Source organism: Pelecanus crispus, chromosome 10 (genome assembly GCF_030463565.1).
Source record: "Pelecanus crispus isolate bPelCri1 chromosome 10, bPelCri1.pri, whole genome shotgun sequence".
Taxonomy (NCBI): Eukaryota; Metazoa; Chordata; class Aves; order Pelecaniformes; family Pelecanidae; genus Pelecanus; species Pelecanus crispus.
In genome coordinates, this window is record NC_134652.1 from 7,869,003 (window position 1) to 7,941,091 (window position 72,089).

Below are 72,089 nucleotides of genomic sequence, written 5' to 3' on the forward strand. Positions count from 1 at the left end.
ATGCGCATGACTGAACTGAAAATCACTTCTCATAGAGGCTGTTCTGGGGAATGTCTGAGGCTATAATATTGCATGCTTGAGAAAGAAAATGAACAACTGGATCCCGTTGTAGTAAGAAATGTTTCTGACTACAATGAAGCAAGGAAGTGATTTGCAGGTGAGAGATAACAGCGACTGTCCTGTAGTCCCACAAGGCGCTGCAAGGACATTGCAACATTACCCTGAGCAAAGTGTGCAGTTCATCTCCGGTGATCCCCCCGATCTTTGTCTCTCTTTCCCTCCCACACACTAGCTCACAGATGAGGATGTGGATGTCCAGAAAATTCAGTACCATCAGCTTCACTGTTTGTCATTTCATACAGCCCTAGTATGCTCTAGAACTCTTCATGACCCTCGTGTGGCCAGCCTTACTTCTACAGTGTGTTAAGATATATGCCTGGCCTTAATTGGCAAACCAAAATATTAATTTCAGTCAACGTGATTAGGAAATAAAAGAAAAAAGAAGAAAGAGGGAGTCATGCCAAGGAGTGACTTTATATCTAACCACTCAATACTGGGCATCCAGACTTGATCAAACAGATGGAAGCTGTAAGCAGTAAGCACAACTAAAGAGGAGTAAATATTAACCAGCCTCGGTTAACTTCTTACACACAAACCCCATAGTGTTTTGCTTGTAGCTGCAGACTTACATTCATTTTTGTGAATGTGTCAAATTGTGATGCTTGTAATGCAGTATTGTGAATTCAGCCTGTGCAAAATACCACCAATGACATTTTTAAGTGGTCCAGTTTGAAAATGTGACCCTTAGAGACTTGATGAATAAAATTAGTCAACTCCGTAACTTTAAAATAGCTCTTTTCTAATTAAAGTGTGATGAAGCTTTCAGCCTATCTAGCTTGGGATGCAGAGTGCACAAGCAAGCCAATTAGAGATAGTAGCAAAACCAAAATGGTGTCACAAAAAGATTTACCACATCAGTCCCTTCAGTAGCTGTACCATTTCTGCTGATAAAGGTGAAACAACAGCTACTGCTGCAGCTAAGGCTGAAGCTAATGTTAAGCTGACAAATCAACTTTTAGTCTTGGGAGATTCAGCAGAGCTATCAAGAGGCACAAAGGCTACTAATGCTTATGTCATACTTCTCAACTCTCACATTTTACCCAGGAGACGCCAGATTTTTTTGGCTTAAAAATTTTTTTATTTTTGTATTCTCCTGGGCAAAAAATCAAAGAGGCCCATTAATTCAATGAGAATTTCACATATCTCACTGCTTGATTTTTTTTTTTTTCCACAAAACTCACACTGTTTGAGGTTGAGAAGTATGCTCTACTTTGATAATGACACCCTGAAGGATAGCACTGTTAGAAAGATGAACATACAACAAAATCCCAGCTGCTGCTATTCAATGCAAACACTCAGTACATGTGGATGCTTGAATTCAGGTGGAGAGACCACCATATATCATTACATTGCCATTCAGGGAAGCCTACATAATAAGACACAAAGAACAATTCAGCTAGTATTTGAATCTACATAGCACAGGAAAGAGAACAGATTGGTCTGACTCTTGTAAGCAAGCATACAGCTAGTAAGAATCTGTCAAACATTTGCACGCCTTGTGGTAATCTGGTTCACCACTTCTTAGAGGACGTAATTACATGCTTACTTGAACAAATCTCCCTGGCTGTCTAGTGGTGAGAATTAGTAGAAATGGGAAAAGACAAACAGATATGATGCTACAGAAAGAAGAAGCATGGATTTTTATGACAGAATTTCCTCTTGTTCCAATCTTTCAGATCTCAAAATGCTGTGGGAAAAAATTCAAATTTTTGCAAAACTTTAAGTTCTAGACAAAAGCTAAAAGCAAAGTAAGTGTTAGAGGACAGACCAAGACCTTGCAAGTAAAGTTCTTCTCATGTTAGGTTCAAATTATGTTCCAAAAAACCAAGAATACAGCTCCTTTGTGGTCAAAAGCACATGTGTTTGGGCACCTGAGGGCATTACGAGATCTTATGCATACTATGTGTTACCAAAACAACCCAGTGTACTCCGTATTTACATTCAGTCATATTCCACATGGCAGAACCTTGGTAGAATGAGTGGTAAAGGTCTGGGAAATTATGTAGCTCAGATTTTAAAAATCCATATCCAGCTTCAAACAAATCTGTTCTTTGCTTCAGTTGCAGATAATTTTGTGAAGAAGCCATATGTGCCTAATACATATATTATTCAGAAATTAAGGTGAGCTATAAAATAGAAATACAGATGCAAAGTTTCAGGACTCAGTATCCCAGTGTGGTTCACCTGTAAAGTTCAGATCTGAAACTGAACTGAAATTGCACGTGTGTGGCTCTTCAAAGCCATAGATTTAATTCAAGCTTAGCTGCAACATTATTATTATGAAGAAATAGTAATTAAAAGACTAAGTTAGCCAGAGGAATTGGGAAAAAATGTAAGGGAAAGCATAATTTTAAGATGTAGGTAAACACAGAAGAATGATGTCTAGTTAATTACATGCAGGAGAATGGAAATAATATGAGTCAGGGGCATGACATTCTTGAAGGTAATAACACCAAGTAATATATCATAGATTATATGAGATAAATTGAAGAAGGGTAGACTCTTTAAAGTTGCAATCAGAAAAGGTTACAAGTAAGTAACCACCGTATAGTCTACCATCTATGGATGTGATATAAAAACTGTCCTTATTTTAGGAAATACTATAGGGATGGTGGTTGAAATCCTGTATAATTATGACTTAGTTCTTCAGAGGAGGCAGAAAAAAACTGACAGAAGATTTTCTGACTCATTGGATTAGCAGTACTTGCAAACATAGCCAAAACATCTGCATTTGACATAAGATGATGTAATCCTTGTGGAGGGACCTTTGGAAACAGGGAACCATACTATCAACTTGGTGCTGGAAGCAGGGACTAGAGGGGCAGAGTTCCTAAACTCTTAAAGACTCAGAAAAAATGATAAATCCCCCAAATTAAGATTTGATTTTCAGTCTGCAAATAACAGAAGAAAGATGTCAGAAGAAATACTACTAAATGTCCAACAGAAATACATTTCTAATTGATCGAGGCCATTCTGCCTTTATAACGCTGATACCTGTATTTCTGATTTTGTCTTACCAAAGATGTTTTCTAAAACTGTCAGTTTAAGCAGCACGTGGAAAACACAATCTGTTTTTTCCTGGGGCCAGCATTTTTTTCTGGGCTCTGAAAGCACAGCTCTGATACAAATCTACATCTATGTGTGCCTGCTGCATTAGTGATCATACGCAATGGCCTGTCTGCTGTGCGAGATTATGGGGATACTGCAGGCAGGGGGCAAGGGATCAGCCAGGATGTGTACAAACTTCAAATTGCTGGCTACACCCCTGACTGAAGTCTACATAAATTATGTCCACCACGTTCCTATCATTTATTTCTTTTGTCATTCCTTCAAAGAACTCGGTCGTATTCTGTCTGACAGGATTTATTCTTGGTAAAACCATTGCTGATCTTCTTTTAATAACCCTTTCTCCTATAAATACCCACCACTTTCATCCCTAATGATTGATTCTCATATCTTAACTTTCAGCAATATATCTGAGGATAGCTATTGAAAAGTTTCATCTGCCAAGGCAAGTATAAAGATGAACTCAGGTGGCTCTATGCTTAAATGTCTATGTATCTATCTATCATCTGCTAAGGTACAAACAGCTCATCATTACAACAACAACCACTGAAGACGAAAACGGTATCCTTCACTCAGACAATTCTAAAGCAGGAATCCAGTGTCTGGAAATACCAGTTTAACTTTTTTGAACGTGAAAAGGAAAAAACAACCCTTTATCACAAAGATTTTTCTGTCAGAAAACCTTTTCCCACCCTCTCCATCAATACATGCCTACTACAGCTAACACATATGTACTAAAAAATGTGACCAGTTTGTTCTAACACAGACTCCCAACTCTTATAGTTTCAAGCTCCAAAATATACTGGTTTATCATATTTGATTGGTGAAATTTCATGATAAAATTGCATGTAGTAATTAAGGCTGTCATACATTCCAGTATGCCTATTCAGTTAGTTACTGAGTGGTTTATTTCCTCCTGTTTTAAAACATAGAGAAAAAAACATGGTATCTGCTCCTGATAATACAAGTTTGCATGCCTGTGTCCACTCTAGAACTAGCTAATGCAATTCCATGTCAGCATTTTGTAGGTCTTACTATTGCACTGATGAAGAAACTTCAGTTAGTCTGGAACTCAGCTGCTGAAATTTTGACTGACACCATGCATGAAAATCACATTACCCTGGTTGTAAAAAACCTTCTCTGGCTACCTGTAAAGTACAGGATTATGTGCAAAGTCCTAGTTATTAACTTACAAGTCCTTAAATTGACTTGGGTTTGAATACCTCAGAGACATTCTGGAACCATACATCCCCAGTCGTTTTCTTTGGTCTCAGTCAATTGGATTAGTTCTTTTTGGCTGAAGACATTGAGCTACAGGGCATTTTTAGTGTTTGCTCGCTCCTCATGGAATTCATTAACCATGGAGGTCAGACTAGCTGACTCTCTAACATGCTCTAAATCTGAACTTGAGGTATACATTTTCAGATTGCTTCTTAGGATGTATAAAAGTTATATGATTCTCTTGATTAGGTTTCTATAGTCTTTTCACATATGTATGTATCAGTGAGTGTCAGTATTTCGAGATAAAATTAGTCTTGTCTCAGGGTTATTTTCACCCTATGCACTGCAGGAAAACAACACTGTATTATTGCAACTTTTCCCAATAACTTTGCAAGGATTCACAGAGAAGACACTTGGCAGATGGAAATCCCATGTTTAAACAAGACATTCCTATTTTTGAAGCACATTTGACAACATGATCTAGATCAATATTTTCAGCAAGTGCAGCAGGCAAAAGAGAAAGCAACTTTTTTTTAAGGTTTTTGAAGTCTTTCATTTAAATATTATGACTATTTGCTTTTAAGATTTATAACTGTCTTCCTCTTTGTCACCAGTACACACCCAAAGAAGCTCCCTTGCTTTTAGCTGGTCTGCACCACAGTAAATGAGCATTCAGACATGAGATCAAATTAAGCTCTAACCTAAATAATTAATAAGACCAGATCAGATCATAATTTTACTGTACTAACAGGCATTCTTATGAACCACTGTGTGGTGTGATGATACTTACATTCCACAGTGGTACTGCAGGTGGACATATTCTAAATTATAAAAGCATAACAAACTTAAAAGGATAACTAAGGAGATGCACAGTCTAACACTATTTGATTTGGCCCTCCCCCTGTGTCCTAGGCAAAAGCCTTAACTAGCTATAGAGAGGCTGATGCAATCAAAAGAGGGAGTCATGGATGCATCTAATCCATGAACGTGCTCCCTATATTGGTATATCATATAAAGAACAATTCCCTATCAGCAGTGTAAGAATAACTGTGTCTTGAGCTTGCATGCCAACAGTTATGGGTAGATGTCATCACTTTAAAAAATAAAAGCTGTTTCTATAGACATGCAAGACAGATTGGTGAATTTGCCTGGTTTAAATTAGGCTGAGTGGTTCATGATGGTGTAAGAAGGGGAAAGATATTTTAATAAAACCAGCCAAATCAAACCTTCCCTGCCCAATCGACTTTTCACAGAACAGGTTGACAGGGTATTAAAAGCTGTTCCATTGCATTCTGCATGTGAAAAGGGTGCCTAGCATCTTCATTTAATAGAGCCCTAAATAGCTATAGATAATTTATTCTAGTTATAGCTTTAAGTTCTGTTTTTCAGAGAATATGAATCTTACAAAAATGGTTTCCATGCAAATCAAAACCAGCTGAAAGCTTGCCAAGGCCAAGATGTAATTTAAGATGGCATTTAAGCTGCTCTGTCTTTTCTGTCTCTAGAGATATCATCATAAAATAAAAGAATTCATCAGGTAATGTTTTCTTCATTATTCAACTGCACAATTCTGAAGTGAAAAAGATAATTAGACATACAGTGCTGTCGACACATAGTTTATGAGGAGATTCTGATTAATTAGCTATGGTAAAAGGTTTTTATATAGTCATAATTAATTTATATTTCAAGAAAAAAGGCAAACAGACAGTACACAGATTTTAATATTTCTTTCCTCTGACAGATTTATCAAAGTAATTCTGAAGTTCTGTTGAACCTACTGCACTTCACTGTTACTTTATAAAGCAGGAAACTGACATCTAACAGCACAACTAATATTGACTTTCTTGGGAGTCAGACAGCTTAACACTCTCACACCACTTTGAAAAACGCATTATTTCTCTGCTGAACCAGCAAGTGAAACCACTGCGAACTGCTCACCAAGACACACCTTGGTCTGGAATACATTGAATCAGCAATGCAAAATTTGGATGTAACACACAAGTTGCCTTCTAAGCTCTATCATACTTCCTTCTACCAAATTGACCTGATTTATAGTAGGACTGAGGTCAAAAGGTGATTATTCCATATTTCCTTTACTTTTGCATATTGAGTATTAGCTAAAAGAGTTAGACATATTGTCTTCATATATTGTCATGTTAGCTCTGGACTCGTGCTCACACTCAAATCTAAATTCCCCTAACTGACCTCACAGGCTACATGCTGATTTATGCTTTGGATAACACTGGAGTGAGCCAACCAGCGCAGCAGGCAAAGAGAAGGATGATGCAAACTAAGCAAATTCAAGTGCATAGAAGAAATGCAACTTGTTCAAACCGTATGGTACAGAAAAAGTGAGCCTATACTTCAGCACAGATTACAAAGACAAAGCCACAGAGACTAATTTGTGAATCTTCAGTAAATTACTGGCAGGGATTAATTTAATCCAAATAAGAGAGATGAATACCTCACTGATCTTTGAGACAATTTCTAAACTGTGTCACTGTGTTTTCAGGCATATTAGCCAGAGCACCTACGTACTATGACATAAAGTTTCATTTTTTTCTGAAACAAACACATTATGAATTCATGTTTGGGTATGAGGCTAAAGGTACAAGCACACATGCAATCATCAGATACTGATCAGGGATTGCACTTCTTTTAGTCACTTATTCTGAGAGAGACTTAGAGGTAAAGTCTCCTTTTGGGACCTTCATCAACAACCACTGGAGACAGCAGGAGTTTTTCCAATATAATTTGGCTCAGCCCTTTGAAAATGCCAAGGTGGCACTTCAGCAGCAGGCAGAATTAGAAAGACTGCCAAAACACCTGTTTCTTCTCTTGTTTCAGCAAGAACCTTAGTGATAAAAAGTAGCTTAAAAAACCTAAACTGCAAGATCCCAAGTAATGTCCATTCAATTTCTGGTTAAGCTTATTTGATGCAGTATATTACTCAGAATGATTTAGAGCTATAAAAAATGTTACAATAGTGAAGATTCCTGAATAAATAATTCTCAATTAAGTGTTAGCACCTAATTATATTAACTTATAGTAATTACTGATTCAATTATGAAATTGAAGATTAACCTGAAAATGCAGACTGGCTAATTTATTTTTGATAGCTATACACTAATAGCACATGTAGTTGGGCCTTTCTAGGCACAAACAAGGTACGGGTTATTTTAATACTCGTTTAGGAAGCTAGATTATTTTGCAACACTTGAAGAACATCTGACTAGGATACCTACTGAATTGTGTCTGACACAACGTTGCATTTTATTATTCTGTATTCTCCTGTGTCTTGCACAGAGATAGGGGAAGAAATAGACCTTGATATTTACCATCTCTGTTTATGGGGTTTTTATTTTTTTCCAGCCAAAATTTGCATGGGGCATCTCCTGTCAGAATCATGTCAGAAACTTTTAAAATAAGTAAAAGAAGCAAACATATTTCCTACTGCACTTGTGTTTGGATTTTGTCTCTGCAACAGGAAAGTTAGAGAAGGCTTTATGGTTCAAATTTGGGTAGAGGGTAGAATAGGTTCAACTGTCAGTCCAAATGATTTTAGCTAAGTATTTAGGGAAAGCTTTTGACTATTAAGAACAGTGAGATAGAGTAAGGTGAAGATGACATAGGTAAAGCTTTATTTGGGTCAGGGAAGATGGACTAGATGAACTCACAAAGTTCCTTCCAGACCTCAGATTTTATGAAGGTGTGTAAAATAAGACTTTTGGTGTTTTGGTCTCTCATGCAATCTCATGATTATAATTTTTCAAAAATGCAGTAAAATAAAAGAAATTGAAAGAAAATTATCATGTTAGTATATTTAGCATAGCAGAATAACTGCTAACTTCCCATATTGTGTGTGACTAAGGAGAGAGTTTTGCCACAGATTTCTACTTTAAAATCACATGACTAAAAAAATAACAGCATGCCTTGGAATCTTAAACAGGTAATGTCTCCCAAGTCAAATTTTCAGTGATGATTTACTTACTGTAGCAACTTACAATAAATATCATGATTCTCAACTACAAATATAACAAGCTGTATTTGTGAGCAGTGCATGTCGCATGTTTAAGAAGTAACAAAGCAGTAAAGATTAATTCACGTGTACAGATTATGTATTATTTGTTAGTGTGTCACTTCCAGTACTCTTTCTTTTCCAGGTGAAAGTATAAAAAACATATGATTAGCTATGACACTTTATGTGTTAGCTTTTACCCAGATAAATGTCAGATTTAGATAATCCTATGGGATCTATGCTTCAAATGCTTAGAAACATGACTCTGGAAGTTTAAGAAAATATATACACACATCTTATTGAGATTAGTATACCAAATAGTACAGTCCTGCAATAATAATCTATGGGGCAGGATTGAGTTTAGCAACCATCTCCAAACATTTCCTATGTGAATTAGTGGAAACCAAGTATATGGTAAAGGGGAGTGGATTATTCAGTAAAGATGACTGTTAAATATATCATTTCACCCTAATCCATCTTGGTCCTAGCATGTTTTTTAAAATTTCAATCTCAAGTATATTTGTAACTTTTAGGAAGATAAAATATAGTATATGGGGCTTCCAAAAGTGACTGCTGTGGATACTTCTTTTTATTCCAATGCATGGCCTTTTGCACAGGTAATTGGTTTCTTCTCTACCATTCCTTCTTGTTTATATTTTTCCCATTTTAAATACCAAATATCTATAGAGTGCTCAGACAAGTAAGTGTCAGTATGAATACCACTGCTGTAAAGGGAAAACATTTTTCTGTTGTAAGAGGAGTTCCTACAACTGATCAAATTTTTGGCCCATCATGGGCTAAATATCTGTTAATATTCTGCAAGCCTTATGAAGTATCATATTTATTATACAGGCCATTCTTGGGGACTGAACCTTGCAGGAAAATTTTGTAATAAAACCTCAGGCATCCAAAGCCTTCTCCAAAATTAATTTTGCTTTTGAATTTTGTCTTTTAAGACACAGCCAAAATCAAGTGCACTATGACACTACCTTTATGTCTTGCAGAGCACTTCAGAGATACAGTTTTAAGTGCATACTTACTGAGACGGCCGCTGTGTGCCTAGATCTTACTTTTTTGTCACATACAATGTTGCTATACAAGAAAACGAAAAATTCCAGACCCTGGCAATTTGTTCTTTTGACTTGCTTTCCTCATCAGAGTCTCAAACTGGAAAAATATAAAGAATTTAAAGATAATGAAAACAAGAGAAGTAAAATTCTTTGTATAACCTCATCTGAGTTTTGGAGAAGGTCCAATTGTTTCACATTTAAACAGAAACCTGTCACTACCCAACATAATGTAAATGAGTTACATAGGAGTTCACTGTCTCAGCACCACTTTCATCCCACTCTTTCTACTTCATGACTCATGTACTGCATGTTTCAGTTACTTCCAAGACACACTGTTTTACTCTACATTTGCATAAACACTAAATATTTTAAGAATTCTTTGCTATTAAGAAGTTGTCAATTTGAGTGTGTGAAAGGACCATAGGAGAGGCAATCAAGCTTTCCAGTATGAAACAGAATTTGACACTGGATTCGTAGAAAAAGAAGTGTGAACAACAAGGTTAACCTTGTACTCGAGTCCTCCCTTTCCCATTGCTGTTAAAATCTATTTCTTGCTGATGGTTAACTCACAAATGCAAAAATTACACACCTGTCTGCCAACTACACACAGCTGCATAGATCTTGCTGCTGATCCAACCATCTGCAAAATACAGCAGCCAATTAATGAAGAAATCCATAGCACTCTTAGGGAACAATACTTAATTTGCCAACTGCTGCCTGCAACTCAAAAGAGGCATCCATTCTTTGGGATTCTTGATTAACAGTACTGGATTCAATTTGGGACCCTAAATGGACAAGCCAGTCAGTTTTAGTATTTCTGAGTTTCTTCAAGGGCCTGATACAAACCAGACTGGTTTTGATTCATACACCAAAACAGGCTAGAAGAATCAATCATCTCACTGATAGTTATCCATAATAAAACAGTGGGCAGCAAGGAAGGTGCAAAACTTAAAAAAAACCCCACCCAGAAATCCACATCAGATAGAATTCTGCTGTGCACACACAGTTCAATATATAGAAAATATGTGATTGGAGCTTTATGACCCTTTGAAATTTATGTAACTAGATATACTAAGAATTTAGAGTGGGAACACTAAATTTAGAATTTAGAGTACTCAGCACTGATTTAACTGGGCCCTTCTCAAAATATTCATTTTCTCAGGAAAAAAAGGGAACAGACCAATGTTGTGCAGTTTTGAAGAAAAAAAGGATGAAGAAAATATACTGGGTACTTACAATACAAATGATTGGCTGTTAAGAGATAAGGGATGATATAGATGATGCCTCCATCTCTTAAACTATATCCTTCTGTTGGAAACTAGCCCTGTGTAAACTGCAAATAGGCAAGACAACTTTTAATGAGAAAAATTAGGATTCTGTGTATTGTAAGCATCACACCTAATTTTTTAACAACATTCCAAACCCAAAGCTTTTGGAAAATTACTGTTGAAAAATAATAAGATACAAAAATACTATGGGTAAAATGTGCTAAATTGTGATGATCTGCTTGACACTCTCTATGTAGAATTAAAAAGAAACATTTTCCAAAATGCTTGTTGATTTAAAACCACTAATTCCTCTTTTATTTAAACAAGTAATTCCTCCTGAAGTGTTTATTTCTAATCAAAGGCCATTTTAAGGTATTTTTAAAAAATTAAATAGCACCCACTTAACCATGTGTGTTCAATAGACTCTTTCATCCCCCCAAATATACACACCAATTACCTTACCTTTTGCACAGACTACGCTATCCCAAAGAATCCCAGCGTGTTTTGCAAATATAATTAACAACATGGCATGTCAACTTCCACTGCTGGTACGCAACCGTTATTTCTGAAACCATCAGCACCTGGCAATACTGTGCAAATGTTTAAAACAAAAGTGTCTAGGGGGCAAATATAATGACTTAACGTGGAATTCGATCTGGATTAAGCACTGGGGTTTACAACCCAGTTCTTATTATTGCATTCCCATGGTATCTTGACGGTTAGCATCCTTTAGCTGCATAATGGATGATAATGCTTGATTGGGTGACTGCATCAGAATGAAGGGTGCTCCACAATGAATAAGACCGTTTTGTTTTGTTTTGATTTTTTTAGAAGAGAGTTCAAACTGTCTTCTCCAAAATACGCATTTGGTGTCGTTAAAAGGAATGTAATTTGGGGGTAGAGGTAGGTAGGCTGGTTGCAGCCACTACAGCATCTAGAAGCTGCTCACACTATGTCCTTGCTGATTTCAGCTTTCAAGGGATTACCCGGCAGCTAGCTACAGGCAGTCCTCTGGGTATCACCTGGCATATTGCTGCCATACTGCCTACAGTAAAATGAGTTGACTATTGTAGCTACAGAGATCCAGGACATTGGAAGAATCTCAAGCTGGTCACTTAGGCTATGCATATGGCCTGATACCATGGCAGCCCAACAAAGACTACTACAGGATACACTAACGCTCTTAAACATAACACAAGGCAGTACAGCTAGGATACATAATGATTTTATGGTTCACGAATTTTGTTTTATGAAACCATAAATTGTGTTTACTTTCCCTGGTTATAAAGGAGGATGTAAGAATTCCTGGGTTGTTCCAAAAATGTAAAGCAGGATCAGCAGTAAAAGATGTTGAAGCAGCAGCGCTTCCCTGAGAAGCAGCCAACTTAGAAGTGGAATATGGATTAGTGTCATCAGGAGCAGCAGCAAGAGCTGCACAGGCAGTCTGATGGGGCACTTTCCTCACACATCATTCTGCAGCTGTACAGCTGAGCCACTCAGAAAATCACAGCTGAAAAATTTGGTCCAGAACTATCAAGCAGATTTGCACCCTCTCTACACTCTGAATTTTACAGGTTACTGAATAAAGATGAATGAATATCTTATGTAGCAGGTGCAATTTTGATCTCCGAAAAGAAAAAAGTAGCTCCACTACTGTACACAGTAACAGCATGAACTAGAGTTTGATGTGCCATACAGGAACTTTGCAGAAGTTTGTAACCTCTTGTTGGATGAGGAAAATAAATGCTCTTTTTAAACAATTCCGTCAATCTCTTCTTCAAATTCTGTTTCATTTGTGGAAACTGTAGCTGGGAAGTCTCTAACAATGTTCAGATATAACAAGGAAACACTCAATGAATTTTCTTCTTTAACATGTCATTTTGAGATGACCTAAATACTCTTATTAATTGTAAACGAACAAAAAATATGCTGGAAATCAGTCTTCCATGTTAATTCACTGGTAGCATTAATTTCAGTCTCTATCTTTAACTGGCTACAGTCAACAAACCTGCAGGGAGTTTGTATATCTAACTCTCTAGTTGAAACTGGCCAGCAAGTTAAATTATGAAGACATTGATTACTGAATGACTGAAAGTCTGACCGCAAACACCATTTTTCTTCAGAAACACAAAAGACCGACCAATGTTTATACTGTAAAGTTTTTCAAGTGGAAAAGATATGTAAATTTATGCTGCACGAGTTCAATAACTTATTTCATCAATTTTAAAACATTCTGAGTGGCCACAGAGCAAATTTACATCACTCTACTAGGCTCAGTTAAAAAATAATATCCTGGAAGTGTGGGTTTACCTTCTAAGATGTCTCAAGGCAGCCACCTGAAATTGCAAGTACCAAAACTGACAGCACACTTTTGAAAACATAGCTTCTATTTCCAAAGCACAGAATGTTATTATTCTTACTCACTTTCAGACACGAAAAAGCCTTAGTTATTCACCACACATACTCAGAGCCACATGTCTAGTTTCTTTGCTCTTGTCTGGACTGAGTTGGTTTCTCACAGTGTCTTTATTTCTCTCACTTGAGTTTGCTCCTATATATCTTTTTGTGTTCTTATTAACATTCCAAAAAAGTTGAAAAACTCAAAATAATAAGGGAGTTTTCCAATATCACTATCTATAGTATTTACCATTAGCTTCAAAAGACCTTCATGCTACCTTAGGAGTTGGTAATTCCTTGTTCTGCAAAGACTTCTGAACATTGAAGACTTTCATGTGTTCTCCTTCTGCTTAAAGTGAAATAGCTTTGACCATGAAGACCATAGCTCTGCAAGATTTCAAGGTAAAGGTACAGTATGAAATACCTCCTTATTCATAGACTGCCCATTCCATGGTATAACATAGACACATGGGTTTTACTATCTAGCATGTCCTGGGAGTAGGTGAAAAATAAGACAATTCCTAATTTTAATACTAAAGAACAGCTCTGCCCAGAGACTTCCTTTACCCCAGTGGGTTATTCCTTTGTGCCACCAGGAGACAAGCCAAACTTTTTATCCCTATCCTACAGATGGGAAGACCGAGGAAGCAAGACCAAATGACCTATCAAATCTGTGGGTGGTATCAATATCACAAGCAGGAGCTCGTAACTTCCAAATCAGTTCTTAGGCTACTGGCCAGTAGTCTCAAATTGTGATCACGGGCCCTTGCAAATAGTCAAATTGACCGTACAGTCATAATAACTGTGCATTTAAATTAGCCAATTTGTTATTATAATTACAAGTTTAATCTGAATTCTGCGTGTGTAATAAAATTTAGAACTACCCCAAATATGTTTCTCATACTAGATTGCAATTTTTAATTTCCTGACACTCTGCAGATGTCAGAGAAGGGTTACTGCGATCCCTATGTCTTTTAATATGCCCTAAAGATAAGTGAATCAAGATGAAAAAATCCATGAACCATAGGCAACCTCATTATCCATACTCTCTGTGCTGTTCATTTCCTAAGGACTGTTCTATATAAGGAAAATTATCTATATTCTGTGTATACTGTAGCAGGACAGATCTATTTTCTATCTGCTACATTTCCCCCCCCCCTAAACTGTACTCCCCCTGTTGGTGTAATCAAAAGATGGCCACTTGTCCTCAAAGAGAAAAGTATAATAAACCTCTAAATTTATACATTTCATCCTATATTTTTACCAAAGTACACAAAAATTCAACACAATTGTTATATACTCTTAAAAATGAATTAGGCCTTAACAGTTAGCTACCTCATTTTGTTCTAAAATTCAACAAACTGAGAAAATCTCTTTTTATACAATCTTTTGGATATGTCATTTGCCATTTATATTTGATGGCCTTAAGGAAAAAAAGTTACAAAAAGGTATTAATGCAAGTAGATAATAAAGCTGCATTCTATAAATCTATAGCAGCTTACAGTAATCATTAAAGCATGCAAAACTCTTTCATCTATTCAAAAATATGCAGTGCACAGAATGCCTGCTAAGGTGCATGACAAGTCAGAGTTAAATATATATTAATAAATGAATTAGCTTCATAAATAATAGCCATAATGACATTTTAGGAGACAATAAGTCTGAGGATTGTCAGAAAATGGTTGATGTATGAGCTTCACGTCTCAGTGATTCTTCAAAATGAATAGGCTTTGCGAGATAGTTCAGACCCACGACCAGCCTATTTCCTTGAATAATTTACTTGTTGTCAATTTGTACAGCCACATTACACATGCAAATTGTGCTGCCTGTGCAAACACCACTTGGAGATGATAAAAACAAATTTACGAAGGCTATAGAGGAAGGATTTATTTCACTTTCTCGCCCAGGTCAAGCAATACATGTATCTGACGATTGTGTGTACCCAATTTTGTTGTAATTATATCAGCAAATTATTCTTTATAATCTTATTATTTTTAGCAGTCTCCTTGTGCTTGGGATAATTAGCTTTCTTCACTCAGTGTAAAAACAATTCAACTTGCCAGCTAGGCAGGGCACAGCTCCATTATCTGTTTTGGGTTTAAATTTATTCCCTATATTCTTGGACACTTTGTGTAAATTAAAAATTTCATAGTCCCTAATACTGTACACGCTGTTCATTCAGTGATGAATTAAGGTCCCTAAACCTCTACGTTTGCTATTAGATATCTCACCCACTTTATATGTTAATCTGTGCTAATGAATTCCACAACCCCTAGCCACAGCGAGATGACTAAAATTATTACCACTTACAGAGATATGCCTTTTTCATTTAAAGTTCAATTCAAATTGCTCCCATAAACAGTCTGCCACACAAAGATACCTCCTTTAAAGAAGAGTTACTTACCTGTAAGTAGAGTTCTCTGAAGGTAGCATTATCTTTGGATACACATTCCTCAGCCACGTGACCTCTGGTTTGTGGCACGGGGGAGTGGATCCATCCCTTGATAGTTAAGACTTTTTCCTCAAGGCACTTCATTACCTCTGCGGCTCCTGTGCCTCAAGGGTTATTTATACCACAGCCTGTCAACACAACTGCCCCTCGCCTTCTGAGGTAGGCCCTGGACCAGGCTGAAGAGTGGGGAGGCTCCTTAGAGAGGTGGCCGTTGTGTTGACGGAACATCTACACAGCAGCTTTGTACTGAACGAGTCCCAGGTAAGTGTCTTCTCCCCTCTCAAGACAGCTACCTAAGAGCCTGTCGTTCACGGCAAGAACAACAAATCCAGTGAAACAAAAACACGTGGAAGGCCACAAAAAAGCTGGCACAGTATTACATGTGTAGCACAAGAGTCACCCGGATGTCAGCTTGCCCATGATGCAGCTACTTGCACTTCACAGAGAGCCTGGATACACAACCAAAATTCTACCACTCTCAAAGGAAAATAATTTAAACATTACAGTTTCCTCAATAAAGAACAGCAATACCCTCTGCTGAGCAATTGTGTTTCAAACCAGTAGAGGGCATTGGTATACATAGAGACTAAATAGGTTCGTTGCAGTAGCTTGGAAAATCAGCTGTTATTTATATAAATGAAACAATAGCACATTTCAAATATGGTATGAAGTATCAAAACTAGCCCTTCAAAGTTAAATCAACACAAAATAAAACTAAAAAGATCGAGATTCTTACAAGACTTTCCAAATACATGGGCCTTTATTCCAGTACATATACTAAACTAATTAATTTTATGTAATATCCTTGAAAAGTACCTAAAATAGTGTTGTTTGTTTCACAAACTAAACGAAAGAGAGGTTAAGTGCCTTGCCCTGGCTCCATATCCGAGTGCCACATGAAGGAACTCCTAGCTGTAAGGCTCACTATTTCACTTCTAAATAACACCAATTAAGACACAAAGAACAACTCTCTGAGAGGCTAAGAAAACTGCTTTCTGACTCTTCTTGTGTAAAAACAGTCAGATGATATTTCATTTAGTGATATAGCAGAAGAGTGTTTCTCTTCTACTGCCAGAGCAGAGGAAATGTATCCAAGATCCCAAGGCAGTACATGGACTGTGTTCATTACAACAAAATTGGGATTGATGTATTTGGATGGCTGAAATTTGTCCTGTGCTAGGTGAAGACCCTCAGATAGGGGTGATGTCTGCATTGCAGTGAAATGTATGGCTGCAGGTCCCATAAAACATATCCTACACTCAAAGTAACGAAGGTAGTTGTAGCAACACGGGTCAGGTCAGCAAGCACAACAGTCATCAAGTCCCAAGTAGCTGAATAAATGCTATGGCACTTAATGAGAAGTGAACTTCATACCCCCATTGCCCTACCACTGCTGGTATCCAAACAAGTTAGGTTAAAGTTGGTATGGGTACATCTCCAACAGCTCAGTTATGCTTTTGCCTTCTGCAAAAACTTACTCCGTGAACCCAGATCATCTGCACCTTTAAGTGCTTACACTTTTTTTGCCAATCTACCCCACAAGATTAATTAGTCTAATTGTTATTTGTTCCTTGGTTTGACATAATTTCTAAAATCTGTCACAGACCTTCAGTGGCAATTTAAAATTAATTGGCTAAAACTTCTCTACCTGTTTGTGCTCATTCCCTCTTCCCTATCTGCACCCACAGTATCACCACTCTTAAAGCAAAATATGATCTGCTTTTGAATCAGTTCCTAAACTGCCATACTATTCAATGGTCATAATCAGAATTAATCTACACAACATACATGACCGAAAGCTGTGGTGGTTTAATAATTTGACCAGATACCCCTACCTGAGGGGAAGGTAACGTCTGTTACGAAGGCTGACCCTTTGAAAGCTGGCCTGACAGTTTTAGCTTTCCAATGTAGCCTACTGCCAGTGTCAATGCCCTGAACAGTCCAAATGGGATCAAAACCTGCAGAGTGTATGCTTGCAAGAGACAAGGATGATGAAAACTCCTTCTACCTGTGAGGTACTAAAGTTGAAAATATCTTGCTCATTCCTCACAGGAAGCCTGTGGTAAGAATGATAACTGAGTGCAGATCTGCCAAGTTTCAATCAGGAATTTTGAACAACAGGTCTTAGGTTCTCCCTGAATGCTAACTGTGTGTTGATACTTTAGAGATGCTTTTCTGAAAAAAGTAGACAAAGCAACTTGCTCACATGCTGCTGATGCTTAAAATCACAGACATTTCTTTCTGTATCTATGGACAGAATTTTCATCAAAATGCAAACCTCAGAGGAACAAGGACGTAGTGAATGACAGTATGACAATCTTCTCAGTAAAAGCTCCAGGCTTGGTCCTACATTGTTCAGTTAATGTAGTGCTCTCAAACAAGCAAATTTAGAAGCATCTGAGCAGACCAGCTCTGATGCTGCATAACAAAGAGCCCTGCAGACTGACGGTGGAGCTCTTCTTGGCCAGTAGCGATACAAGGACTAAGAAGGGAGCACATAGCAAAGCTTCTCAACTGTACACAGGGGATTATGCTCAAGGCCATTTTTCTTCAGAATACTATTCTTTGTTACATCCCTTTCCATTTTTTTGCTTAGTGTCCTTGAGACCATGGGAATGAGAACACAAGGGGACTTGAGACTTAGATCAATTGACAGAAGACAACATCTGGTATATAAACCAACCGCATGCGCATGCAGCCAACTTGTGTAGCAGTGTGACAGCTCTGTGCTCTCTGCTGCACATTCTTGGCCTAATCCAAACCTAAATGAAGCCAATGGAAATCCTTCCACCGACTGTAAGGGGCTTTCGATCAGGGCTCAGGCAAGGGCCTGCCTGGATTAAGTCTCACTTTGAATGAGGTAGAGAGAGCTCAAATTACAAAACATCATTACTAATTATAATATATACCATAGAATATTTACTAATATACTTTAATGTACGGTCTTAGATAATGTTCTTTGGAGATTTCCATTAATTGTCTCTATGATGGTTCTTGTAATGTTTGTTTAGCAAGAATTAATTTGGTTCTTATATGGCACAGTACATGGGAAAAAAAACCCTCTGTAATCCTTTTAACTGACTTTAAATGCTCATTTGAATATAATTATTTTAAAGGATTAATAAAAAGTATTTTTTAAGTTAGCAACAAATTAAAAGTTTAGGAAAAAACCAGAGGTTATTTTATTGTCTTTACATCTCTCTTTAAAATCTTATTAATTTTCTTTTCCAACACTATTTTATTGTATTAAAATAGAATCATGCTAGAAAAATTTCTCATTATGTTAGCAAAAATGAATACAAGGTAGATTGTATACTAACACAATGACTGTAATCTGCTAATAAAATAAGGCCTTCCTATTATGTTTAAACAAGAATTCAGTTCTTGATCATTTCGACATATTTTCAAAACACTGCCTCAAAAGGATAAAATGTAGCATATTTCCGTGGTTAAGGAAAAGTTTCTGATATCCTCATTCACTGCTAAAAAACAAGAAACAGCTAATAATGCGTAATTTACATTGTAGCAGATTCCCTTTCTGTACTAGGAAACTGTGTATATTTTGTGGAAATAAGCATGTACATGATTATCTGTGATTAGCTAAACACGGCTTCAAGCATACGTCTGAGGAAATAGTTCAGGCCTCCACCGTGTGCTGCAGCCCAACAATCTAACCGCTAGCCGGTCTGAAGAAGATAATTCCACCATGAGAACCTGCCATGGGAACCAGGCGCATACACAGGCATTAGCTTGTCTGATGCCTGACAAATTTGGCCACTTCTGTTACAGTTACTCATTAAGAGAGTGTTTCAAAAAGAACGCAAACAATGCTGAGTTTTGTAGATCATAATCAATCCTTTTTACCCAGAAACAAGCAGGGCACTCTCTTTCAGTGCTGCCACGTGAAAATAAGCAAAGGTGTGGAAAAAATGCTCTGTTCAGGCTTGATGCAGTGCACACTGCCAAATGTGGTGGTGTTATGAAAAGTTCATCCTAAGCAGTACCAGGAGTAAAAATAGCACCAGAAGCACAAATCGGTTACCCAAATGGATACAGGATATCCTCTTCTCAAGCAAACTTGCTTAAGACTGCCTCAGGACCAGCATGAACTAGAAGTACCATAGTGCCATACACTAATACTCAGTCACTCTACAGTAACAATAGAAAGACCAACCCCCAGAGCTGCCGTTTGCAATTCCTGAGCAGACTGTGTGCTTTGCTCTACAGAGATTCCCATAGCAGGGAATCTGTTGCTGTAAGACAATACGTCTGACAAAGTACACTATAACAACTGGGACTCAAACTAGTATCTGAAAATATCCAGCAGCAGAAGGTAAAGGTAGGGAACAGAGATACAGAGAAAATCTCCTAGAACCTGAAAATTTATAGACATCCTGAAAGATTCAAACTAAACTCGATGCTACATCTAATTGCAGTACGCCTTCCTTCTAAAGTTCAAGCAGTTTTTAATAACAGCATCAAAAATATCTAACCTGTAATTACTGTGTTGCACTAGTTTGAGGTTCCATGGGAATCTCAGGGGCATGACTCGTTTCATTCATAAGAGTCATTGTTTGGCAGGTGTCCAGGACACCAGTTCAAGTGAGAACGGAAGTTAGATCAATTGACCAAAAGGAAATAAATCAGATGATTTGAATATTTGCTTGATGGGGAACAGAAAATTGGCATGAGAAGAATTTGATACCGAATCAAGTTTTGGACACAATAGTAGCCCTCACAAATTTGCTGTAGGGACATCAGTGCTGGTCACGAGGGTGTGCTGCCTTCTCCTTTCTACCCCAGATAGAAAGACTCTACACATTGTTTCAACAAAAAAAACAGTAAGTTGCAAATTCTGTTAAGTAGCCAACAATCTCTTTTGTAGCAGCAATCTTTTGAACACAAATGCTTCTGGATTGCTGAAAGCCAGGGAGGAGCTCTTTCCATTTTTTTTCTCATGGAAGATCCTGTGAGAAGTCAGAATTTGTTTCAGGAGACCTGGAGATTATCCTGAAATTCGGCTTTTTAAATTACAAATACAATGAATTTGTAATTATAAAATGAAATGCAGGTGAACATTTGAGTACTTCATTTGCGTGCACTACCAGTGCCAATCTGTGCCACAAACTGACTTCTGGATACTAAATGAGGAGCACAACATTTGGATACAAATTGTGTCATGAAATTAAACTTGCCTTCTGAAACTGTATCCTACCAAACATATAAATTTACAGGTCATAAAGATGTCACACATCTTTCAATTTTTGGAGTGTTCTCAAATTAGCTCACATTAAGAAAATATCTTGCAGCCTAATGGTCTAACATCTTGCCAGAACAAATGGCAATGAATATCCAATATCAATACATTTATCAATTACCACTTGTCTGTATACCAAATACAATCAATTATTAAATGTAAATAAAATAAATCTCTTAAAAATTGATTTCCCAGATGAGAGGAAAATCTAGTTAGCAAGCCGAGTGTGAAATTTACATGTAGTTCATGAAAAAGTGATTACTTACGGAATTAATTGATTTTAGAAATGAATCTGAGGATGTAAAATTATGGCATAAAGAGGAAATGAATCTGAAGATCTGTTTTATGTCCATGAGAAAGGTGTTTATTTTTTCCCTCCATGCACAGCCAATCCCAGAAGCTGTGATCCACCAAGAAATCCCTACTCAAAGCCATATTCCCTGCTATCCATCTTCATAACTCTTACACTCTTGCCCCTTTCTCATGCCGCTCATAGCTGACCTGTTTGTCCACAACTGGGTTGTGTCCTGATTTGGTGTCAGCAATTCCTTTGTCAGAAGTCTTGATACTGAGATTTAGTTTTCAACCTGTCAAATTGCCACTCAGAAATACATTTTACAAATTATTTCCGTCACAAAACCTCCTATCTTTCAGACACATTTCAGTGCTAGTGATGCCAGCCTTATCCCTTCATCTTTTTTCTTGCAGTTTCTCTGTGCCTCCCTTCCTGTTGCTCCTTATATGCAGGATGTTCTTGCTGAATCACATTCAGGCTGCTCCTAAATACTTGTTTCATCTGTCTCACCTATGAAAGCTGAGAGGACAAGAAGGTGGAAGAAAATCTTCCAAATAAACAAGCCCTTTACTGAATGCTCTGCATAGACTTGCTGTTCACCTTTGAAGCACCTAGCACAGTGCTATTTGGCTCACAATTCCCAACGAGTTTCTAAGAGCTTTTCCACATTCTTGGAGGAGTTTAAGGAAAACGTAAGCCCTGATGCTGGAAGACAATCAGCAACAACCAACCTCACAAGAGCTGGAACTAGCGTTTTTGAGGTTTTCTCTTTACCACATTAATCCAAGACACTAGGTGGGAACTTTAAAAGGATTTTTCCATCCTTGAAGAGTAAGGTTGCTGACCCAGGTCATTCTGTGCCAGCATAAACACTTAGGCATTGTGTAAATTACAAGGTTTACTTTTGGAATGAATGCCATGCTCCTTTATGGCAACTAGGATTGCTGTAAAACTTAGCACCTCTCTTTCTTCCAGAGCACTGCTGTTAATTCTGACAAAACCCCCTCACTTGCACATGTTGGGCCGTCAGACTCTTCTGGATCCCTCCTGGGTGCGAGGAAGTTGCTCTGTTCCCCCAGAGCGGCCTCACTGCGAGAAGGGGGCCTATGCCCCCACGGGCCTCCGGGGAGAGACCCCTGCCCGGGAAGGCACCACCCTTGCCCCTCCGCCGGCTCCCTTGCCCCTCCGCCCCGGCCCCGGCCCCGCCTGGCAGCGCAGCCCGCCGCTCGCCCTGCCTAGTTGTCATGGAGACCAGAGAGGCCGGGCCCAAGGCAGCAAAGCGCCCGTTGATTGGCTGCGGGGCAGAGTCCAATCGGCGGGCGGGGTGTTCCGGCGGTGCCAAGATGGCGGCCAGGTAAACACGGCCGGGGGGAAGCCGGGCGGCGCGGTGGTGGTGAGGGGTGCGCGGCTGCTCGGCAGCGCCCTGAGGCTTGCGGGGGCCGGGAGGTGCTCTCGGCGTTCCCCCGCGTTCCCCCGCCCTGCCTTCGAGCCGCGTTTGGCTTCGCGTCCCTTCGTCCGGAGCGGGCTGCCCCCGCCTCGCCGGCCTGCCCCCTTCCCCGGGCGGCCGCTCCGCTCCTCTCCTCTCCTCTCCTCTCCGTTCTTCCCGCCGCCGGGGCTCACCCGTACCCGGCCTTGCCCACCCGGCGCGGGGGAGGCGTCTGCGCTGTCCCGAGAGGCGATCGCGGGGAAGGGCTGGGTGCGCTCCCCCGCCGCCCGTGGGGAGAGGGGAGGCGTTTGCCGCAATACCGCGTTTAAACGGAAAGCAGCTATAAACAAATGCGACGTGACAAAACTTTAAAGAACGAGGACGAAAAAGAGCTAATAGCTTCATTCTGTGTACTTAAATCCTCTGCTTCTCTGTGAAATAGTAAGTATTAGAAGCTTTGCAATGTGCTTGTCCAAAACATCTAATGATAGTTACTCTTCTCAAGAGAAATTAAAATATTTCTGATTATGTGTTTTGCTATTTCTGCTTCTCTCTTCTGCAGGCTGATTCTGTTTTTATCTTGGAATGGGTAAGGTCACATAACTCCAGTGTCTTTGCAGTGACTTGAAGTGGCTTGGACTTGTTTAAACTGGAAGATGTGGAGTGGACTGTTACCTCCAGGACTGAATGAAAGTGACGTTGACTTAAGTTCTGATGAGGGAGATGAATCACATAGTTCCTTTTCAAAGGAAGATGCAAAAGCAGATACCGAAAGAGTTCAGCTTTCTGAATTCCAGGAGAATAGACCTGAAAGTAATGCCATCAGTGAACCCATTTTGCTGTCAGTGACAGATGGAGAAAACGAATCTCAGACGTGCCCTTCTGGAGTTTCTTTAAATATGTGGAATGTGGGTATCGTTACAAGTCTCCAAATGTCCAGAGCATAAATGCAACATACTCAAAGTCGAATGGCTAATTTTTAAAGTAAAATAACTCAGTGTTGAATATTCAATATATAAATCTGAAATGAAATAAAATATGATCAAAGTGTAGTCATTGTAATATACCTTAGATAGTTTCAAGCAGGGTGGACAGGAATTTAGATAGGAAATGAATGTAACTTTTTTTTTTCCCTAGTGCAGTGGTGATTGAAAGCCCAGCAGGGAGATCTTTGGATAACTTGTGTTTTCGGTAGCGTATGGGCTCTGAGCTTATTCGTAACTGCTTTCTGCATTAGTAAGGATTTACAGCTCAGTAAATCAGGCACTGTACTGGGGATGCATATCTGTGAAGTAGAGGTGTACCCTTCTGCTTTCTGTAGGGGTTAGTTGCAGGCATTCAGATTCATAATTGCTTATAACCTCTTGATTTTCCTGTTGCATGTAAAGACTGAAAAAAACCTAAATATAAACAAAGCAATCTGTGTTTTAGGGTTTTGAGTCAAAATAAGAATTGGCAAAAACTAGTTACTCTGCTCCATCCATTGATCCACGTAGGTAGCCTGCTGTGCGAGGACTATGCTGTCAGTAATACTTGGATTACAAACTACCAGCTAGGCAATAACAATACGTTGAATAGCTCAGGAGTGCACAACCAGGGTAAGTGTATTCAGTGTCATGTCCCGTGAGGAAACTGTTGGGTTTGAATAGTCCTGGGATTTAGGGAGGGCAGAAAGTCAGAGAGAGGTGATGAAAGATTAGAGCCAATTACAGTTTAACACCATCAGAGTTGGATGTTCTCAATGCATAAATTTTAATGTAATAGATACAACAAGGTACTGTGGACAAATAAGATACCAGGACAACATTTCTCAGCACATTATGTAATTAAAAAAAAAAAGGGAAAAAAAATTAAAAATACTGATTTGCCTTTTCTTAATCTTGTAGAAATTTCTGGAGCTTCAGAATAAAAACCGTGAAATGAAAACCCAAGCAAATCAGGGAAACAAAAGCCGAAAAAGAAAGCGCCGGAGAAAAGGTGTTTTATATAATTACAGAATTTATTTTCTCAAAGGGGAATTAGTATCAAATACATTGGAAGTGGAATTTGCCGGGTTTGGGGTTTTTTTTTTTTTGTTGTTTGGTTTTGGGGATTTTTTCTGGTGTGTGGGGTTTCATTTTTTTTTTTTTAACCAAGAATTGAATGCCTGAGTAGATGTATTGCAGCTATTATCTAGGATTTTATTTTTCCCATTGTATACAGCACTTGTAGAACTGGGTTGTAAATTGCTACTTAAAGTTCAAGTAATAAATTTGTCCCCTTTTTAAGAAGGAGCTAGAACTTAATTAATACTGATTTACAATGGCTGAGTGTATTTTAGTAATTCTGTAAAATGTACTTTTGTGTATTCTGGTTAAAACTTCTTCACAGATACTGTAGGAGGTTCTTTGTATGAAAAGTCTTATATCTGAGTGGTTTAAATCCACATGATCATTGGGTAAAAATCCTAGTGTGTCAATCTTTCAAAGGAAATGTGACCAATTAGAGTTCTGCTAACTTCATTAGATGCTGTAGGGTGTTAGTGTGTAATGTTGGATTCTTTTTTTTCCCCCCTAGAAAAACAGAAAAAGAACGATGAAGCGACTAAGAGGTATAACCAGGTCAATGTGATTATCTGAGGTCTGTTTTTAGTACCAGGCAAAACTTGTAAAAAGCTTGACCACATGCATGGCCAAAGCCAAAGCTTTGAACATCATGTAAAATATCTGAAGTTGTTCAGTTCCTCCGTTGGGCAGGCTGAATTTGATACCAGTGATTATTTGATAGGGTTTATTGCTTGATTTTAAAAGCCAACACAAATGTGTTATTTAATGTAACTTAAAATGGACTTAATGTTATTCCTAATGATGTTTTGCATGTAATTGCATACAAGCTCCCGTTCAGCCTGCTCCTCCTCCTCTTCTTTTTCCTCCTTGGCAGTGTTAGATTAAGGGTCGGACTCAATGATCTTAAAGATCTTTTCCAACCTGAATGATTCTATGATTCTATCAATTTGCTTCCAAGACTGTGGAATTACACTTATAGAGGGGAAGGAAGAATTAATTACACTTCCGTTAAAAATTGAATGGGTGAAAAGAGCATGTCTGCCAAATGGAAGAATATCTTCTAGCATTGAAAAGAATATTACAAGTTGTGGAAAGGGAAGTGGTTATATTAATGACTTTTGTTGTTGTTTTTAGTAGCCAACAGCTGGCAAATGAAGACAAATGGAAAGAACTTACACAATACTTTGGAATCAATGATAGATTTGAATCACCTGTGGATAGCAGGGCTCCACAAAAGGTGACTGTTGATACAAAAGCAATCTTGTACACAAAGCAAAATGTTGTACTTGGTAGTAAAAGAACTCAGCCTTAACTGAGATAGGAATAAAACTGAGACAATTGGGAAGTGAGTAAATGATCAAGTCACTCTGAAGGCAGATAATTTTGTGCACACTTTTAATGAATTTCCTTTTAGATATCACAAGTCATACTTGGATTGGAAGGTTGCTGTGCTTTCTTTTAAGACAGTATCCATGCTTGTTTTGTTTTCTATTATCATGAGAGACAGAAGACTTCATATGCATTGTTTGACTTTTTTTGACTTTTTTTTTTCTTTTAGCGGTCTTTTTTTGCTGTTGTGTTTTAACTTTAAAATGTGTCAAGTAAACCCTTTAGTTGACACCAGTGGCTATAGGAATTAGAGGGCCAAACCTACCATACAGTTTTACTGGATTTATAACGCATTCTGTACATAAATATTATTGTGTACCTAGTCATATTTGAAATAACTGGTACAACATTATGGACAAGTTAAGAAACTCGTATTGTGAGTTCCTCATAGCACTGTTTGTTCTGTAGTTTTTCTAGTGAAGGTCTGTATAAGTTCTATGACATCAAATGTTCAGTTAGCCTCCTTTATGATCAATTTTTGTATTTTTCATTTGTCTGAAGTAAGTTTCTACATGCATATCATGAGATATTTTTCACTTCTGAGTTTGTTGTGTTGGTGGGTATTGTCACTAAACTGCTCAGGATAGATCTGGAATGAGGCCCAAAGTATTAAAATGCAGATGCTCTCCACGTAAGTTCAGAGATTTTATCACCAGTGGAATGTATGTCTCATCAATTTCACAAAAGACATCTAACAGAATTGGCTGTCACTGCAACTTCCAGTTGTGCACTTTGCCCCACCCCACAACTTCACCTGAACAATTCAAGTGCAGTATTTGCAGATCACTGTTTCTCAAGAATTGTGTTTGCTTTTTTGCTTTTATCTTTTAAGAAAAAGTATATGTTATGAAACTGTCAAATGTGTTTTCTTTAGCATCACTAATATTTAAACCAGTGAGGCTGCAGATTGTCTTTTGTTATGAAAGTCAGTTTTTTGTGAAATTTTGAAGTTGGTGCCTACTGCTATGCTACCCTTCTGTATTCCTTCAGAAGTTTCTAACTATAATTTCCAGCAAATACTTGATTTTTACTGTTACATTATTTGTAAATGTTGTCATTAAACAAGTTATGGTGATCATAAAGGTTATTTTTTTATTTTCAGAGGTTAAATTCTGTAGCTTTTTCATTGTTTTCCATAGGAGCGCTAGAATTTTTAATTTATTGGCACAGTGGACTAGCACCATGCCAGAACTCAGGTTTTGGATAAAGATAAGATCTTGGAACTGTAACGATACAGTGGTAATTGCCATTCTTCATGTTACCTGACACATATATTTCACATTTTGTTTAGAAAGCTCCAGGGATGGAAGAGATAAGCCAGATCTTCAGATGAAATTTTATTGTGACAGGCATAAACTAGTCCGTGTAATTTTTTTAACCTGCAGTATTATCCTGCACATAAGGTGGAACTAATGCAATGATTTGTGCTCAGGCAGCCTTTCAGTGAATTCCTAATTATACTGTCCATTACAATACATAGACAAAGTGATTTGTGTTACATAGAAATTACAGGTTTATGCAGTGTCTTAAAATAAAGAACTTTATGAAAGAAATATTTTTAGAAGGGAGATGCTCCTTTTAAAGGTGTTACTTCTTTATTTGTCCTAAAGATATTTGCTTCTCTTTTTCTAGTCTGGCCTTGAACTTAGCATAGAGAAGTCTGTGGCTGAAGGTGACATTGATAAGGCTGAGGAGCTGAGTGATAGATTAGCCATTCGTGAGGTAAGTGGGCTATTAACAAAAGCTCTGAGGAAATGTTTAGTTTTCTACAACTGTGCAAAAAGTGCCATAACTAAAATAGCATTGAAGATTGTTTGGGGCATCTTTCTTATTTCCTAAGCAGATTTCTGTTGGTGATTGAAAGATTTTGCTGCTGATCTAGTAATGCTTGGACAGCTGTAGCTATGTAAAAGAGCTGAAAATACAACTATGAACAAGCCTAAGTAACCTTGCTTTAAAGCCTTCATGCTGACTCCACGAGTCAGAGGAGTCAGTAACTAGTCATCTATATTGAGCTTTTGGTTTTTCTGCATGTCGCAAGCCAAGAAAACAGGAGTAGGGTGTTCCCTTCCTGTCAGTTCCCTGTGTGTCTGATTTTTCTTTGCATTCCCTTCCCAATAAGCTTGGAAAGCCTGAAGAAAGGTAGAGATTTAGAAAGCTTGGAGAAAGACATGCCCAAATAAGGACAGCTATACCCAAACTTGTGTGCCAGTACTTTTTTTCTTGTGTATTCATATGATCAGGAATTGATAGCTAGAAGAATTCTGAAGAATAATGGGAGTAGATGGATGTCAAACACTGCTGTAGCCTTAGAATTATGTTTATAGAATGAATGGATATTTTTTTCTCCCTGTCATAATTTTTTTAGTATATAAATGCACATCTTAAAAAAAAAAAAAAAAAAAAAAAAATTCCAGGTGAGAGAAACTCAATTTTTTCAAGATGTCTTGTTAGTTGGTGTATCTGAGTAACTTTATGAAGGCTGTGCTGCTCTTTGCTGCAAAAATTGGACCCTTCAATTTGTATCTAGTGCTGAATGAATACTTAAACTGGTGAGGAATCTATCAGGTACCTCTGGTAATTGCAATTTCATGTAAGAAATAGTTAAATTGGTGCACGTATGGTAGGTGGTAGCAGCTGAAGTATGTAATTGAAATCCTTGAGGGCTGTTGTGCCCACTGCTATTTGTGTGTGGGAGAAAATGCAAAGGAAGAAAATTAGGATAAAAAGATAGTTGGAATAGTTTTGAAGCCAGGTAAGGAAAAATAACTAAATAAGTACTATTTGAGGTGAGCGGAGAAGCTGTCATTAATTCATCTGGTTTATATAATTTAAACTATAAATATTCTAGATTAATATCAGAAATTAATTATATAAGTTTTGCTTTCATTCCTCTATCTTGCATATTCTTCCTTCTTCACGGAGGTAATGGGAATTTTCTGTCCTCTGTATATACTAGCAATATTCAAAGGTATTGGGTAAGGATTAAGAAAGGAAGGACAAATCTTGAATACTTCTCATTCTGATACAAATAGTTGAAATGTTTCCTAAGTACAGAGTTTCAAGCTAAGCTTTAATGTAAAATTGCAGATTTAAATCTGTTTAATGCAATATAATACAATATTGTGATGGCTTTCAAAACAAATGGCTTTTGAAATGGGAAATACAGTTCTTAAGGTTCTCTAAGGTTAGTTAAAACTAACTGTTCCTCAGTGCATGTTCTTACACAATCATTAAACTCCTACATTTAGTCACTCAGGGCAGTTTCTAATGACTAAACTCTTATCTGTGTTTTCACCAGTGATCACAAAACTTCAATCCGCAAACATAACAGCTATTGACAGTGATAGGAATGTGTCCTCATGTTCCCTTTAAGTCTGACCAACTTCTCCCTGTGATACCGTTGTATTGCCTTTCATGTGTACAACATGAAAAACACTTGCTGTTCTCCTTCACAAATGTCATATCCCGTCTACTCTAAAGTGGTTAGAGTATCATAATCAATAAAACATACTGAGGTTCTAGTGCAAATTGTTTGACTATAAAAACAAATTAATGTAAGAAGTTTTAAGGTTTTGTAATATTTATGATAAACTGTTATCTGATTTCAGTAGCCATGGGATTGTACGTCATCTAGCATATCCCAGGTGCTACAGCAATGTATTATTATTTGTGGAACATTAGCTCCAAATTGTTGACTTTCAAATATTAGCATGTTGTAATTCTGAAAACAAAATGCTTGAAACATTATTAGTATTCACAGCCTTGACTTGGTTTTGGTTAAGTGGGTTTATCTGAATAAATAGTATGTTGAAAGAAGGAAAACTCAAATGACTCTGGCTTGATCTCATGAGGAGTTCTGTCGAGGCAGAACCCATGTGAATTCACTGGGGTTCTCTACTGTTGTAAAGATGTGCTACATAACCAGCTGCAAGATTCATTTTTCTTTGTGTTTTAAGAAGCTGTATTTTTTTAATGGATCTCTTAAAATACTTTTTATTCTAAGGAAATCATTCTAACAGTGACTTACTCTGATTCAGTGGAGAACTATAGGAAAGGGTTTGATTATGGAAGAAGTTGATTCAAAAATCATTGTTTTGTATACAAGTACAATTAATAAAACATTGCTTTCATATCATATAGTATTTATTCAATCACTACTTTCCTTCTCTTTGCAATTTAAAGAAATGTCCCTTTTAAAACTCATTTTATGTAATGCTTCCTAGAAGCAGGTTAATTTGTGAAGTATGTGGCTATTTGTTTCCCTCTAACTTCCAAATGCAACACAACACCGTGAGGGGGTCAGGCATGGAACTATACTGTGACTGTATTGAAGTACACCACTTCTGAAGTCTAGAGGAATAAGTGGATGAATTATTGTTGTTCTTATCTCAACTTCATCTTTTTATGTCTAGTTTTCATTTTTCTTGAGCAATGTTGCAGGGTTGGGAGCAGGGAGTGTATGAGAAACAGCTGCCTTCTGTTTGGAGTATAGCCCCCCTTGCAGCCATGTGAAAAATGTTCAGTGGGTAGGTGTTCTTTTTGAAATCAGGTGTATGGGGTTTTAATCGGCACCATTTTCTTTTGCAAGAAGCAGTGACTGGAACCTGCTGATAAAGCTTTTGCTTTGAGGCACAGATCCCAGAGTTCTTAAAGCTGTTTCCTGCCTTAATAAGTGAGACTAATTTTTGATGTATAACATTTATAAGCCTGTGAAACTGATAGGGCAGCTTCAGTATTTAGAAAAATGAAGCCAAAAATAAACAGATGATGAGAATAGGCAGTAAAAACATGTCCTAAAAAGCAAAGGAATGCCGAAATGATGCTGTCAATATGCTATCCTTATGACACAGTGAGAAAAGGTTTTTAAAAGTCAGATTCCTTTAAAATCAGTGATGATTTAGGCAATATGCATAATCTAGCAGCTGTGAGTGGATCACTGAAATTTACATCCTAAAAGCCTAAATGATACTGCTTCAAGGTTTTGGGTCATTTGGTTTCCATGTGGTACTTGTTGCAGGTTCTTTAAGGAAAATGTTACTGTACTGCTGTAAATGAGGCTTTGGGCAATATGTTATTTGTTGCCTCTGCTTTGAGGAATAAGCACAAATGCTGATTTTAAAACAAAACTTCTAAATCTAGTAGCATTTTAGACTGAAAAGTTAGACCTTGGATACCTTATGCATGAGGCTCTGTATTCACTAGTGACTGCATGTGTGGATTCATATGTAGCTTTTGAGACTAGCTGAAAATGTTTCACTCTTTTTTTTTTTTTTATTGGAAGTTACATTTCTATTAAAAATGAATTGTACTTATGTGATGATGATATTCAGTCTCATCTCTTGGCACCCTCATGACAAAGTATTACCCTTTCTCTCCCGTTGTCATCCTAGTTTGTGGACAAAAGAGTGATTGCAGTTAGTTTGGGAATTATCGGGGTAGCAGATCTCTTAACTGTAGCATCCTTGGCCATCCCCACAGCACGTTCTCTTGTGGGGTGTTGTGCTTCACTAAGAATTCTAGTAATCCTGACATTCTTGATTGCATTATTTTATTTATGAGTGAAATTCTTCCTGAAAGAATATGGGCATGTCTGCATTATGTTGTATAGAATAATTTAGGCCATCAGTAACTCTGCTTCTTCAGCTAGACTGCTTCTAGAACCCAGTCTAGCTTGAGCATCTCAGTGCTGTGATGCAGTTACGGTATACAAGATCAGCACTGCTTTGATAAATTTTTGTTGGGCATCAACATAATGCAGGTGGGTCATACTGCTTCATCTTAATTCACTGTGGATTTTTAAACACACTGTTAGACTGAATTATATCTGCCATATCTACAACATAGTACTATTAGTAATAAATAACTAGCAATTCATTGCAGTGTGCTGGTATAATATGCACAGTTAAGGTTTATTATTGTAATCCAGTTGCTGTCTTGGTCATAACATTCCAGGGCTTTTCAGCATTGGCAGAGAGTCCTTCATGTTTTAAAGTTCTTCTTTTCAAATGTAGAATGGCGTACCTAAAGCTATTGTTCAAACACTGCATTTAATGATGACTTGTTTAACTTGAGAGATGCCAACAGAAGTGTTAATATCAATGTAGGAGTTACGCAAAACATTCTGAACCTTTTAGAATGAAAGTTGTTGAGAGAATGAAGCTTATGTGGACACTTAGCTGGGCTGAGATAGAATGGTTATTTTGGTGATGCTGTAGGGTAGGGTAGATGAGATTTAATGGTAGCAGGTACTTGGATATGTAGCTGGGAATAGACACTTGCAATTATGTCAACTTTTCCAACGCTTTTGAAAAATCTTTTTGGAATAGTATCTTGAAATGTTTGTGGGAATCTGCCTAGATTTTTTTGAAGAATACATGTTGATAAATTAGAGCACTGTGACTGTGCACAGTTGGGAGTGTTTATCCTATTGAGTAAGTATGGTATGTAGAGATATCCGGTAATTTCACTTTGCTGTAAATCAGTTTGAATTTGGAGTGATACTTGTACAAGTTCTTTTCCTAATTAAACCAAATAATTTTAAAAGATTCCCCCCCCATGCCCCTAATATATAAATCTGAAAATGTTTTCCAAGCTTCTTTTTCCCCTAGAGAAAGAATTTTTCATTGTGCTTTTGTACTCAAATCATTGTGCGGTGTCTCAAGAAGCAGAATGCAGATTTCATATGGCTCTAATATTCTGAGAACTAATCTGGCTGAACCTCAAACTTTGCATTATGCTTGTGGTTTTTGTGTTAACTGCCTGGTAGGTAGGTGCCACATTGTCTAAGAGCGCATTAGCCTGAGGACAGTAACTTGAACACGATAAAATAATCTTGAGCATATTAGACTTACCTGTCAAAAGGAACTTTTAAAATATTTTGTAATTTAGTGTGCTAAATTACTGGAGTAGTTGTCAGTCTCTAAATAGTGCAGGCTTTTTGACAGCACTGTTCCTAAATGCTTAGCTTAGTGGCTTCTGGCATTTTGGTGAAACATTTTTTAAAAAGCTGCAATTTATAATCAAGATTAAATGAAAGATCTACATCGTAATCAATGAGATCCTAGTGAATAGCCAATTAATTTCATTCTCGTGTTACAGCAAGATCAGTCCTGCTGTTGTCTTCAAAATTTGTTCCATTGGTTTTGATCATCTTCTAATGATCAAATTAGTATCTGTTGTCTGTAAGTAACTTCTAGTCATATAATTTAGAATGGGAAGTGCATGAGCAAGGTTGTATGTCATAACCATTGAGAACCATTTTGGAAGCTGTTTTCCCTTTGAAAATCTGGATAGGATGCGATTGATCATGAGGTCGCACACACGTTATTGTTTCAGATGGGCAGGTTATAGTACTTGACGCTCTTCTGTTGGTAAAATATAGTTTCACTTCTAAATTCTGTGCAATGTTCACAATTTATCATAGTGCTTTTAGGTACCTGAAGAGATTGATGCAATTTTATATGGAATGTAACCAGGCACCAATTAACTTGGAAGTCTTGCCCATTGAAGGACCCGGGGAAAAAAAAGAAAACCGTTTATTTTTTTATCTCTGAAGGATTTTCTTTCTAACACTTAGCAGAGGTGCTTCCAAATATCTCTCTTCATTGAGGTTGTTTTCTTTTAACCTTTGGAACATGGCAGGGTTATCACCTAGAATTACATTCTTATGCTCCCTTAATTATGTATATCTTTTCCTTAACAAACCTTAAAAAAAGATTTCAGATGTTACAAGTCTAATTAAAGAGACAGACAAAGCACAGTTTATACTGTAGATTTTTTCTGCAGTTCAATTAATCAGCATGTTTTCTCTTTTAATTAAAACCATTTTAGTAAATTAAAGCCCACAGCAAAACACATATATAATTTGTTTGTAATTAGCTCTTAATTGGTGGTAGTTGAAGCTTAGCACCCTTGGTTTCTTTCTTCATGATTGCCATTTTATTAGCAGCCAGTCATTAATTAATCTTTTTTTCTAATTAGCTTATAAAACTGTTGATGGCACATTATTGTAAATGTGATTTTAAGTTCAAAGCTTGTTAATAAGCTTTCTTACTTAGAAGAACAGAGATAAAGAAATTGCTGAAAACAGTACTACAGTCTTTTTTTTAAAACTGCCTTTCTTATAAGGGGGCTGTGTAAAGCATCTAACAGCTTATAGTTAATTTTTTAATGCTGTGTTTTCTCATGAATGGAAGAAGTTACTTGCATTTACATGTTTAAATCTAGCAAAGAGCTTAATATTAGAACAGTTTTCTGTCCTTGCTCCATTACTGTGTCATCCAAATATAATTTGATGTTGTAATACACAGCATAAAAATATAACAAAGGTATTACAAAGTATTTTACAGTGGAAGTTGAGCACATCATTGAAAGGGGACAATTTTCACTGCAAAATCCACTCGGTATTCTTGTTTGCTTTATATATTTTGTATACGTCAGCAATGGATAACATTCCATAACATAAAAGGAGAAAATCATTGCTAAAGGCAAGCCTGAAATAACTAGATTCATATTTGATGAGAAACTGTAACACTGTATTAAAAGGCTGTCTGGCTTCTCTGGTATAATCATAGGATATTTCAGGACCTGTTTGAATATAGATGTGTTGCTAAACCTACAGAAGCTCTAACATTTTGAATATCATACGTAAATATTTCTGGATCAGTTCTTGAATCTGATGTCTCATTACTTGCCTCATTCAGCATTTACATTGCACAGTGCTATCTTAATGAGAAGTCTTTGCTTTATGATGTTAACACGTCTTGATTTTTTTTCAAGGAACTTTTCTGGAAGTTCCAGTAGGTTCTGTTGCAACTTAATAAAAATGTTTACTCTTCTGCCTGAACTTTACATACTATTTCAACTTCAGCTGTTTCTTTGCTTGTTTTAAAAGTGTTTTATGATGCTGTGCAAGAAACACTAGAAAGGGATAGCTGACAAGGAAAAAATTAAAAATTGGATAAAAAGTAAATGAATAATGTCATATTACTAAAAAGATGAGAGGCTAATTTGTGCCGACTTTTTGCTAATTTTGTTCAAGCCTCAAAATGAGGAGCTGTCACCCGTTCTGTGTAGCACTGATGACAGTGCCAATGATCCATGAAATAAGCTGCCGCTGGCTTTGTTCTGATAAGAATGAACAAATCTGCACAATGTACGGCTCCCAGAATCTCATTTTCATACTTGCATGCAGGCTAAAAGAAATAAGCTGTTTGCAGGCTTGATTAATCAGACATTTGAGGGTTTTTTGTCTCTTTGATCTCTTTCGTCTCCTAGGTAACTTGCTTGACATTAATGTTGAGCTTGAGTAAAGACAATCAGGAATTGTAGACCAAACTGATATAAAAATTAAAGACCTTAACACTTTAAGTACTCCAGTAATGGTTCCGCTTTACTTCAGAAAACATCTGTTTTCATTTAATTAAAGAACAAAAGAGAATGGCGTAAATATTTTTCATAGAGACCTGTTATTCCATAAAAAGTTAAAGTATGATAATTGGTATTTTTAAATAAATGCCTTGCAACTGTTCAAAAAGAAGCAAAGGTAACAATTTCAGATTAGTAGAAAAAATTATGAAAAATAATGGATAAGGAATTTTCATTTATACTACATTAAACATCTAGAGTAAGATATTTGATGTGATTATTGGTCAACTTCAAAATGGAAAGGTCTTTGCCCTGTAGAAACTAAGCTGTTTTTTAAGTTTGTCTCAAAAATATATATATATTGTGTTACAAGGATGAACCATTATATTAGTTTTACTACCCAATATGATTTACACACTTTAAACCTGTAAAATTGAAAGGAATTTAAAAAAAAAAAATGTCGCAGTGCGTTTGCTTGAGGTTATGCAGACGCTTTTACAAATCTTCCAAGTGGCTGTAAAGATGAATGCCTCAAGGGTCTAGCCAGGGCCCTGCTTTTCCAACCAGCTAAAGCCCTTATCTTAAATCCAAGCAAAGTACCATTAATCTTTTTGAAAGACCTTTTATGGCTTTTAATATATCCCAAATTAGAACATTTTACACCCTTGGTTCCTGAAATATGGTGATAAAAAGCCTTTAGAGCTTAATTTTCCTTACTGCGTGCTCTGACCAATTTGCAGTTCTTTGTGATAATGTTTAGACACCTTAATTAAAATGCAGCAAAATATTGGATGTTCTATATGGAAAATGCTGATACTTTGACTACACAAGAAATTGTTGTATATATTTTTATTCATGCTTTCTTACTTCTTTTAGGATTGTATTTTATTGAGTTATCTGATGACCTGAAATGTTTGGTGGAGTTGGGTTTTTTTTTTCTAATGTAAAACCCATGGATTTCTTCGGGGGGGCAGGGAGCGAAGATGTATGTCTCGGTGTGGGTGGGAGCAGATGTTTAATCTGACCAAAATGTTTGTGTGTGTTTATATGCAACATACTTGTTTTCATGTCTTGAAAATTTGACTCTATGCAGCCTAGAGATGATAACATTAATGCTGAAAAATGTTTCTCCTTTTAGTTCTGTGTACGCTACAGAGGATCTTATTATCCCATTTTTTCTGTACTTTTCAAAGATGGAAGAACTCATTCTGTCTTACAAGAAATACAGATCAAAAGACTTTTCTGCAGCACTTGTGTAGACCTCACTTGTTTATATTTGTATGTGTGTAAGTGTTCAATAGGCCACTTGAATATATTTTAAGGAGATGCTGTTATGCATCACACCGAGTTAATTTTGAAGTATTTCAGGAGGTAAAATACAGTTCAGAAATAAAGGTATGGTTCTGCTGGTTGACTGACTTCAGCCATCAGATTGCTTTATTTTTTAAGCTAATAATTATCCTATTTCAATTAACAGGTAAACATTTTTGAGTATTTTAGGTGAATTTTCTTAAGTATATTAAAGTTAATAGCTGCCCTTAAATATTAAGTGATAATGCAAATAAGAGAATGTTATGTTCTAGTCTTTGACTTGAGATTTGGCAGTTCAGATGTTGGCATTGAATTGCTGATTATATAAAAGGTTAATGCTCAGAGGAAAAATGATGTTGCTAATAATAAAAAAGTTTTGAAATGTCTGGTCCCATGAGTTATTTTGTGTATCAAGATGATGCAATAGGTACATATTTTATGTGCAAATAGTAGATGAAAAACTTGTCTAAAATTACTTATTTTGCACAATTTCCTCTTAAATTATTATGCTTACCTCTCAACTGTTTGTGTTGCCAGTGTTTAGAGCCTCAAACAAAGATGATGTTGTGCTTACTGCCTGCGTGCATGTAGACTCTTAAAGCCTTCTGCCGAAAGGCTGCTTTCTCGATTCTTGAACTCTGAAAAGACGATAAGGTAGAATAGCTTGTAGTGATGCTGTTTTGTTTTGCTTTGTTAACAAAATGATCAGGGTATTAACCTACCTACAGGGTAGGTGTTTGATGGGAGAGTTGTAGAAGATGTGTCAGCGCATCTACACCTGAAGATGCGTTCTTGAGTTCTCTCTCGTCTTATCTGGGTAAAATGTCCCTGAGGAAATAAGAATGGCCTGTATAGATGCCGCAGATTATTGACGTGTATTACCATTAATGATGGAACTTTAACCAAAGTGTTAGGGAGTGTTCTTTCACTTGGGTCTCCCATGCCTCTCTTGTTTGATGCTGCCACGACATTTTAGAGGAATTTAGAATATCCAGCCAGAAGCATGTTAGCTAACTTCAGTAGGTTAGGAAGAAAACGTGTTTGTTCACATCGCCGTTTGTAGCAGTTTTGGCTAAATTAATTGCTTGTTTGTCTTGGAGAAAAGTGGTAACTTTTGAGACCAAATTCTTCCATAATTCATAATTTAGTTGCAGATAATATCAAGTCATGACAGCAATCACAAAATGTAACTACAATGAACAAGTTATGAATGCTGATTAAGGAAAATAATCTGGTCATAGTTCACAATACCTTCTTCCATATCTTTTGCTTTATTCTTTTTCCCCCCGCCTTGACATTCACTAAAGTGAACTTAATTCTCACAGTGTGAGTAAGTTTATGAAAGTAAAGTAGTATTCATCTACAGCCTATTACGGCCTCATTTGAAAAGCATGTATATTATCACACTAATAATCTAAAAGCTGATAATGTGAGGACTAAATGCCAGATGGACTCTAAGGACACTGCTTCATTTACTTTCTGGACAGACTGATTAAAACATGACTACTGGTACTATGGAAAATGTGTGGTAGTAGCAGTTCTTCCAGTTCTTCCTGTATAAAACTGTCTTTTTGGTTGGTTTTCATACTGGTAAGACCTGATACTATTGTGTTAGCACAGCTGAGGTCACAGACTGGTCTTAATAATGGAGACTGTGTGTGTATATATCTTATGTCTATATAAAAAAAAATTTATTTAGAAAACAGACAAACAAAAGGATCTAGTGGGTTATTGCCCTCTGCTTTTATTCTTGAAAACAGAGGATTTGGTGAAAAGGAATGCTTGCCCCAGGATCCCACTCCTCTGTATTTCTCTGAAGAGACATTCTTGTTTGTCTGATCTAATAGTACAGCATCAGCCTAATATTTGAAAGGTATTTTAATGTCTACTGACTTTTGAAAAACAATATCCGACCAAGTAATTTGTGAGGCTTAGAATAGATGCAAATGGCTCATGTGAAATTTATTTCCTTTGTTCCTTTTTATGTCTTAGCTTGGTGTGAAAATTGCCAAAGCTGCTGCTTGCCGCAACTTTGTAAAAGCCAAGCAAGAAGCTGAGGCTGCTCAAGAAGCTCGAAAGAAAAAGAAGCTTGCTTGGGGGTAAGTCATTTGAGTATGGAATTAAACATTTGTGGTTTCACTGGCACTAAGTGTATACAATACAGTCTCAGTTAAATGTTTTCGTAGTTGAAATAGGCTTGTGCTAATCTTATTTGTTTAGTTTAACCTTGTTGGATTTTGGGGCGGTTTTTTATGGGTTTTTTGGGGGTTTTTTTAGCAGTGTCTTAGACTTAAGTACAGAGGCTTTACCAGAATTAATGTATTGGTTATATGGCTACTTTTGCCTCCATGTCTTTATTACAGTATTAAAAATAAGTTTTTATTTTTTGTTATTGAGTAGTATGGTTGAATACCTGAAACTCGTGATTTCTAACATGGTTTTTATGCTCTATTTCAGATTTGAAGCCAAGAAAAGATGGGAAACAAAAAGCAACATGGGATACATGTAATCCATCCTGTTTTCCTTAGGAGTCAAATACCTGTTCTTACTTGAAGAATCTTTGTGGGCAACTTCCTAAATCTAAACACAAAAAAAACCCCAAAACAAACCCCAGCACATGAAGTTCCTTGTGTTTCTCTTAATGCTGTTAGACTGCGGTATCTTGTTTTGGCGTTCTCTTACAACATAGCAAAAATACTATGTAAACTTCAATACTATGTTAAATACAGTATTTTTCTCCAAAGTATGAAAGTCTAAGGTAATGCATTTGGAGTCTGATAGAGAACTCTCTGAAGTTGGGATGAAATACTTGGTCCAAATTTGTTCTGTGCTGCACTGCAGTTACAATGTTAAGTTTTCCTGCTAAGGTTATACAGACTTAATGCAGTTAAGTACTGCTTTTCTGATTGCTTGAAAGTTGGGGGGGGGCACTAAATAAAGGAAATAAAAGCACCCTACCTGTTTAAAACTATTGTTATTTTTGCATTTATGGGCTTCATAAATATAAACAGAAAAAAATTAGCTGAAGAAGTCCATCCTCCCTCTTCTGGGAGGATCCAATACTAATCATTGTGTCCTAGTGCCATGTTCTTCCGAATATTTCAAATTCCCATTTTCCTTTCCTTCCCAAGAACTCAAGTTTTAAAAGTCTGAGTTTCTTTGAGCAGATAAAGTATAGAAATATATATCTGAAATATGTTGTGCAGTTAGCTGCACAACATGAAACAAATGTAGATTTTATTCCAAGTCAAATGTTTTACAGATCAATTAGGATTTCAGTGTTTATGTTATAATCTTACAACAAGAACTGATGATAATGTTTCTTCAAAACTGTTCTCAGTGAAAAGTAAGGACACATTCAGAACCAACAACTTTTCTCCCTGAAGCTCTTGCATATATGTTTAGTCACCACAATGCCTGAATTGAATTGGTAATGTAAATGTCAGTTATTGTTAACCAAGATTAATACGTTTCAGGCCAAAGGTATGGTATTAGCGTAATGGTGATTTACTATGTCAGTACTTGAGGCTAAAACAACTTGCCAAAAAATAGCAATTTGAAGTTTTACGGCACCAATTCGAAGAGTTTAGGTTTGCAGTCCAATGTGGAATAGTGCATTTTTATTCATTAACCCTCAGGATGTTTGATTCTTTCTTTTTTTTAGCAGAACATCGTATTTCTTTCACAAAGATGAGAGTTTGCAATATGGTAATCTGCAGTTATCTGTAATTAGTTATGATGACAGAGTTGAATACAATTGCCAGGATTGTAAATCAGGGGCTAAACAGGTTTCTGCAGTATAACATCATAAATCTCACACTCTGGTTTTCAAACTGTATTAGCTTTAGAAACTTTGGTGTGGAAGGAAGCAAATGATACCTCTGTGTAAAGTGATTATAAAGGTAAATTGCATGTTTACTTGTATAAACAAACACATTACACCATGAACCTTTATCGAGGTTTTTCTCAGCTCCAAATGTTCCTGTCCAAAATTTACAGGCACTCTTGTCCATACTTTCTGTTACTTTTTTAAGCAGCTGGCAGATGAGTGTTAGATACAGTTGACCTTTCTGCTTGTTACATACTGAAAAGCAGAATGATGCTGATAACTTTGTGCTGAAAACAGCAGCAGTATTCCATTAAACGTTTAAAAGTAGTGCATATTAAACAGATGCTGTAATTTTTTTGTAATAGTTGCTCATAATAGTAACAATATTCATTAGTCAAAGATCTTGATCTAATTGTAAGGATCAGTGGTGTTTGATATGAAAGTGTGCTTTAAAGAAATCCAAACTCTTGAACAGTGATTGTCTGAGATCCTGCCACATTGCATTTGTCAGCAGTGCATACCCAGCCACCGGTAATATTTTTCACTTAAAATAACCAATAAGTTTTATGTTAGGCCATTAATAATGTAACTGTTTAGGAAGTATGCAGAATATTTGCATTGGGTTACTTGTGTGATTAATTTAAAAATGATCACATTTCAAGTATTTTGATCTACCTAGAATAGGTATTCTATGCTACCTAGGTATTCTACCTAGAATAGGTATCACTTAGAATATTAGTTAATTCCCAGAATTAGTTTAGAACAAAACCTGATTAACAGGGAAAATACAAAACCCTAATACAGCTTTATAGAGATCATCTGAATACACAATAAATAAATGAATGCATAACTGTACCTTTAATAAACATCCCCCTAAATTGCTGATCTGATTCTAAGGTGTCTTGCATTCCTGACACTTTTTTTTATAAAGTAGTTTTTTTCTGTGCTGTGAATTTTGGCCAAACAAGTAAAACTGCATTCTGAGATTTAACTTTTCCTGCTTTTTTAAGTGTTAAAACAATCCAAATGCTTGTTTCAGTTAACTGAAACCTTTTTAATCAGCTTAAATATATAATCTCTTACACCAAACTAAATTTGAGATGTAATAATAATTCTTTTAGCAAATGAAAAGTTTGCACTATCTCCTCGTCTGACTGAAATTATGTATGTAGAGGAATGTACTTAAATTATTAATTTCAGTACAAATCTGTTGTGAAGCCAAACATGTATTAGGAGCTCACCTGATGATATCTTGAGTTGGGCAACGGTTAAAAGGCAGCCTTGCCTAAGCTCCTTCCTACCCCTCAGAAGCCTTGAAAAACCTAAATGCATGCACTGGTTTTGCCCCAGTTTTTTCTCCACCACAATTTCATGTTTCTTCCAACTATAGTCATGGTACTCTCCTGGATATCCTGAGTAGTCTTAAGTCATTTGAGGAAAAACCTCGTAGCTTCCCAGTTGCAGTTCTCTGGAGTACACAGGAAACCTAACTTTGAAAAGGGGAATGTCCTGTCACAATTATCTGTCATTCTTGAACAAGGGTTCTATCGTGAGCTACCTGGCCTGATCAAAGCTAGCTTTGTTATGTGCCAAACTTTGCCAGTAAGGCCTCGTAACTAAGTTCAGTACTCGGGTACTATAACACAGTGAGGTGGTTAGATTGCTTTTCGTTTTACAATAGACTTGGACGATGTCAAGTTGATGGCTGTCTGCAGTTTCACTAAGCAGTGTAGATGCTCCTCATTGTACGCTTCTCACTCGTGTGGGTATCGTACTTTTTCATTTCTACTCCCATCTGGGGATAGTCCAGACTCATATTCTTGCAATTCTATTGCATTCTAAGGCCTATACAATCAAGAAATAAACTGTTTATCAACCCCTGTGATAAAATGCAGCCAGTTTGAAGTTTTGACAACAGCATACTAATACAAGTACTAGTATTTCTTAATACCGCATTCCTGAGCTCCTAAACCAAAGAGTGGCTGCAGGGACAGTTTGACAGATAAAAACATATATAGTTGTTAGAGTTTTAATAGTTTTTTGCCTGCAACCATAATCTGTATCATTATTTTTTTAGTTTAATTTTGTTGGACAAGTTTCAAAGATAAATATGGTGTGTAATAAGCCTTTGCAACCTCTAATTTGTGAAGGAGTGTCTGTCCAGTTAATACTTGCTCATTGAAGCAAGGGGTTTTGAAATAGCTGAAGTACGAACTGTAATTACTGATGTCTGTTTCCTCTTCACCTATGGCTTCTGGCATTTGATCAAAAAATGAAATGTATTGCTTAATCTCAGAGCATTTCCCACTTTCAAAAATATTTACTTCATGAGAATTGTACAGCACTAAACGACCTCAGCAAAAACAGAGCTGATTTTTATTTGGCATTGATCATACGTAGTTAATCCACCAACAAAATACTTATTTTTCCTGTTATTTTTGAATGTTGGTAATTTAGATATGCATGTATTTATAATGTACCTCTAGTGTAAGCTCAAAGTGTTTTAAACAGTATTAAATATATTAATAATATGGTGGGGTTTTTACTTCACAAATGGGGTGGCTAAAAAGAATACAAGGGTTGAGCCATTTATGTGAGGGCAAACTGCAAGCTGGCAGCAAAGTGGCAAATGGAATCTCCTGGTTAGTATGCAGTTTGTCATAGCTGGAAATAACATGGAGAAAGAAGTTTTGAACAAATGTGAGGCAGGCGCCTAAATCTCTTTGGAAGCCATTGGGAACTGGGTACCTCGTTACCATCTGTCCTACTGAGAGGGTAAAAAACTGGGATATTGAATGCAAAATGTTCCAAGCATTGTAAGAGTAAGTGGAAGCCCTAATTTCAATGAGCACTACAGGTTTTGCACGTGATGGTTCTTATCATGCTCGTTCTTTGATTATGTTCATAAATGCGATGGGCATCATCTGAGGAAGGAGAAGGCTATTTGCAGTGAAAAGACAGTATCATGCCAAGATGTTGGTTGAGTTTCATATCAGAGGAGCATGTCAGTTATTGAATCATCATCCTAACTTAAATAGTACATTCACTTCTGTCGTGGTTTAACCCCAGCCAGCAACTCAGCACCACGCAGCCGCTCGCTCACTCCCCCTACCCCGATGGGATGGGGGAGAGGATCGGAGCAGTAAGAGTGAGAAAACTCCTGGGTTGAGGAGAACAGTTTAATAACTGAAATAAAGTAAAATAGTAATGATAACAATAACAGCATAATAATAACAGTAATAATAATATACAAAGCAAGTGATGCACAATGCAACTGCTCACCACCCGCCAACTGATACCAAAACAGTTCCCGAGCAGCGATCGCTGCTCCCCAGCCAACCCCCCCCAGTTTCTATACTGAGCATGATGCCGTATGGTATGGAATAGCCCTTGGGTCAGTTTGGGTCAGCTGGCCTGGCTGTGTCCTCTCCTAGCTTCTTGTGCACCTGGCAGAGCATGGGAAGCTGAAAAGTCCTTGACTGGTGTCAGCAGTACTTAGCAACAACTGAAACATCAGTGTGTTATCAGCATTCTTCTCCTACTAAATCCAAAGCACAGCACTATGCCAGCTAATAGGAAGAAAATGAAGTCTATCCCAGCTGAAACCAGGACAATTTCTCTTGCAGTTTCCCAGGTATGCTGACTGCTTGGCTCATACAGATGAAGTGACTTCAGGTCAACATAAAGTGACCACAGATTGAAATGCTCAGTTGTATTGCTATGTTACATGTCTAAATGAACTAGCCTTTTGCAACTTTTGCTGTAACCGAGCGCAATTCGTGTGATGTAAGAGAAAAGACAGATATGGAAATAAGGATTCTTACCCAAATGAGAACCAGCTGCTTTCTGATAGCCAAAGAGGGAATTTTGTTCATCCTTTTTGGCAACCTGTCTGAAATGGCCAATATATTCATATACCCCAAACAGCAAATCTAAACATCGAGTAAAGTGTAATGCTGCCTGTGGAAGCTCTTAGCTAGATGCTGTTTGTAGTATTTTAAGGCTTTCTTTGTAGATAATTGGTTGCTGGCGCTGTGGGATCTTCCTTAATACTGAAATGCTAGTTGGTCTCTACCAGTAGAGACCATTAATTCCAAACTAGTAGCCCCCTGAATTTACCAGAACTGCTCAATGAGACAAGGAAGAAAAATAATCTGCATCTTCTCTGATGACTGTGATGATTCTGTGAAAAATCATCTGCATCTTCTGCATCCATGATGAAAAATCATCACATTTTTTTGTGAACTGAAATGATTCCCAACATAACCAGGGGCATTGATATTATTTTTTTTTTAACATTGATTCATCTTTTGTAGAATATATAAAAATACCTATTCCACAGTTATATTCTAAGTATATCACCAGCTCCCCAAACTACACCTTCTGTAATAGCATAGGTTTCTAAGGAAGCCCTAAATAAAACTAGCTATAATACACTAGTATAAACTGTAAACACCCTGTGACCATTGGAGGGTTGACGCATTGTGTGATTCAGCTTCTAATTACCATCAAAGAATGTAGCATGGAGCTTTTATTTTTTCCCAGAGTTAATGAGGAGAACGTTGAGAGCAGCCTGCTAGCAAGAGCTGTCCTCTCTGTTATCTGCTGAAGGAGTACACAAGCTGCAAAGGGGGAGAGTCAGCCAAACGGGCATTTCCAATTTGAATACTTTTCTCTTTACAGAAATATGTTTATAAAATGTCTTCCACCTTCACCATAGCAGTGCCAAGGGCCTTTCCTGTAGAAATACAGCCATTAGAGAACACTCTTTGTTAAGGATTATTTTCTTTGCTTTTCTTGCTTTTTTTTTCTGTTTATTTATTCTAACAAACAACGTTTTAAAATAAGCTTTGCTTTAGGTCGCTTTAACTTTTAAAGAACAGCTCAGAGAAGGGATTTAGGTGCACTTTGTCAAGCAACAGCACATTTTTCCAAGCTACACAGGGCTGCCATTTCACGTCATACATTTAGTAGGCTTTTTAAAAATGTGCATCCCATCTCACACCCTGGAGTGGACTGCCTGCTATTGGGGTCAGGACTTCAGGTTACCCATCTCTGGTGTGTTTGAGCAGTTGCTCCTTCCTTTCCAATCTCTTCTTCCTAAAGGAAAAAGTGTCTTATTTTTAAAGCAGTTCCTTTCAATGATCCAGTTTAGAGTGCAACTCCACAAGTAGTTCTATAGGGCTAACTGGGGGAGTGACAGAATGGGGCAGGGAGGTGGGAGCAAAAGGAAGGATGAGGTTCCTATAGAAGAGGAAAGGAGGAGGGAATAAACCTGACAATAAAAAAAAAAATATATAAAAATAAATAAAAATTAATAAATACTGGCACTATCTCAGGTCATACTGTACTCAAGGGCCCCATGCTCAGTTTTAGTCTGACAGTGCTCCCATTGGAATCAACCTTCATTGATTTTGATAGCTGATGATAATGCTGGACGTTGTTGTTGTTAAATACAACTATGGATTTGAAGCATAAAATTATTTGATGTAATTAATTTTCTGATTCATTCAAAAAGCCCATGCTCTAGGAATATATTGCCAGACTCTTTCATCATGAAAGTGGCACAATTTAGCCACAGACTCATCTCTGGGGATCATATTCTGCTGCCCTCAATCAAGAAGAGCTTTTACTCCAAGACTGGTCGCACTGGAACAAATAAGGGTGACAAAATTTGCATGAAAACAAACTAAACTGGAGACGTGGACCTGCATTTGCTAAGGGGAATGGATGTTGGCTCCTATTTCCATGCTGAGTGGAGAAGAGTGTATAAATCTTTAAACTCTGAAGGCAACTGTTAGGTGGAGAACATGAAGCAGGCACTGCTGTGTGTGGTGCTGCTAAACATAATCTAGCACTTACGGATGCAGCCTGTGTAGAAAGAGCTCTCCTATATCTTAACTGCCCTGCAGCTGCCTGAGCTCTGTTCTTCTGCATTAACATTCATTGGTCCTTATACATGCATGTTGTCAGAGTTCTATCAGATATTTACAGATCCTCAAAATATGATTCCCAGTGGAGCTAATGGGCTCCACCAAAAGATCTGAGCCTTAGCTCTGAGGTTTCTGGAATATTGGCTTTCTCACAGTCTTGAGTAAGGTGAAGTGGAACACGTTGTGGAGGAGTTTTTACCTAAATGCCACAAGGGAGTCTTGTGAGGTGTCCACAGTTCAGACTGTACTTTGATGCAAGGAAAAGGGTATATTGAAGCTGGGGGGGAAAAAGAAACCTTAGGAAAGGAATTGAGAGCACAAAAGGCTGGAGAACCAGAGATAAAGGAAGGCAAATGGTTGGTGGAAACTCCTCCAGCTCCACTGATGTCAATGGAGAGAGAGTTTCTGTCTATTAAAAACAAGATGCTTGGTTTACACAAGTTGAGAGTGTGTGACTTGCTGTTATTTAGGTACAGGGAGGTGCTAAACAACTCACTCAAGGCTGCCTGGATGCTGTTTATATTTCAGCATGTGAGCTCTCTAAAATTCAACACAACTACTGCTGTAACAACAAAAAAGACTTTCCCAGAAATGTTTTTGTATTGTTCAGTGAGAGCTTATCACAGCTGCCATGTCCCTTTCATTACTCCCACAGAAGACAACTGGATGACTGCTACCAGAGATGTACCGATCGCCGTCGCTAATGCTGTAGACAGACTGGTAAGGGCTGGAATAACTACCAAATAGACCATGTACGACGCAATTTTGGTGCCAGCTGGGAGTGTGCACACCTTCATCAACAGAGTTCCTTAGTTTAGAAGGAGGAAGTTCATGGATTATACAAACTGATCAGCTCATCAGTGTAATCTAGTGAGAATGTTTCTGTAATCCTGAATGTCTTCTGAAAAAGTCTCCCTGTGGTCATGCGATGTGGAAAATAAAGCTATAGCGTAACCTCTGCTTGTCATATCTGAGCTCCCTCTGGTGTAGACAGAGCATATACTGCTTGCACAGATGTGAACAAAATACTTCTTGAGCAGCAATTTTACTCTCGTTGCCCCTTAGTCAACTGCTGTTCATTGCTATCACACTGACTATGCACGCAGCTCAGAGTTAGGACTGCTGATTCACAAGGGCCCAAGTGTTAGGGTCAATGCACTTTTTTTTCCCCCCCAATAAGAACACAGGCAGGTTAGGAAAGTTGGCCAAGGCCGTGGAGAATATGACTCACAGGATAGAGAGACCTGATCTCACATTAATCGTAACCAAGCACAGGCAACCTGACACTTGACTTTTATACAGTGAGAACCTGGCAGCAACCCTTGTGATTCACAAGCAATCTGCTATAAGCACCTATTTTCCACTGCCCGTAACCCTTAGGTCTTACATATTTTGCCTTTGTCCCAGACTGAATATTTTCAGTTGACTTAATTATTGTCACAGGTAAATGTTAACTAGAAATTTATGAGCCATAATCACATCTAGAATGCATATTTTTTTGTTGAAAGAAGTTTTTGGGCATAATTATTAGAAATTCACAATTCTTCCCATGTTAGTTATTTGTTGTGAAATTCATCCATTTTGATGACATATCAAGAGCTGTATAATCCTTGTTGCACTAATTTGCCAGTGCGATATGCCACAGACAAAAGATTTTCTGTACCAAGACTGAACAGAAGCTTTGTTTGAAATTTTTTATATAGCCCAGTATTTCAGATTTAGCATAATAGCACTGTAAATGTTAATGTACCTCAGTTGATATTTAGAACACTGCTCAGCAATGCAATTCATCATATAAGCATAGAATTTTACTTCTAGAAAAAATTAAGTGGAAGTGCTTAGATCACATAGACTCCATTAGAAATAGGATGCCCATCTAATAATAGAAAAAATGTGTGAATTCTGAGGATAAATGGGTACAGCTCTACTGAAGCAAGTGGTCTTTTTATGTAAGTGGAGTTGCACATGTTTTCTCCAGGGATCGTTCAGTCTACTTTGGCTTTGTAGTCTACACTGAAATTCTTCAAGATAGGAAAAACTTGCAGAGTATTTGCATGTACTGAGTGCCTGGCATAGATCAGAGTCTTTATTTTTCACTTTTGCTAGCGGTACAATAATTTAAAATTAAAGAAAAAATAATCCAAGTAATTAATCCTGTATGAATGTTCAAACATTGTTACTAACAGTTATTTTCTCCCCCTAGACCTTGGACTTCCTCTGTGTATGATCCAAGAAGGCAAGTAAAAGTCCTTTCCAGGAAAATACAGTTTTCAAGTACCCTGGTTGTGCTATGATACTTGCTCTACCTGAATCTTTTTAGATAACAGGCATCATGCTGCCTTTGGTTTATTTATCTCTGATTGAAGAGCAAGGGAACATAGAAGTGGCAGTCAAGGAATATATTAGGGGTGTATACACAGTTTGTGATAGTAAGATCAAGCAGAACTTGTGCGAAGGAGAATTTTCTTCATCTAGAAATTCAGCTGTGCTCATAGTAAGATCCACCCTCACAAAGGAAAAAGAACAATCTGGAAAAAATTCTCTCCCCTACCCCTACCACCTTGAAAGGACAGTCTGATCTTGTTTTTAAGGTATGGATTGGGACCCTGGATATTTTTCCATGGTCTTTTGCAGGCCAGACTAATATCATCCTGTCCTGAGTCCAAGCTGGCTAGCAACCAGCCAGCTCCAATCCCCAATCTGTGCACTCTGTTAGTGTGGTGCTGTGTCCACCCTATTAAATCTTCCAAGAGTCCCTAAGCCTTGTTTGCAAAAATCTGGATAGACATTCCTCAGCAGATCACAGTTCAATATCCAGCACTGGCACCAGTTCACTGTGAGACCCTGGAAAAAAGTGCTCTGAGCCAGATTTTTAAACGTGCAGAGCCATCCCAGAGCCCACTGTTAAAATGCTACTGATCTTTTGAAAGACACTGCTCAGTTGCAATCTCTGGTTTTGCCAGAGGGTATATAGAAAGCCACTCAAACTTTGACACTGCCTCACAGGGAGGCTGTGAATGAACTTGTGCATTAACTCCTAAGTACAGGCACTCTGGTTTTGATCCAGTAGAAATTCAATTATTTATACAAACTGACATGACACTTTTAGGGAGGATCAGTCAACCTGGGGATAACCAGTACGTCAGTGGCTGGCATATTTCCTCAACTGTAAGAAGGGTGTCCTCCAGACTCTAGTCCAAATTTGATAGAAATAATAAAATTAAAATCTTTAGCTACTCTGATGACTACTTTGGCGAAAAGCTAGTCCCTGGTGAGAGGCTGGTTGCTTTCTGTCCGTCTTGTCACACATGGGATGCACAAAGTTCAACTGCTACCTATAGGGAGAACGCGGACGAGGAAGCACATCTTGCCTGGTCTGAGGGAAGTGCCTGGTTTTAGGCTTATTTGTATAATCTCAAGCTGCTGCCTCCACAGTTCAGCTGTTCAGGTCCTCCTTAATCCTTCGTGGCTGGGGAGCACGGGCACTACCGCAGGGAGAGGATGACCCTGTGCAGAGGAACCTCACGCTTCCAGGCTCAACCTTTCAGCATTGCAATACCTGAATTCTTTAGGGGATACAGCTGTGTTGGTCTCATTCTTGTTTTCTAATCAGAAAAAAAAAAAAAAAAAAAAGAATATTTTAATTCTCTAACCTTTTCCTTGTGTTATCTGTTTACAGCTAAGATCTTTGCTGTGTTGCTACTACGTTCAGGCCAGAAAATAAATACAAAACTGATCTTTACAGTGCCCTATGCTGCAGAATGGAACAGCTTTCCTTTGTCATTGCTGAAGGGGAGAGAAAGGGAATGAGACTTCACACGGGCATGCAGGTGGTGGTTGATCCCATGAAAGACTCTTTGGAGGCGCCTCCATGGGCTGCAGGATGTCTTTGAGAATACTGCAGCTCTAACCAATGCCTAAGCTCTCAACTCTTTCTGACTGAAAATACTCCTAGACAGAGCTCTATGTTGTTAGAATAATAAAGGCTTTCACCATCCAACCATAGCTGCTTTTACCTCCTCCCACCATACAATTCTCTTCTTAGAGATTATTTTATTTTCACCCAGAATGGCACTCTCAAACCTGGTGCTTTAAATCCAAACCATGCAGCCTGGTTCCTTTGGTGAACCATTTTTGTTGTATTGGTGCTTGCTACTGCTTTCTTTTTCCAGGACAGTAAGTGTTCTTTATCTTCTTTCTTCCAGGTTTCTCAAATGGTGGGTCAGCCTCACTTGTGTTTAGCATTCCGAAAGCAGCCATAAGGGGTTATAAGGCCAAAAGGGATGAAGAAACATGGTGAATTCTGCCATGATTTATATAAAAGTCTGTGCAAGAAAGAAGGGCAGAATCTGTTTTACATAGGCAGGTAAGTAACGGTATATGGAAACCTCAACTTCAAATTCTTTTTAAATGAAATCTAAGACTACTTCTAAAAGTCTGATGTTTTTTACCCTATCTTGTTAATTAGCATGAATTAAATTTTGGCTTTCCTCATGTGAGAAGAATGAAGGTAAAGGTACAAGAGCAATTCAGTTAACTTCTTGTGGTGGGTTGACCTTGGCTGGACTCCAGGTGCCCACCAAGCTGCTCTATCACTCCCCTCCTCAGCAGGATTGGGGGGGGGGGGAGGGGAATAAGATGGAAAAAACAAGATAAAGGCAGTTTAATAAAAACAACAGCAAAGGCCGCATACAGAAGCAAAGGAAAACAACAGATTTCTTCTCTACTTCCCATCAGCAGGCAATGTCCAGCCACTTCCTGGGAAGCAGGTCTTCAGTATGCATAGCAGTTGCTCCAGAAGACAAATGTTATAATAACAAATGCCTGCCCCCACCGCACTATATGCTAATAGTATATATATACTATAATATATATACTAATAGTACCCCACCGTACTATTGCTGAGCAGATGTCATATGGTATGGAATATCCCTTTGGTCAGTTGGGGTCAGCTGTCCTCCTCCCAAGATCTTGCCACCCCCAGCCTACTGGTGAGGGGGGAATGTTGGAGAGACAGCCTTGACACACTGCTCAGCAGCAGCCAAAACACTGGTGTGTTATCAACACCTTTCTAGCTACCGATACAAAGCACAGTGCTATGAGGGCTGCTATGGGGAAGATTAACTCCACCTCAGCCAGACCCAATACACTTCTGCATACCATCATGCAAGAAGTACCTCTGAAGAGGGCTGCAGTCAGTTCATAAGAGGCATGCGCTTGACAGCTCATAGGGCATGCTTCCAAATTGTATTATGAGCTGGGTTTGAATTTTGTCCTGATTCTAAGACAGGAAGACCAACAAGACAGAGTCATTTGCAGAAGATATTGGACATAGAATCTCATTTAGAGATATTTATCTGATCTCTTTATGCTTCTTTAACAATAGATACACATGGGCCTTAAGGGGTTGAAGAAGCCTGTGAAATGACCTGCTTTTGCGGGAGAAAGGAAATGCTACAATTTGACTTTTCTTCCCCAGGGTGGCTGTTGTCCTTTCTGAAGAACTAGATATTGCACAGTGACTAGAAGAGAGGCTATATATGTTACAGGGAGGGTGGGTGGGATGCAGAAGCCGCCAAATTTTTGCTTCAGCATAGCCTGGAAAGCAGCTATGAAATGAGAAACAAAGACTGTGGCTGGCCACACCTTGAGAGGATGGCAGCACCCACAGAAGCCGTGGCAAGCTCCAGCTCTCCCTCCTCCCTGCCCCCATACCAGTGCAGAGAACCGCTTGCCTGGCTTCTCCCGGCTCGCTGCAGCTCCGATATTGTAATTCTGCTGCAGTCGTGCATGCCATCTGAATTCATTTGTCATATTCTATGAACTGGAATCCATCAAAGCGTATTCACTGGCCTTTTAATTAGTGTTAGATTAGCATTTTAAGATATGGGTAAATTCCCAAGTCTAACTTTGTTTAAAGGTGCATATTCAATACAGTAGCCAGGAAATCATGTATTCTCATGTACTTATTACCTTAGTAATGTAATGCTGTGAGGGAAAAAGGCAGATAATACTTCCAACAAATATTAAATGTTATTTGTATAGCTACTGTCTGTGAATTTAAACAGAAAATCATTCCTCATGCCTTGCCATGAAACACACACAAATTTCTTTTTGTGGCTTTCATGTTTCATTAAAGCTTTGTATGTGGAGGAGAAGAAAATCTAAATTGCTACTTAATTAAAGGGATACTGTCAGTTTAAATATATTTTGAAGAAATGAACTTTGCTTTTTACCTGGGTTGTCAGTAACACCTAGGATTATTAAAAATGAAATATTTTTTAACATCTAATATACTTCTCACCATTTATCAAGCTGGGTCTTTTCTTCTCCTTGTCTGGTCAAACTAAAACAGTCTCTTGCTTTTCCCTGTAGTCAGCTTCATTGTCTGGATCTTATTAACTAACCCAATATTGGAGGGCTTTAGGTTGTAAATACCAGGAGGTGAAGCTTACATCTAAACCAGAAAAAGAAAATGTATGGCTCTTTCTTTATTCCATTAAAATATTTCTCTAAAGCTGGACATAATGTAATATATGCTCCTTTAATCACGTTTTCATCACCACACAGCATGTGCAGTGCGGGTTAAATCCTGGAAAGTGCTGAGCAGCGTTGTGTATGCGCCTTCCTCTCTTACCGCAGGCCCGAGATGCTAGGGTTGCTCACTCGCGCGGAAAGGGGTCAGACAGCTGCACTGCAGTGCGCTGGAACCAGAGCCCAGTCCCACCCAGTCAGCTCCTTGCTGTTGTCCTTACAGGGAGCAGTAAACATTTAAGTTAGGACCAGGGCGGTGTTTGAAAGTAGGTGGGTACATCTGACAAGTGAAAAGGAGATTTGTTTTGGAGCCCCTCCAGCACCTTCACTTTCCCACAACGGCTGCATGGTCCTGTCTAGAAGGGCGGACAAAACTTTACTGAGGCAGGTGCCAGGTGCAGCTGTAGAGAAGACTGGATTCTGCGTGAGTGGTTTTGTTGTTCATTTTACAGGAGCTGCAGAAAGAGGAGAGAGAGGCTGTGTATTATGGGTTAATATTATTGTACTTGGAAATAATAATATGTTCAGCAATCCCAGAACTCTGCAATATCAGAAAGGGCATTATTTACAAAGTGACCCCATCTACGCATACCAGTGAAAGCTGGTTTTGGAGTTTCTTATTAATGCACATTAGCATCCTCATGAACCTATCTGATAATACTTATACATGGGGACTTAAGCTCCTTAAGCAATGTTCACACCTTGATGAAAAATAATACTGTTAAGTTCTTCCTTTAAATAAACTTTCTAAGCAAGTCTACTAACAGTTATCTGCTATCTGCCACAAGGGGAAACATGTAGACAGTTCTGCAGTGTCTTATAAATCTTGGGCTGCTGAGTATTAGGTAGTAAATTAAATGAGAAGTGAGAGCTCCTTTCACTGGATCCTCCTACTTCATTTTACCACATGGGAATGTTTAAGTTGAGTCCTAAGGAAACAATCTGCATCCCCAAGGGATATGTTCCTGTGTTCTGAAAAATAAGTCTGCTATGTAAAAGGCATCTTAGAATGCTTTTGTGGTAAAGATTTACCATGGCCTAGAAGTATAAAAGCCTGCCTTGGTGTTGTACAGCGTTGTATCATTTTAACATGGGTATGTGCATAGCGAGACCGCTCATAAAATCTGACTTCAAATATCTGGAGATGTCCACAGGCTTCAATAGCAAACAATAGCCTGTGGTTTGGCTCCTGCTAGAGAGTTGAGCAACTGGAACTCAATTCCCAGGTCGGCTATTTCCTCTGACTGTGAGCAATTCACTTCATCATTGCCTGCTTCACAGTCCCCTGGCATGAGGGGTGGCGAGGGGAGTGAAGGAATCCATTCCCACCCTTGTGATGGCTGGGGTGGGCAGGGATCTCCGCGGTGGAAACCATATGAGTCACTTGGTGTACAGAGGTTCTGGACAGGGCTGTGGAAGCTGATGGGAAATTCTGTCTGCTATGAAATACTATCAGATCATTAAAAACCAAACTCCAAAGAAGGGATGTCATTGTAAATTAAATTCCATAGACTTTTTGTTTTGTGTTGGATACATTTGTATGAAATCTTAGTGTTTTCATCCCATTTGCTGCTGCATGGATTTTCCACAAAGGCAGTGGAATTTCATTTGAATAAAAAACCACCCTCAAAAACTGGATTATTTGGATTCTAACCATAAAAGTTAAGCTAGCTGGATTTATAATATGCCATAATCAAGTAAAAATACATAAACAGGGAATCAGACATGTACAGGCAACACAGAACATAGATAATTCCTTTTAGGATTAAGCATATGGCCAGCAGCTGGCAGATCTCTGCAGATCTCTGTGAAACTAAATGATAACGTAGACATCCTTTGCTGCATGTTCCTGGGTGACAATAACTGGTAGGAAGGAAAAGACTGGCCATTCATAATCTTTATTTTATTTAGTGAGACTTTTATTTCTGTTTTGAAAAGGTGAAGGAAGACACGTAAAGGCAGAAGCTTCCTGGAAAGTATAAGCCTGTATAAATGGCAGCAATGGGAAAAACAGGCTTTTATTTTCTTTCAAAGACATTAAATTAAACAGAACTTTCCAGCATATGTTAGTATTCATAGCTGTTGCAGATCATGCATCAGAACAGAAGACTTGTGATGATTATTAGTTCTTTGTATTGCGGTAGGTCCTAGAGATCAGGGTGCTATTATGCTAGTTGTTTATAATTAGAGATTGTGTACTCCCTGGAGTAGTGACTATCTCAATAAACAAGACAAAGGATGAGAAAAAGGAAGTAGTATTGTTCTCATTGTACAAACAGTGCACTGAGAAACTGGCAAATTAAATGATTTGCCCAAGTTCATACAAGAAGTCTTTGGCAGAATTTGGTAGACAAAGCTTCTTGTTTTGTTTGTCTCCTAGGAAAGTGACTACAATGTAGGTATTTAATAGATTGATCCCCCTCTGAAAAAGAAATATTGCTTTAAATGTCAAAATAATTTCAGATTTTAAAAATAAATTATTTTTGTTACCTTCTAAATCTATTACAGGCATATGGATGTCAGTTTTTTATTTTTGAAAATTTTGGTTCTCTTTTCAGTTTCCGCAGTTTATTTCCATTCATCTTTCTATTTAAAAAGAGGCTAGTAGGAAAACTAGGAGAGTTGAGAGACCTGGTGAGGAAAAACAATAAGCCAAAATTTTGATAAAAAACAACAGAATCTCCCCGTAGTTTCCAACTTCACTAAAAAAAATCTGAAAATTTGTAAACATGGAAAAAGGGGCTCCTTTTCATGAGACACACAATTTACTGTCTTATTTTCCCCTCTTTTACCACACACATTCAAGCCCTGACACCCAGACTGAGATGAAGCCAGCAGAGGTATCTGGCCGTACACCTGTGAGGCTGCCTGGGGAAGTCAGCCCAGGACACCCTGCTCAACTTGCATGACTGACTGTTCCTACTCATTTGGGCTAAGCTCCAGTGCTCCCCTGCCCAAACTGGTGAGGTGGGACAAGCGCTGGAGTCAGGATGAAGCCGTAACTCCCAGTGCATTTGGAGATGGGAGAGGCTGTGCTATAGAGTAGGGTTAGCGTCAGGGGTAGGGTTAGGGTTAGGGTTAGGGAAACGAGGGCCTTCAGAGCTGGAATTTGCAGCATTGGGGACATTACAGGAGGGCTGTTGCGAATGGCTTGTGACAATCTGCGATCCTGAGCTTTTGTCCATTATGGGGTTTTAAGCCCATAATTCTGTCTCTTCCCTACCTGTAGCATAGGACCTAAAATGGGCTTCTTGGAACAATTTCCTGCCATGTCCGCACCAGTCAAAACCTGTCCTTTGGCTGCAGAGCTCTCAGGAGCTTATTTTACGCTTCCAGTTCTTTGTGTGGTGTCAAGAGTCCAGAATACCAATAAAGATCCTATTCTTGATGCTCTTCAACATGAACACATAAAAGAGAGATGCTGCACGCACAATAGAAAGGTCCCTTCTTCCATCCCTTGATCCATCCTCTCTCTCCTTTAGTACATTGGAGGCAAATACGTAGTTTGTCTCTTTTTGTCCTTGTTTCTTAGTGCTAGGAACACTGTGGAATGACTCCTGTGCTCATACTGAGGTCAGGGGGTCCCCCCTAAAGGCAGGGACGGGGGTCCTTGGACATCATCCTGGAATTTCTTGCAACATAAACAAGTTTTAAATATGTTCTGAGACCTCCCGCCATTTGAATGATAATGATGTAACATTTTTATAACACTTAACAACTTCAAAACTTGAAGGAAAAGCAACCAAATTAACAAAACAAAACCCATTGCTAAAACTTAATACTTTTTAGAACACTAAGTTGCCATAACAACTTGATGCAAAAGTCTTTGGTGGCAACTTTGTACTCAGTCCTATTGAGGCTAAAATAACCTTACTCTTGTGTTAATACTTAGCCAGCATAGTAAATACTATTGGTTACAGAAAATTAAAACTTTTAAATAGTGAAACTACTTTTACTGAAGTAAAAGAAACCTCTTAAATCTAAGTGTTTTTCTTCTTTTAAAAAAGCATAATTTGTCAGACATTAAAATAACAAAAGGTCTTTGAAAAAGGATTATGGTTTCTGATGTTTCACTACTAGAATGGATTTACTTTATATCCTACTGATGTTGTAATCTTGAATTCTGAGGTAATGTTTTAGCCCTTTCTTTTCACATAAATAAAGATTTCAATGATAGCACTTCATTTCTTCTGTAGAACTTTCCTTTATTTTTCAAACTACTCATTTTCTCTCGCTTAAACCATTTCATCAGAATAACATACAAATTGGATGCAGTGCTTATTAGGAGGAGGGGAACAGTTAGAAAGGCAAGGCATTTCAAATCAACACACTGCTGACTGCGAGGTAGATTTGAAATGGAGAATTTCCATATTGCTTATATGTTTTCCTCCACAATGTACTTTTAAAAAAAGTCTTATTTTTAAGATTTCCCTATAAAACATAAATGTGTATTTTTTAGCATATTGTGGGGTTTTTCTGTATTTTAAAGTCCCTTGAACCTTCATTGCTATATGGAGCACAAACAATTGTTTTCTGTCAGTACTAAGCACTGAATTTTAAGAATCAAAAAGCATACTTCAGCATGGTAATAAATCACTTGCTAATCAGACTGACTTGATCCCTCTTTGAAAAACAATGCCATATACCTCTTTGGGTTGCATAGCATTTAATTAACACTAAATGTCTTCAAAAAGTCACAAATTCCCACCCTCTCTGAAATTAAGTCCACTCTTTACGCTCAGTTGGGCTGCCTTTTGGGTTTTTTTTAATATCCTATAGGAGAGTGAGTGGTGGGGACAGTGGAGTATCTTTAAAGGTTTATTGTTTACTACCAAGGGAACAAAGAGTGCTCTGCGTCCTTCCAGCTCAGGGAGACTTGGCGGGAGATTTCCCTCCAGCAACTTCGCCGTTATTAGCTGGCTTGCCAAATAGGGACCATTCTCCTGACTCTCACCCTACAACCTGCCTTTGAAAGTATAGAAAAAGTGGTGTTTATAAACCAGATTTTTTTTTTTTTCTTTATTATGTGTAGTGCAGTGAAGGCCAAAGCCTTTTCTGCTTCAGCAGAACCAGCAGGGAGGAAATACATGTAGTAATTACCTTAAACAAGCAGGCAATGAAGGCTGCCGCCTCTCAAGCCGTGCGGTTTAAGGACACGATGAAAGGTGGAGGTGTCAGCACTCATAGCCCAGAACAGCCGGCTGGAAATCCGGCATCCCCACGCTCCTCCGGCCTTCTCCCGTGGGCAGGGGTCCCGGCTGGCCCCCGGAGCCAGGGGACGGCTGCGTTCAGGTGAACACTCCCGCCGACGGGGAGGGCGTCCTCAGGTGAGAGAAATGGCTTGTAAGAGGGACTCAGAGATAGCCAAAGCGTCGAGGAGGTTTCCCATTTGAAAACCAACGACGGAAAAGACAACAGTGGCTGGTTCAATCCCGTCAGAATTATTCTCTGGAGAAGTTTTCAGTCACCCCCTCTTTTGGTGGCTTTTTGGTTTCTTGGCTAAAGATCAAATTGACTTTTACTTTATATTTCAGCACAAAATACTCTTTTTTTTTTTTTTTTTTTTTCCCCCCCTCCTTGTGCTGCTAGAGCCAGCTGGTCCACTCTGGTAAATCAGGGAAACTTTGCTGACAAAAGCAAAGCCACCACGAAGGACCTGGGCACGAGGAACAAGCCGGGAGGTATGACATGGAGTACGTGGCGTATGTGGGCTTACTGCAGGACATAATGTGTGCCTTAAAAAAGGGTGAAGAAACAAGCCAGGCCCCACCCGCGGCCTGGTGTGCCTCCTGCAGCCCCCCGCCACGAGCCCTTCTGCACAGGTGCCTTTGGTGTCTCTCGAGGACTTGCAGGGCCCTGCTGAGGCCGTCGCAGGTGAGACGGGGCGGCGGGGACTGTGCCCGAGGGGACGGGGCGGCGGGGGCTGTGCCCGAGGGGACGGGGTGGCAGGGGCTGTGCCTGAGGGGATAGGGCGGCAGCAGGGGCTGTGCCTGAGGGGACGGGGTGGCGGGGGCTGTGTCCGAGGGGACGGGGGTGGCAGCACCGGCTGTGCCTGAGGGGACAGGGTGGCGGGGGCTGTGCCTGAGGGGACGGGGCAGCACGGGCTGTGCCTGAGGGGACGGGGGTGGCAGGGGCTGTGCCCGAGGGGACGGGGCGGCAGGGGCTGTGCCTGAGGGGATGGGGCGGCGGGGGCTGTGCCCGAGGGGATGGGGCGGCAGCAGGGGCTGTGTCTGAGGGGACGGGGCGGCAGCAGGGGCTGTGTCTGAGGGGATAGGGCGGCAGCAGGGGCTGTGCCCGAGGGGACGGGGCGGCAGGGGCTGTGTCTGAGGGGACGGGGTGGCAGCACCGGCTGTGCCTGAGGGGACAGGGTGGCGGGGGCTGTGCCTGAGGGGACGGGGCAGCACGGGCTGTGCCTGAGGGGACGGGGTGGCAGGGGCTGTGCCCGAGGGGACGGGGCGGCGGGGGCTGTGCCTGAGGGGATGGGGCGGCGGGGGCTGTGCCCGAGGGGATGGGGCGGCAGCAGGGGCTGTGCCCGAGGGGATGGGGCGGCAGGGGCTGTGTCTGAGGGGACGGGGCGGCAGCAGGGGTTGTGCCTGAGGGGACAGGGTGGCGGGGGCTGTGTCCGAGGGGACGGGGGTGGCAGCACCGGCTGTGCCTGAGGGGACAGGGTGGCGGGGGCTGTGCCTGAGGGGACGGGGCAGCACGGGCTGTGTCTGAGGGGACGGGGTGGCAGGGGCTGTGCCCGAGGGGACGGGGCGGCAGCAGGGGCTGTGTCTGAGGGGATGGGGCGGCAGCAGGGGCTGTGCCTGAGGGGACGGGGCAGCGGGGGCTATGCCCGAGGGGACAGGGCGGCAGCAGGGGCTGTGTCTGAGGCGACTGGGCGGCAGCAGGGGCTGTGTCTGAGGGGACTGGGCGGCAGCAGGGGCTGTGCCCGAGGGGACGGGGCGGCGGGGGCTGTGCCTGAGGGGATGGGGCGGCAGGGGCTGTGTCTGAGGGGACGGGGCAGCGGGGGCTGTGCCTGAGGGGACGGGGCGGGAGGTGCCTGTGCCCTCAGGCCACTCCTGGGGGCCTGGTGGGGCTTGGCCGGGCCTGGCCGGCCGGACAGGACCATTGGGGGTGGCCACTGAGGGAGGCCATCGCGATTCCCGCCGTGGGCCGGAGAGGACGCACGCCCGCGGCCGCCGAGGAGGTGGCGGTGGCCCTGTCCCCGGTCCTCCCTGCCAGAGGCTCCAGGACCGTCCCAGGCCGGTGCCCTGCTCCGGCCCGGTGTGGCAGGGCTGTCCCGCAAATGGGATTCGCTTTTGAGGCTCCTGCCCTGCACAGCCAGATCTTTGTTGCCCTCTTGAGATGTGTGGCAGATTTATTTCTACTAATTTTTTAAGTACCAAGTGTATCTAGCGTACTTACTACTCCTAATTAATGTGAGAATAAAGAATCAAAGAGGGTATTCCTCCAATGAGTTGTTTTTGAAGAGTGACAAATTAATCCCCTTGGATATGGCTGAAGCCAAGGAAGATCTTTTTGTTCCTCTAACAAACTGCAGCAATTAGACGTTCAAAACTCTGCTCATGATAAATAGATTTTAATAGCTATTTATTCTCTTTGTGTATGCCAAAATCCTGGGGCTTACGTCCTTCAGCCAAACGTTCTCCCAGGTAACCAGAGATGTAGGAATGTGTTTCCAGTCGTCGGGACCTGTGTGCACACACATGTGCGTGCAAGTGCACCTGTGAGAAGTCAGTGTCCAGGGTTGCATGCATCCATTTACCCACTAAATTTGTCAGACTTTTTCTTATGCTCTTGTGAGCTTTGGACCAACTCCTCAACGGCCCAATTCACTTGCATGATTATCTGCATTCACTTGCCCTGAAAATACATTTTGAGCATGAGAAGGAAAAATTTTATGGCTGAATTTTTTTCTATGGTTCTCCCTGTAAATGCATCGCGACATTTCAAGGGGATACTTGTAATCTGCTTTAATAGGGATCAGGTGGCATTTACTAGGACTCGTTCAGACTTCAGGAGTACAACTTTAAATCTTCACCTGCTCGCGGAGTCAGAGGGCTTTGACAGCATTTGGGGGCGATAAGCCAGAGATGAGATTTTGACAGGCTCCTTTTCTGATGGGGTCTGGAGATAAGTGGCTGCGAGATTGCCAGTCGGAATTGTTTCTCCAGGTCCTGATGCTGGGCAAGGAACGAGGGCGATGGGGAAGGCGTGGAAGCCACCTTTGTGCTGAAGTGATCAAAGCGGGGGGCTAAAGGCTGCTTCAATGCTATCAGCCTGTAACAGGCCCCCGCGGGACTCCTGCACCTGCCGGCTGCCGCTCCTTTATGCTTGTGCCGCATCCTGCCCTGCGCTCCCCTTACCCCGGGGTGACAGAGAACCGACTGCGCCAGAGGGTGTTCTCTCACAAGAGGGTAATCCTCAGCTGTTTATTCAGGCGGCTCGGAAGGGGCAGCAGCTGCCGGTCTGCTGCGGAGGTGGAGTGGTGGCCACGGGAAAAAGGATGTGCAGCTGTAGGCAGCCAGGCTCCAGCTGAGCCAGGTTGGAAGGTGGGTTTTCCCCCTGTGCACTCTCTGCTGTGGGCCTCATACCAAGCTCCTTTGCTGGATGAGGTATAGGGAGCAAGTGGGGCTTTCAATGTTTAAAAGTCTTTTCTGCGGTGCTGTAGATGACTCCTGCGTTGCTCCAGAATTTGCAGCTAGCTAAGTACAGCGACCTCACAAATTGTACTTTCCAAGGGAAAGTAGCACTCTCTTGCACACTCAAGGCAAGGAGGATGACACCTCTATTCCACTGCAGCCATTCAAGACAAAATAAAGCATAGGAAAATCCTTCTGCAGTGTTCAACTTCAGAAAAAGCAATATTTTCACAGGCTTTTTTTTCTTGGATATCAAATAGAAGCAGGCTGTAAATAGCTGTGAAAATCATTGAGAAGGGGAATTTTTATGAAGCAGAGTTTATGCCACAGGATGCCACATGAATGCAGACAAGGATATATAAGTTTGATGAATTTTATCTCATTTAATACACTTTAAATGTCTTTTTTAGAACCCTCAGTTAACAAGAAGTTTTTAAACTGAATTCTATGATGAAATTCTAGAGCTAGAACAGTCACGATAGCTTTAGGTGAGAGCATATCATACTCAGTACTGACTGAAAGCTATTGGGCCAAATCCAAGCTGTTCTGCCCTGGAAACCAACATAAATGTTGAGGCTAGGCTGGTGTGGTCATAGTTCTTTGAGTGCGAGGCTCAAAAGTGATGTACTGCACAAACGGGAACTTGCAAGGCCAGAGGGGAAGGAAACTGGTTTTCAAACCCAAAGAATTGGTGAGGCACAGATGGAAGGGCTAGTGGTGTGTGTTACTGGGGGAGGAGTGAGAGAGACAGTGGGTACAGCCAGATGGTGACAGACACACTGGAGAGGCACACATAAGCCCTTGTTCTTGTCCCATATTTAAAGGAAATAATTTGCAAGACTTCTGGAAGCAGATTTTTAAGTGAAACACCAAAATAGACAAACGTGCCATGCAGTTGTGGAAGCAGAGAATGCTGTGGTCCCTGGATCCAAGGCCAAACAGAGCCAACTGCCATCTCCTCTTTGATTTCTCACTCTCAATATCCCAGGCCTGCATCGATTTTCACCCAGATATTATATAGAGAGGGTTGCACAAATCAAGATATTTCTTTGCTTCTTTCTACTTCTTCCCACCTGTGGCTGCTGTAGTTCACACTGGCCTTGCCTTTCCCTCAGCACAAAATCTTGCTGCTGAAGAACATGGCTAGACTGCAGCGCAGACACTTATCACTTTATTTTCTCCTATGAGCAAGGAGTGGGAATGTCTCATTTGGCGTGTTGAACTCAGATCTAAGTGCTAAAATGTTTACTGCTTTCAATCCGCCCAGCGGGATACTCCGAGCAAAAGTGACGGTTGGCAGCCTGCTGCTGATGGTACCATCCAACTCACAGGGCTTACAGCAAAACTCGTGCGGAATCTCAAATGTTAGGCTTTTAATTCTTTTAGGGGACTTGTTCCACAAGTACTTCAGATGGTTTTCTATTAACATTTGACAACATCTCAGCAATTGAAATACGTTTAGTGAGATTACAGCGTTTAGATTGTGGTCTAAGAACTTCTGATCAGATTCTGCTTTCCCTAATTAATGCATTCCTGCACCTACTTAATGGCATTCATAGCAACCAATAATTTCTGTTCTTCTCTAATGATATGCACCATACCTTGGCACTAGAGTGCGGATAAATACATATATGTTTTTGTTATTTTAGAAGAAAAATCCGTGTGCTGTGGGTAATGAATTGAAGGTTAAGTGACAATTTTTCTTTACAACCACTCATGTCTTACAGTCTGTGAACTGAAAACTGGATTAACCTTTAATTACCCCCTGTGATCTCTCAACCCTGAAACAACATTACCACTCCTCCTAGTGTTATTTGCATACAGCATTTAATGAGAGAAACATCTGTTTGCATATTTGATATCATTAATATTATGCAGATGAGCTGAGTTTTCATGTTGCAATGGGCAATTGTGCAGAAATTTCCTCTTCTCTCATTTTTGGTCTATTTCCCTCCTCCTAACAATTTGCTCTGACTTGTGTTAATTAGAAAAAGAGCTGCCTGGTGCCACTAGCCTTGCATATGTAATGCATAGCTGCTGTGTGATCTGAATGGCAGCACTGCAATATCCTGATGAATTTACAAAATACAGAATGTCTGGCTTGATGCTATTAGGCAAACCTGTTGATATTTTCTGAGGCAAACATACTCTTTTAATAAAATAGGTTACTATGGCTGAAAATTAAATGAATACAAGTAAGATTGCCAACAGATTTTTTTCTCATGACTTTATTTATAAAAATTATTTCTGTCTAATAAGATAAAATATATTCATTAGGTACCTGATCCGGCAGCCATTTGGTTGACTGGAGTTTAGGTGAGGGCTTGATATCCGTGTCTGTTCTCTCCAGCAACCTGAGATGTTTCATATGGCCCTGCGATGAAATCCCTACTCTGTACTGAGCCATGGCCATTGAAAACTGATGGGCCACTGCTTTTAGTGAGTGCATAAACCTGAGGTCTGGGAGAAACTGCTTATTTTTCTTGAGAAATAAGGAGATTTTTCCCTTTTGTTTAGCTTGAACCCTGTTTTCTTGAAGGTGTTCCTCAGAAGTGTCTAAGCCATTGCTGACATTAAAAAAAAAAAATAAAAAAAAGAGGCGGGGGGATGGAACTATAGAGAAGAATTGTAGGGGGAAACAGAATATTGTTTTCTAGTTTGTTAGTTAAAATTCCCTAAGTCCCAGATGTCACCAGGTGCTGAATATTTAGCCAGCTCGAGATGTGTATAATGTCCTTGATGCGTTCACAGTAAATAAGGTCCGGTACCTTTAAAATTGGGATTTTAGAAGAGAAGCTAAGGATTTGGTTGGACATTGTTCCTGTGCTATTTTTGCCATTTTCTGAGGGAATTTCCACTAATTCAAAGGTAGAAAATATTTCCTACAGAGAGATCTGCAGCATGCTTTCCATAGATCCTAAATTCTTCTAACTCATCACAAATTGCTTCAGTTTGCCCTTTTGTGCTTGAGTTGAACTGCTGAGCCAATGTCAGCGACTACTGAAAGTTTGCAAAACTTCAAATGATTCTTTTTCTAGACTTCCATCTGGATAAAAATGAGGCTGGAGCAGCGTGCAATTTATTTCATCGCCTAAAATGACACCTGAGCTATATTTATCTCTCAAACCATTCCTTTGTTGACAAGAACTAAGCAGGTTTCTGAGAGACACAGAGCTCCTACTAATTGCTTGGACTAAACTGCAGAAGCAAAACAGTTTGTGATACAGTAAGATTTTCAGACAAGAACAGTATTTACATTCTCTGCTTCAGTGTGTTTCTTCCTAGTTGGACTTCAGCTAAAACTGAAACTGCAGTGTGCTGCTGCTGCCCATCCGCGTCCCTGCTTCTGAGCTGCCCACTCATCAGCATCACCCATCCTTCGTCCCAGCCACTGGGGACTTGGCTAGCTTAGCAAAAGGGAAGGCAGGTTGACTTTTTCACATTCGAAGTAGCTTCTACATGGAGACAACTGATGGTCCAAATTGTCAAAGGCTGGCTAGCTTTCAGGGAAGAATAAAATAAAAATTTGAAAAACCGATAGGTTTACGTGCACACCAAAAAGTCAGTGTGTTATGGACAGATGGGATTATTCTGTAAGATGAATGTTTATATCAGGAGGGCTTCTTTCCAAAGAATTTGTGGTGATCCAGGCCTCAGTAGTGCAGGGTTAACAGTGCCCACTTATTCCTAAAATAAAAGAGATACCATAGATAATATGTAGCCTGTGACTAAATGAAGACTAAATATGACTGATCAGATGAATGCTGAAGTGCCATTTTTTTCCTGATTCTGGTACAAAATAATAATATGCCTTACTTTTCATTCATGACATAAATTTTATAGGAGAAATTTGTGGGGTGTTGTGTTTTGTGATGTGAATTATTTTCATGAACAGTTACACATTTTGTGAGAACATATGTTCCTATAAAGCAGATTTTCATAGTTTAAGAGTTGATTTTTATAAGTCAAGCTTGTTTATCTAAAGGTTTGACTTGCATGTAGGATTACTGTGGTTTTGTACACAAGTCATTGCTGTGGCATCTACCAGGCCTTTTATGCAAGAAAAATCCTTAATGAATGCAAACTGTTGTGCATGCAAATTTTAGTCCTGTGTGTAGAAGTTAGGCATGCAAGTGAACACAATACTTCCCACATGTAATTGTCTGACTCCTCTGCAAATCTTCTGACTTGAGTACCTGCAATGGATTGGCCAGCTTATGAAGCCCAGTCATCAGTCTGGAATTTGGATTTCATTGGGTAAATAGATTGTGATAGTGGCGATCGAGATTTATGTTGGCATAACACTTTATTTTGTAAGTCCTTTCATTTCAGGAACTACTATGTATAAAGAAGGGGATCTCCAGTGGTCAGACAGAGACCTGGAGAGGTAAATGAAATCTAGGGCAAGGTCGTACGAAATCTTGATAGAGTTTGGGAATAAGAGTATTGCTGCTCCAAAGCTGTGCTTTGTATTTCAGCTACACAAACAAATTCTAGGTTGCCAAAAATTTTTGGATAAAAAAGAATTGAGCCTATCATGGCAAGCTTTGTTTATGTGATGTTATTTAGATTTTTCAGATATAAAGCAGATGGTCTCAATTCAAGACAGTGTACATTTCATGGGTAAGGACTATCTTTGGGACCTTGGAGAGGACTTAGGAAGGCAAAGGGGCCTTTTTTTCATTTGCCACAAACTGCTTATGCATCCCAAGACACTTCCAAGGCAGGGTCTCATCTTACTCCTGAATGCAATCCAGTGGCTTCTCAAGTGAAGTAAAAGTTGTTGGTTGAGCTAGTTAAGAAATTGAGTGTTCAAGGGCTTTTGTTAACACAAGGTCAAATAAATTTCTGTTGCCATGGCTGTGTTTTTACACATTGCGACCAAGAAAAACAAAACCTTTAAGAGGCAGGGTGCTCAGCACTGGCCAACCTGTTCTTGCTAAAATCAGTGTCTTTTATGCCAGAATTTAACTGAATACTGGGTGCTTTTAGTGGATTTTTGGTTGTTGGCATTTGATACAGGGGTGTGTTTTCATGCCAGTTTATGAATGCATTTTCCCTGTTTGTCTTCGGAGCAGTGATATCACACTAATATCTGTACTTTAATGCCAATGTGATGATTTTAGAATCAGTAAAACACTTCACCAGTGAAACAGTTTTTTCACTTTGCCATTCAGCTGTTTGTCTGAAAAGCTTGCCTCCATGAAGTATCTCTGCGTGCTCTGTTTGCATGTATGTTGAGAAAATCACTAAACAAGAAAAACAAGAATAATATCAGTGTCTTAACTGAGTTTAAATGCAGTGCAATTTGTGTTAATAGTGGCTTTTATAGGCACTATTATATACTAAATTAAATTATATCTTTATTCTTGTATCTAAGATAAACAGTAAGTATGTAATATATCAGTAATAGAAAACCCTTGGCATTTAAGAAAGAATTGTGCTTTAATGTAAGGACGTTTTTATACCTCAGTAATAAATTAACATTTCAAAAGTACTTTAGCCTGCTGAGATGGATCATTCTATGAGTATGGGTAACACCATGGACTCCAATAATTAGTGTAAATTGCCTTTGAATAATACAGAGCTGGGAACAACTTTCAGTGCTTAATGCCCCTTGCAGTACATGATGAAGAGTCCTTAATGGAGCTTGGAAAAACAAGTAATACCTATAAATCAAAGAAGAAAAGCCGTTTTTGATGCATTTGTCTGAGAGTGTGAGTTTTAAACCAAATTGTTAACACTCCTCCCTGCTGAGGGTCATGGATTAGCTAGGGTGGGAGTTTCTTATAGGATCTTTCACACTAACCAGCAGAGGTAGGGGGTTTCAAATACAAGTGTTTTCTTAACCCTAATCCCTGCCTCCCTGACCAGTAGAGCTCTGAATTTCTCTCTAATTAGGTGGAGAATTAGTAGGTGGATAAATGTGTTAGTGGATGAGGATGAAGTGATTAACTTGCCCCAGACTATGATAGTGAGTTCAAGGCGCTACTGAATTAATTTTGTTTCTAATAACTTTCTCCCCATATTCTAGCGGCACCACGGCAGAGTACTTGAATTTATATCTCTGTAATCTTACAGCAGTATATTCTGTTGCCTCGTTCCCATGGCTTTATCTGCTATATTTAAGCAGCAGTGCAGTATGTTTCCCAATGTGCCAGCTCACATTTATGTATACTATTTAATTATGTGAACAGCCTTGTAACCTAATCAAGATATATTGATGCTACAGTAAGACTGTATATATGAGGGAAATATGAATTTTGTTACAAAATAATGAGACTGGAATACTTTCTCCAAGTATTTGCTAGCTGTACTTTAAAAACAAGTATCTGCTGCTTTGCTGTTGCTTCCTGCTTGCTGCTCTTTGTTCAGTGTGTGGGGGCTCTGCTGTCATAGAGGAAATGCAGTTTCACACCACTGTAGACAAGATATGACTCTGCTAACCTGGAGTGGTGAAGTTTTCTGTCTCTTTGCTGATGCGTCCCTGTTGACCAGGTAAGGAAGGATTTGTCGTGGGAGAGGGCAGGACCTGCTCCCTGCCATCTCTCCCTCGGCAGCCTCTGGCATGGGACAGGCTCTGACTTCACCTTGGGAACTCGGTGGGAACCTCTGCCCTTTCACAGTGAAGCTGAATCATCCCCAGTCACTGCCAGAACACTTTTTATTCTTACTCATGGCCACAGAAGTATCTCAGCAACCCCAGCGTGTTCCTGTCCTTGTGGTCTCTCTGATTCACAGTGGCCTGCTCAGACCTGTGAATTCACTTGGCCCCAAAGAATGAAGTGTGCTACTTACAAAACAGGCAGACCCAGCAGCAAAGGGACAAGTTTCCCAAGCTGGCCCAGTGCTGTGATGCAGACAAGCTGGGATACTGAGAAGACCTTTCCTGGAATAAGTCAATGAGTTTTTCATGTGTATTCAGAACAAGGGAGGGTGCTAGAAGATGCCACAAGTAGGGTAGATCATAAATCATAGAATCGTTTAGGTTGGAAAAGACCTTTAAGATCATCCAGTCCAACCATTAACCTACACTACCAAGTCCACACTAAACCAATCAAGGGTAGACTAGACTAAACCATGTCCCAGAGTGCCACGTCTACCTGTTTTTTGAATGCTTCCAGGGATGGTGACTCCACCACCTCTCTGGGCAGCCTGTTCCAATGCTTGACAACCCTTTCCATGAAGAAATTTTTCCTAATATCCAACCTAAACCTCCCCTGGTGCAGCTTGAGCCCATTTCCTCTCGTCCTATCGCTAGCTACGTGGGAGAAGAGCCCAACACCCACCTCACTACACCCTCCTTTCAGGTAGCTGTAGAGAGCGATAAGGTCTCCCCTCAGCCTCCTCTTCTCCAGACTAAAAAACCCCAGTTCCCTCAGCCGCTCCTTATAAGGCCTGTGCTCCAGACCCTTCACCAGCTTTTTTGCCCTTCTCTGAACACGCTCCAGCACCTCAGTGTGCATTTGCTGAGAAAACAGACTGACATCTACAACTCATGACACTGGACACTGATCTTAACTAGTTCGTAAAATTATTTAGTACCTTTCAGAAAAAGATCTGGTGTTCCTGAGCTTACACATTGAAGGGAAGTAAAAAATGCCTTGTGGAAATGCTAACCACTGTTGTTGGTTTACTAATCAGAAAAAGAGACTGTAGGAGACAAGAAGTAATCCTCCAGGTCTGTCCAGGGGGAATAAAGCCTCAGCTGAAGTAGCATGTTCAGAGGTACCATTCTTCAAAAAAGGTGGGGAGGGAGAAAAGAGCATGAATGATCAGGAGTCCAGAAAAAATTACTAAATGAGTAGTATTGAAGAAAAGGGAAATGTTCTGGTTAGCCTGTATTAAAAGGCAGACGTGGCAACTTAATGTGAGCATGCACGAGAAATGCAGAGGTATGTGGTTGTAAGGAGATAGGTAGTAACTTATCCTGCAGGACCATAGTGCATATGACAAGGATGTTTCAGCTGAAACGGGGACAATTTAGTTTAGAGAGTAGCTGAAACCTGCTAATAATAGGAGGATAATGAATTACTGGACTAATATGCCTAGCTAGGATGGAAAGACCCAAAAAAAAAAGATAATTTCAATCTGGCAGTGGTTTAGTATTTTATGTGATGTTTTAGACGATGGTTCTTCTCTCTGAAGCATGGAGTGAGCTCTACCATTGCAAACCATACTCCGTCAGAAGGCAGGTCAGGCTGCTCTGCGGGTCAGCCTGAGTAGCTCGGCTTGCATGATTGAGTCATTAGACCGGGTATTGTGTGTGTATCCAATAACTCAGGCAGGAAATTTAAAGGGAAGTGTATTTTCTATGCAGCGCAATCAAAGTTGATTCTATCCTTATCTCAGTTGTTTGCTTCAGTGAGCTTCAAATGCCTGAGGAGAGCGTGGTTGCTGAGAAATCTGAGGTCTAAAGGGGACACGGGGGTGGTGGCCAGGGTTAGCAGAAACCAGCCCTGGTGACTGCCAGGCACAGTCTCATCCCTGCTGCCAGTGGGTGTTTGTTCCTTGGGAAGTCAAAGACTCTGGGCACTGCACAGGCACCCTAAGGTTGACCTTTAGAGTGAGAACCCAGTTATCTCAATCCCAGGTGCCGGCACACTCCCCGGACTGTGTAACATCCGGGATATGTCAAAAGCAGCATTAGCTTGAGAGATCCTTAGCAACAAATCTTGTCTTGAATGAGCTTCTCTTTGCTCCTGTCCTTTTTGCCAGTAGAAGCCTCTACCTAAGTGTCTGACTAATAAAACTCAAACTGACACATTTGGGAAGCAAAATGTTTTTTTTTTTTTGATGTGTTCATGACAGTGCTTTGCAAATGGTGCTGTGAGAGTTTGGAATAGCAGATAATGATGGGAGCTGTAAGATGGCAATACACAGCTCCCTGGGACAGGGTAAAACACCTCTTTTTAGGCAATGACTGGAAGGCTCAACATGCTCAATAGGAGAAACCTGTGTATGCCGTTTAGGTGCAGGGTTAGCCCTCAGGAGGGTACTTTCCCTGCCCAAGCCTCCCCAGGTGGAAGAATTGTCTTTCTAGTGTTCAGCTGTATCCCAGTACAGTACATAAAAAGTCACTCTGTATTAGCCAGGATTATGTTGTCTCTTGATATCATCAGGTTTTCCTCTGCAAACTACAAAAGAATGTAGCCTGATGCATGCAACAAGCCAGGTATCTCCACTGGAAGTGTGTGTTTCACTGGCTAAAATCTCTCTGAAGTGACTAGCTACAGAATTTATCTTCAGTTTTTAACAGAGGTTCGGCTTCATTAAAGCATTGGAAGCCAGAATTTTGCTGGAAAGATAAGTCTTTCTTCATTAAAAAGTGGAAGTGGAAGTCAGAGAATGATCTTGTTTTCTTTTCTAACTGGCTATGCTACTCCTTTGAATAGTTTTATATATTTAAATGGACAAGGATGTAAATTGTACTTCCAAACTATTAAAGCCAATAGCACACATTATAATATGCTGTGAAAAGAAGATAGCTTCGGCCAGTAACTCTTAAGCCTAAATGAGTTTCTCCTAAGAGGAGAACAGCTGCTTGAAGTACATATATTTAAAATTAAATTTCTTTATTACAAGTTACTTAGCGTATTTCGGACTTATATGTTCTCTAGCTTAAATCTTTTTTTTTAATTGCACAAAGCTGTGGAAAATAATCGGAAGCTCAGTTAGCATTACAAATTGAAAATCAGAAATTATATGAATGTTTTTTCAGGTTCTCAAGCTACATAGGTGTATTAACCCTCATTAGCCATTTTGTGGCAGTGAGAGATTTGAAAACAGAATTCCATTACAGTATTTATGGTCAAAATCTGATATGATCAAATAATAGGTTTCCCAATAGAAATGTCTATGTGCCATGTAGTAAACTTGATAATTGTAAGAATACATTTAATGCAGTAGAACTGAATACCGAACCAGGAGATTAACATTTCTGTTATATAATTACAAGTTCAAGGAGTTCAGCTTCTTATCGTACTACAGTAAGTATAGAAAGTAGAAGTGATCCTCTTTAATTTGTAATTATTTAACTGAAATAGAATGTCTCCCAGTCTTATTCTTACTCTTCTACATTGAAGACATTGGTATGCAGAAACCATGCACCAAGGAATAGTACACTATCAGAGTAGGACATGTTTGAGTATTCTTTAAAACCAACTAAGAGAAGTTAATCTCATTGAACTTCTTTTTATTCAACAAAAGAGTTAGATGTTTCCAAGTCTAATGTGACTATAATGTTCATTAAATGGACTTCTTTACACCTTTAAATGGATTAACTGTACATCTTCACAGTCTAATTATTATACATGTCGCTCACAAATCACAGATCTAATTCAAAGCACTGTAAAAGCTCTGTTTATGAGCATTAGAAAAGGAGATACAGTGAGAACTGAGTGTGATTTTTATCTGGGTCATATAAAAGAATAAGCATCGTCCA

General features: G+C 39.3%; 1 protein-coding gene across 3 annotated transcripts; it reads left to right on the forward strand.

The window, feature by feature from the left end:
- The first annotated feature begins 22,839 nt into the window (after positions 1–22,839).
- FAM204A (family with sequence similarity 204 member A) lies at positions 22,840–39,643 on the forward strand. Of its 3 annotated transcripts, none has more exons than XM_009488147.2 (8): positions 22,840–23,031; positions 23,153–23,498; positions 24,477–24,567; positions 25,147–25,180; positions 25,770–25,872; positions 27,657–27,746; positions 38,697–38,803; positions 39,162–39,643. In XM_009488147.2, the coding sequence occupies exons 2-8, from the start codon at positions 23,247–23,249 to the stop codon at positions 39,211–39,213; spliced, it is 729 nt and encodes a 242-aa protein (XP_009486422.1). In that variant the 5' UTR covers positions 22,840–23,031; positions 23,153–23,246; the 3' UTR covers positions 39,214–39,643. The 3 variants fall into 3 exon arrangements, with proteins under 3 accessions (XP_009486422.1, XP_075573747.1, XP_075573748.1); XM_075717632.1 differs by having other exon boundaries at positions 25,773–25,872; XM_075717633.1 differs by lacking the exons at positions 38,697–38,803; positions 39,162–39,643 and adding an exon at positions 37,242–37,358.
- Positions 39,644–72,089: the final 32,446 nt, after the last annotated feature.

Coding starts and splice junctions, on each gene's coding strand:
- FAM204A (XM_009488147.2), top strand. CDS start 23,247: ATGTGGAGTGGACTGTTACCTCCAGGACTGAATGAAAGTGACGTTGAC. Junction 23,499..24,476: donor TTTCTTTAAATATGTGGAAT/GTGGGTATCGTT, acceptor TTAATCTTGTAG/AAATTTCTGGAGCTTCAGAA. Junction 24,568..25,146: donor AAGAAAGCGCCGGAGAAAAG/GTGTTTTATATA, acceptor TTTCCCCCCTAG/AAAAACAGAAAAAGAACGAT.